Source organism: Pristis pectinata, chromosome 8, assembly GCF_009764475.1.
Source record: "Pristis pectinata isolate sPriPec2 chromosome 8, sPriPec2.1.pri, whole genome shotgun sequence".
Lineage (NCBI taxonomy): Eukaryota > Metazoa > Chordata > Chondrichthyes > Rhinopristiformes > Pristidae > Pristis > Pristis pectinata.
The window spans coordinates 24,494,492-24,566,580 of record NC_067412.1 but is presented as its reverse complement, the minus strand read 5'-3'; the positions used below and the strand labels follow the sequence as shown (position 1 = coordinate 24,566,580).

The following is a 72,089-nucleotide window of genomic DNA, read 5'->3' as shown; positions in this document are numbered from 1 at the left end:
TTCTTGTATTCTCCATCATCACAAAGTTTTCTGGTGGGGCATATTTACTTTCTGGAGTTGTATAAAGTGCAACTGATTATGTCTTAAATATATGCAGCACATCAATCTCACATTGGTACAGGAATCACATAAATCATACAGGAGCAATTTGTATGTGAGAATGCACAGGAACTGAGTGTCATTTATTAGTCTGGTGCTCCTGTCTAAGATGCCAGAACAATCCATAGAGGTGCCTCCATCAACATCAGCTACGGCTCCTGTTAAACTTAGGTGTCAGTCACAGCCCAGTGATAGCCCTCTCACCACTGAGTCAGAATGCTGAGGGATCAAGCTTTAGGGACTTGGGTACCAGGCTTTCAATGTTACCTCATTTTAGTGCTCTTATCGCTGAAGGGTCCCTCTTTAGAATGAGATGATAAACCAGTTCCCCTAGTGCTGCCTCAAATTGATGTAAAGGATCTCACAGCATTATTCAAAGAAGGGGAAACGTGTGAACTTGCCAACATATTTTATTCAGTCAACAGAAAATTGGATAATTTATTTCATTACACTCTGTGGGATCGAGCTGTTCATAAACTTGATAATTTTCCAAGATTACCACAATAACTTCAACAGTATACTCATTGGTTGAAAAACATTGGTTGGACATTGTGAGAGGCACTATGTAAATACAAGACTTTCTTTTAACTTCTGGACTGCAGAACTTAACAAATTTATTTCCTGTGTTGCACAGAGAATTAAATTATTTAGAACAAGATTGGGGTCACAAACCATGGTTCACTTTGATCTCTGGCTCAATAGTCCCCCACTGAAGGTTACAATTTAATCCCTGGTAAATATCCTTGGCAAGCTCATTGATGATACAAAACCCAGACAAGATGTATTCCAAGGTCAGCTGAATAAAGAGAATTGATTCAGAAGATTGTCTACTAAGCTGCTTGTTTTATTGTAAGTACTTGTTTGAGATGAAGTGTCTGCGTAAAGAAACAATGGAAGGCATTCCAATGTGATCAATTGATTAATACATAATTCAACATATGGAACTCATTTCCACCAATGTCACATGGTGGATTAATATCTTTAGCACTCTTTGGATGTGCAGTGTTTATGTATTAATCTCCTGTTGTCTGAACAATAAGGACCAGCTCCCTGTTGACAAATGTGGCTTTCCTTACAAACCATTTAATCATTATGTTGGCAGGAAGGAAAAAAAAGGAACTCTTGCATTTATGTACCACTTTTCATAACCCCAGGCAAATCGTAAGTAGTCTTCTTGGAAATAACCAAGGAAATTAGATCCTAAATTGCCTATGAAGTTACTTTTATCTGCCAATGAAAAGCTGCATCTCTGTAAGTTATCAGGAGAAGTAGTAGGATAGGCCTTATGAGCCTTATATGGCTAACCTGCAATTCTGGCACAAAAAAATGTTCAAAAACTTGCTTTTTTCCAAAGGGTGGAGTGGGAATGTTGATGAATGGTTGGTCCAGATCATGTTTTACCAGATCCATGGCCTGTATTTGCTCCACCATGTTAGCCCTGCAGATGCATTAATCTTTTGGAGTGTCGTGGTTCCTAACTAACTAGAGGCCTTGGCTCTATGCCTTCCCACGAGCATACTAGGTCACAAGTGGCAAACAGGCTTCTGGTTGATGCATTTCTGAGGTCCTATTTTCTGCACCACACCATCCCCTCCCTACCTCCCTACGCGAACACTGCCTTGATACAATGTTTATGGTAGTGACATTCAAGAGACATTTAGACAGGTACCTGAATAGGCAGGGAATGGAAGGATATAGACCACGTGCAAGCAGAAGGGATTAGTTTGGATTGGCAGCATGGTTGGCACTGACATTGTGGGCTGAAGGGCCTGTCCCTTTGCTGTTCTATCTGACAATAAGACACTTAAGATAAGTTGAAGTTGGTTTATATAAATCAAAAATATATATAAACACAATTAATTAAAACATATACAGTGAAATAAAAAAAATAAAAACTTAGCTAAACTTACCATTTTAATGGTCAACGATCGGGTAATGGGATAGCAATAGCTGTGTAAAATTGAGGGCCAGGTCAAAGTGTATCCAATCCTTGGCTCAGTAGGTTACAGCATGCTCTTGGACTGGTGAGTCTGGGGGATAGAGTGAGAGTGAGAGGCCAAATACCCCTGCATCTGATGACCAACCTGTTCCACACTTCTGGGCTACAGAGCATCATCGTGGATGTCCAGGGCATGCTGATGGTTCTCCACAGAACTGCAGAGCTAACTGTCAGTGTGATCCAGCCTTCAGTAACCTGTAAAATAACAAACATTCTGGAAAAATATAGAGAGGCTGTAAACTGCATTCCGCTTTGCCACAGCCCACCTCCATTTGCTAAAGAGATCAAGTGGACTGGAGTACTAACTACCCTGAATTGTAAAAAAAAAGTTAAAATAAAAAATACTTGCATTTAGATAACTTTCCTGATATCTAAATGTCCACAGGTGCTTCCTGGCCAATGATGTGCTATTATAACATTGAAAACTTCATACAATCTATGCATGATAAACTCCTACACACAGTAATCTATTAGCAGTCAGATCATCTATTTTAGAGAACTAAAATCATAAAATGATATCATCAAATGAAATATTAACTCAATTTTTCCCTCCACAGAGTCAGCTTGGCTTGCTGAGCATTTCTAGCATTTTTGGTTTTTATTTCAGATTTCCACATTATTTTTGTTTGTCTTAAAAGTTTTAGTGAAGTTGGTTAAGGGATAAGTATTGACCTGATCACTGGGGAGAACTCGACTTCTTCTAAAAGAGTCATATTAATGCAAAGCTTCTCTGTTCCTTTCATTATTTGGTTATCCATCTCACTGCAGTTTGTGGGACTGTGTGTGAATGAATTGGCTGCTGTGATTTCCTATACAACAACTGCGACAACATTTCAAAATATGTTTCAAAAAAGCTCTCAAGGACGTGAAAGGTACAATAAAATGCACTCTTTTATAAATGTATTTGCTTTAATTCAGACTGAGGAATGGCACATGTGCATCAGTTTATTGTATTCAATGAATATAAAATGATTCACTAAAAATAAACGACCAGACTTTTACTTTTATTATCAGACTCCTACAGTAGGTTATTTCCTGACATTAAGCCACAACAACATGTCCTACTTGTCAAAGAGAAAGACATTTCAATTAAAGGATCACTTTGTAACTCCAGTAAAAAATGTAACATCCAAGATTTTCTAATAACAAGTGAGCAGGGGAATGAAAATCACGTGTGGAGCAAACCATGGTTTAACAAACTTTCCTTCCGCGTTTCCTCAGTTTGATGGACGCCCAGCTCTTGAAATTGCCAGTCTTAACATTTTAATCACTGCAGATTCAAGGAGCTTGATTGTAATTCTTGGGTGATGATGTGGTAAGCTGAGCAAATGGATATGATCAGTTTGCCATTCCTTGCAGCCTTCTTCACGCAACCAAACACCTTAAGATATTTTGCTCTGTGAAAAACATGTGAAGTAGGAAACAAAACTACAAGCCTGTATTCCTCTTGTACTCTTGGCATCCCAAAGTGCTTTACAGCCAGTTTTAGAGTATGTTCACTGTTAGCCACTGTTGTAATATGGAAGACACAGGAGTCAATTTTCCCATCATTCAAGCCCTTCTAAAACCTCAGATCCACAACTCTGCTCTTGACCTTTCTCCTGACTTTTCACTGGACCCTCACGGAGGCTTGGTGCTCACTTCCCTGTCCTCTACCTTTAACAGGCCTGAAACATTCCTTCAAGTTAAAAGCAATAACAACTTGAGTTGTATGGCACCTTTAACATAGTAAAATACCCCAAATTACTTCACAGGAGTGTTACCAAAGAATTTTAACACAAAACCACTTAAAAAGATGTTAGGCCAAATGACCAAAAGTTTGGTTAAAGAAAGAGGTATTAGGGGGTCTCTTAAAGTGAGAGAGAAAGAGCTAGAAAGGCAGAGAGGACTTGAAATAGCTGACTATACACAACCCATACTCTTCTACATTAGTAGAAACTAGGTAATTTTTCTGTGGGGTACTCACTTTAGTGCTTGTTCACGATGTCCCAGCTACGGTCAGCTGACATCCTCTTGGAGAAACAGAAGCTCCCCTTCACTTATTCACCTTAACACTATCCTTTTATGCAGGCTTGCAGTCTTCCCTGCTGGAACTTGAATCAGGTAACATTAAGAACCTCAACAGCATGTATCATTTGTAGCTCAGTGGGTAATGCGCTTACCTCTAAAGCTGAAGGTGGCAGGTTCAAGTCTAAGTGCAGGAACTGGGCTGCACAATCTATGCCAACTCTCCATTATGGGATTGAGGTTCTGTTGTATTAAGTTATTAAGATATCTTTATTAGTCACATGTAGATTGAAACACACAGTGAAATGCATCTTTGCGTAGAGTGTTCTGGGGGCAGCCCGCAAGTGTCGCCACACTTCTGGCGCCAACATAGCATGCCCACAACTTCCTAACCCATTATGCCTTTGGAATGTGGGAGGAAACCAGAGAACCCAGACGAAACCCACACAGACGCGGGGAGGATGTACAAACTTTTTTTTTAACAAAATAAACTTTATTCATAATAAAAGACAAACTATATACAACAATAAAACAATGCAAGCCTTTACATTCTTGTACAGATCAATCATTAGTGTTACCTTTTATGTAAAAAAACACAGCACCGATGCCATGTGTGTGGCTCCCTGGGGGCTACCCAGTCCTGTATTTACAATATTTCAGGGGCTTTCTCGCCTGACCCCAGCCCTCCCTCTCCAGTGGCAGAAGAACCCTAAACTGTATTCCTTCCCCACTGAACCCTTGCGTTGGCTGCACTCAGCTTCAGTGTGTCCCTCAGCACGTACTCCTGTAGCCTGGAATGTGCCAGCTGGCAGCATTGCCCTACGGACATCACACAGTGCTGGAAGACCAACAAGTTTCAGGCAGACCAAAGGGCATCTTTCACTGTTGATGACCTTCCAGCAGCAGTTGATGTCCGTCTCTGAGTGTGTCCCTGGGAACAGCCCGTAGATCAGAGAATCCTCTGTTACGCAGCTGCTGGGGATGAACCGTTACAAGGACCCTTGCATCTTTTGCCACACCCTCCTCGCAAACCCATAGCCCACAAAGAGGTGGGCGACCGTCTTGTCCCCAGCGCAGTCCTCCCGGGGGCAGCACGTGCTAGGACTGATGTTCCGACCATGCAGGAAGGATCTGACTGGGAGGGCCCCTCTCACCGCCAGCCAAGCGAGGTCTTGGTGCTTGTTGGTGAGATCTGGCGATGAGGCATTCTGCCAGATGGTCTGAACAGTCTGCTCAGGGAACCACCCCACAGTATCCATCGAGTCCTTCTCCTTGCAGTGTCTGCAGGGTGTTCCATGCTGACCACCGCCTGATGGACTTGTGGTCAAAGGTGTTGGTCAGGAAGAAGTTTTCCACGTAGGACAGGTAGTGCGGCAATGTCCAGCTGACTGGGGCATTGCTTGGCAATGGGGCCAGGCCCATCCTTTGCAACACCGAGGACAGGTAGAACCTCGGTACGTAGTGACACTTGGTGCCTACGTACTTTGGTTCCACACACAGCTTGATGCAGCCACAGACGAAGGTGGCCATCAGGATGAGGGCGACATTGGGGATGCTTTTACCCCCATTGTCCAGGGACTTGTGCATTGCGATCTGTCGGACCTGCTCCATCTTGGATCCCCAGCTGAACTGGAAGACGGCACAGGTGATTTCCAAGCCAGAGGAGCGAGGAACAGGCCACACCTGTGTCAAGTATAGCAGCCCTGAGAGCACCTCACACCTGATGACCAAGTTCTTCCCAGTTATTGAGAGGGAGCGCTGTTCCCACTGTCCCAGTCTCTGCTTCACCTTCCCAATCTGCTCCCGTTAATTTTTGTTGCAAGCCTCAGCTCCTCCGAACCAGATTCCCAGCACCTTCAGGTAGTCAGTCCTGACGGTGAAGGGGATGTAGGATTGGTTGGGCCAGTTGCCGAACAGCATGGCCTCGCTCTTGGTGCGGTTAACTCTGGTCCCCAGTGCCAACTCAAACATGTTTATCAATCCGTGAACCGACCTTGGGTCCGAGCAGAAGACGGCGACAGCGGCCGGAATTGAACCTGGAGCTGTAATAGCATTACACTAACTGCTACACTAGATGTCAAACTCAGGCTCTCTTCTGGATATAAGAGATCAAATAATGAGATTATTAAAAACACAGGGATGTAATCTCATGTGCTGCACAAATATTCATCCCTCAGTCAACTTCACCAATTGAGGTAAAAGAAATTTTGCAAAGAGACATTAGGTAAATGCTTGAGAGGGAATGTAAATGAAGGATAAGCAGATAGAATTAAATGAAGAGGATTTGTGTGCAGTATAAATGTCTTCAATGACCTGTTGGTTTGGATGGACTATCTTTATGCTTTGCTCTTTTATGTAAGATAATCTGGCCATTATCATACTACTGCCCTGGTAACTTGCTCTGCACAGACTGGCTCCCATGCTTTCTGTAACTAAATTTTTGAAATATTTCATTGGCTGTGATATGGGTCTCCAAAAGGGATTATTTAAATAATTTGCAGCCTGCACAATGTAACTGTGGTAGGGGGAAGGTAAGAGAGCTGGTCATTGTTCAGTTCAGTTCCAAGAACCTTCCCAGTTGAAGCATAATGGTCATGCTATCTGGCTTGGAAATCACCCGGGCCGTTTTCCGGTTCGTCTGGGGATCCAAGATGGAGCGGGTCTGATGGGTCACCATGCACAAGTCCCTGGACATTGGGGGTAAAGGTGTTCCCAATGTCACCTTCATGCTGATGACCACCTTCGTCTGTGGCTGCATCAGGCTCTGCGTGGAACCCACGTATGTGGGCACCAGGTGTCACTACGTACCAAGGTTCTACCTGTCCCGGCTGTTGAGAAGGATGGGCTTGGCCCTGTGGCCACACGGCGTCCCAGTCAGCTGGATGTTGCCTCATTACCTGTCCTTCGTGGAAAAGTTCTTCCAGACCAATCCCTTGGACCATAAGTCCATCAGGAAGTGGTCAGCACGGAACATCCTGCAGACACTGCAGGAGAAGGACTCAATGGACACTGTGGGGTGGTTCCCTGAGCAGACTGTCCAGACCATCTGGCAGAATGCCTCATCGCCAGAACTCACCAACAAGCACCAAGACCTCGCTTGGCTGGCGGTGAGAGGGGCCCTCCCAGTAAGATCTGTCCTGCACAGTTGGGGCATCACCCCCAGCGCGCGCTGCCCCCAGGAGGACTGCGCCGGGGACGAGACGGTCGCCCACCTCTTTGCGGGCTGTGGGTTTGTGAGGAGGGTGTGGCAAAAGATGCAAGGGTCCTTGTCACATTTCATCCCCAGCAGCAGCGTAACAGAGGATTCTCTGATCTACGGGCTGTTCCCGGGGACACACACACAGACGGACATCAACTGCTGCTGGAAGGTCATCAACTCAGTGAAAGACGCTCTTTGGTCTGCCCGAAACTTGTTGGTCTCCCAGCACTGTGTGATATCAGTAGGGGAATGCTTCCGACTGGCACATTCCAGGCTGCAGGAGTACGTGCTGAGGGACGCACTGAAGCTGGGTGCAGCCAGCGCAAGGGCTCGGTGGGGAAGGACGACAGTTTAGGGTTCTTCTGCCACAGGAGAAGGAGGGATGGGGTCAGGCGAGGAAGCCGCTGAAATGTTGTAAATATGGGATTGGGGTATCACCCCAGGGAGCCACACGTGTGGCATTGGTGCTGTGTTTTTTTTATATATATAAAAAGGTAACACTAAGAATTGAACTGTACACGAATGTAAAGGTTTGAACAGTTTTATTATTGTATATAATTTCTTTTATTATGAATAAAGTTTATTTTGATAAAAAATAATGGGCTGTTCCTGGAGACACACACAGAGACAGACACCAACTGCTACTGGAAGGTCATCACCTTGGTGAAAGACACCCTTTGGTCTGCCCGAAACCTGTTGGTCTCCCAGCACTGCAATATGTCTGTGGGGGAATGCTGCTGACTGGATGCACTGAAGCTGGGTGCAGCCAATGCAAGGGCTCGGTGGGGAAGGACTAGAGTTTAGGGTCCTTCAGCCACTGGAGAGTGAGGGGCGGGGTCAGGTGAGAAAGTCCCTTAAATATTGTCAATATGGGATTGGGGTAGCACCCCAGGGAGCCACATGAGTGGCATCGGTGCTGTGCTTTTTATATAAAAAGGAAACACTAATGATTGATCTGTACACAAATGTAAAGGTTTGCACTGTTTTATTGTATATAGTTTGTTTTTTATGATGAATAACATTTATTTTGGAATAAAAAAAAGATCTGAATCACACATGTACATGATGGATGTGCTCTGCAAAGTGGGTTTTGGGGAGGGAATCAGAAATTGGATCCAACTGCCCTACACAGATATCCACAGTGCAGTTCAGATCAATGGGTGGAAGACAGATAGTTTCCCTATCAAGTCTGGAGTCAGTCAGGGTTGGCCACTCGCCCCTGTCTTGTTTGTATGCTGCACAGAACCCATTGCTGAATCCATCAGGAAGGATGAGAGCATAGGAGGGGAGATATTGCCAGGCAGTGGAGGCACACAAGTCAAAACCTCCCTGTACATGGATGATGTTACCGTCTTCTGCTTGGATCCATGGTCAGTTCGCAGATTGATCAGCACCTGCGACTAGTTTGAGTTGGCATCAGGGGCCAGAGTTAATGTAGGAAGAGCAAGGCCATGCTCTTCAGTAACTGGCCCAACCGATCCAACGTCCCCTTCACCGTCAGGTCCGACTACCTGAAGGTGCTGGGGATCTGGTTCGGAGGGGCTGAGGCACGTAACAAGAACTGGCTGGAGCGGATTGGGAAGGTCAAACAAAAATTGGGTCTGTGGAAAAGGTGTCTCTGTCAATAACTGGGAAAAACTTGGTCATCAGGTGCGAGGTGCTCTCCTGTACTTGGCGCAGGTGTGGCCTGTTTTCTGCTCCTCTGCCTCGGCAATCACCTGGGATATCTTCCAGTTTATCTGGGGGTCCAAGATGGAGTGAGTTCGACCAGTCACGATGCGCAAGTCCCCAGAGAATGGGGGCAAAGTGTACCCAGCGTTGCCCTCACCCTGATGACCATCTTTGTGTGTGGCTGCATCAGGTGGTGTATGGCTGAGGTTCTACCTGTCCCCCGTGTTGCGGAAATAGACCTGGCTCCGTTACTGCGTAATGTCCCAGTCAACTGGATGTTGCCACACCACCTGTCCTAATGGAAGAGTTCTTCCCAGTAAATACATCTGACTACAAGTCCACCAGGCAGTGGTCAGCGCGGAATGTCCTGCAGATACTGCAGGACAGGGACACCATGGATATAGTGGGGTGGTTCCCTGAGCAGACTGTCCAAACCATCTGGCAGAAAGACTTATTGCCAGATCTCACCAACAAGCACCAAGACATCGCTTGGCTGGTGGTGAGGGGTGTCCTCCCAGTCAGGGCCTTCCTGTACAGACAATATATCACCCCCAATGTACGCTGCCCTTGGAACGGCTGTGGTGGGAAAGAGATGGTCACCCATCTCTTTGCAGACTGTGGATTTGCAAAGGTGTGGAGAAGGATGAAAGTATCCGTGTCCTGTTTCATCCCCAGCAGCTGTGTAACAGAGGACTCTCTGATCTATAGACTGTTCCCGGGGACAGACACCAAGACAGACATCAAGTGCTGCTGGAAGGTCATCAACTCAGTGAAGAACGCCCTTTGGTCTGCCTGAAACTTGTTAGTCTTCCAGCACAGCGAGATGTCCATAAGGGAATGCTGTAGACTGGCACAGTCCAGGCTGCAGGAGTACGTGCTGAGGGACGCATTAAAGCTCGGTGCAGCCATTGCTAAGGTTCTGTGGGGAAGGACCACAGGATAGGATCCTTTCGCCTCAGCACATGGAGGGGTGGAGGTGGGTAAGGGAGCCCCTCAAACAATGAAAAAGGTCATCAACTCAGTGAAGGACGCCCTTTGGTCTGCCTGAAACTTGTTGGTCTTCCAGCACAGCGAGATGTCCATAAGGGAATGCTGTAGACTGGCACAGTCCAGGCTGCAGGAGTACGTGCTGAGGGACGCATTAAAGCTCGGTGCGGCCAATGCTAAGGTTCTGTGGGGAAGGACCACAGGATAGGAATCTTTCGCCTCAGCACATGGAGGGGTGGAGGTGGGTAAGGGAGCCCCTCAAACAATGAAAAGGGTGTATCACCCCAGGGGACCACATGAGTGGCAATGGTGCTATGTTTGTTTGTTTGTTTTTCATTACAAAAGTTTACTCAACTGAATGTAATGACCATGAATGTAAAAGGTTTTTTGCACTGTTTCTTCCTTTGTATATATTTTTCATTATGAATTAAGTTTATTTTTGAAATTTAAAAGAAGTTCTCCCAGGATGAGGCTAGCTCATTGCACTTCGGGTGTGCTGATACCTGTGATGTCCACAAAGCAGGATACTCAACTGAAAAATTTGTGGTAGTCGGGGACTACAATCACACTCTCCCATTGGTTTTAAATTTTAAAATTGAACACTGTTGTGTTGTCGTTGTGACTAAAGTCTATGGTGGACTCTGCAAAAAAAAAGATCTGCATGAAAAAGTAGCTAGGCCACAGTCGTAGCAGTACATATACTTCTGACCATCACATTATAGGACAGATATAATCACACTAAAGATGGAGCTGAGGAAATTTACTGTACAATGTTGTTGCCAGGACTAGCGAGTTTCAGCTATGAGGAAAGGCAGGATGGCAGGACTCTTAGCAGTGTGGAGGAACAGAGGGATCTTGGGGTCCACATCCATAGATCCCTCAAGGTTGCCGCGCAGGTTGATGGGGTTGTTAAGAAGGCGTATGGTGTGTTGGCCTTCATTAGTCGGGGTATTTAGACCACACTTGGAGTATGTGTTCATTTCTGGTTGCTTCATTATAGGAAGGATGTGGAAGCTTTAGAGAGGGTGCAGAGGAGATTTACCAGGATGCTGCCTGGATTTGAGAGCATGTCTTATGAGGACAGGTTGGCGAGCTAGGGTTTTTCTCTTTGGAGAGAAGGAGGATGAGAGGTGACTTTATCAAGGTGTACAAGGTGATAAGAGGCATAGATCGAGTGGACAGTCAGAGACTTTTTCCCAGGGTGACAATGGCTAACATGAGGGGACATAATTTTAAGGTGATTGGAGGAAGATATAAAGGGGATGTCAGGGGTAAGTTTTTTTACACAGACAGTGGTGGGTGCGTGGAACGCACTGCTGGCAGAGGTTGTGGGGGCAAGTACATTTGGGACATTTAAGAGACTCTTAGATAGGCACATGAATGATAGAAAAATAGGGGCTATGTGGGAGGGAAGGGTTAGACAGATCTTAGAGCAGGATAAAATGTCGGCACAACATCGTGGGCCAAAGGGCTTGTACTGTGCTGTAGTGTTCTATGTTCTATGAAAGATTAGATGGGGCGGGGGGAGGGCAGATAGAATGATCAAGAAGAAACTATTTCTCTAGGCCAATAACTAGGGACACAATTGGAAGAAGGATCAGAGGTAAATTGAAAACTTCTTTTCCCAAAAGTTTGTGGGGATCTATAAATCACTGTGAGTGAGGTTGGTGGAGGCACACATCCTCACCACATCTGAAAAGTACCTGGGTGAACATGTGATGAACCAAAGCCCTTAAGTTTGCAGAAAGGGAGCTGGGAAGTGGCATTAGACTGTTTGGCTCCTTTTTGGTTGGCAAGGACACATTGGGCTGCATGGCCTTCTTCTATGCTATAAATTACTATGGTCCAATAACAAGATTCTCATCACAGGTAATACTTTAGTGAGTGTGGCAGTACTCCAGAACTTAGTGGCATTTACATTCAACTACTTTATTGAAACACCTGCAATTAAGAATTACTCTTGGAATTCAAGCAGGTGTCGGTACACACTCTTGCCAACTTACAGAAGCTGACAGCTCTTAGCAGAGGTATATGACCTTCAAAAAGCTGATGTGAATGCCTTTGCAAGTGGGTCATTCAGACAATTTACAGTTATCAATGGATCAGGAATAATGTGACTTTGAATACGGAGAATGTTCGACAAGACTCAAAAGAAAATGGGTGAATCATAATGTAAAAAAGCTCTTCAAAAATATCCAACTCAAAGAGGTTTAGACTAGTCAAACAGGGAGCAATAGCTTACAGGAAGATGACATCAAGTTTCTTAGCAACCTCCTTGTTGTTATTCACTGGAAAGCATCATTGTCGAAGCTGTAGATTTTCTTGGCGATTTCACTTTTTAAATTTTAAGTCTCAGAAATTAAATGTGTGGCGCCATGTAATTCATTCCTCTCTCTTTGTCAGTAATTTAAACATTGCAAGTCTCAAGGCTTCATTCCTCATTCACCTTTACACGATGAGTCATTCCACTGTTTCCAGAAATAGTTTAATTCTTTTCTTGCTCCTTTTGCACAACCTGCTATTCACTTGCTGAGAGGATTAACTGCTTGTAAACTTTTTAAAAATGTTATTCACAACATGTGGGTATTAAGGGTGATCCAGTGATGCAGTGAGTGGAGCTGCTGCCTCGCAGCTCTGACCACAGCTTCATGTTCAGTCCTGACTTTGGGTGCTCCCTGTGTGGAGTTTGCACATTCTTCCTATGACTGTGTGGATTTCCTCTAGGCGCTCCCGGTTTCCTTCCACATTCCAAAAACTTGCGGATTGGTAGGTTAGTCACTATAAATTGTCCTTAACGTGTAGATGAGTGGTAGCATCTAGAAGGAGCTGATTAGGAATGTGGGGAGACTAAGATGGGATAAATCTAGGATAAGCGTAAATGGGTGCATGATGGTGGGTGCAGAATCAGTGGGCTGAAGGACCTTTTCCTGTGCTGTATGACTATGACTCTATGACACTGGCAAGATTAGTATTTTTGCAACTCATTAATTGCTCTTAATCTGAATGGTTTGCTTGTAGTTAGGACCCATTTGCTATGAGTCTGGAGTCACAGACAGTTTAGATCAATTAAGAAAAGCACATTTCCTTCCTTGGGGGACAGTGTTGATCCTCATGGATTTTTTAGAACAATCTGGTTGTTCCATGGTCATTGTTACTAGAGTAAGCTTTTCATTCCAGTTTTACTTAATTGTTTTTATATGTTCAGGTACCACAATAGGATTTGCCTCCATGTATCTAGATCATTAGCCAAGGCCTTTGAAGGACCTGTCCACTGTCCATTATACCATCACGTCACTGGCCCTCAGAACAGATGTACAACAATCTGCTACTATGTGTCATCTTTACCCATCCAAACATTTCACCAAAAGAAAACTGGTAAGTCACTTTTATGTTAAAATCATACTAGCAGCTTTCAAAATTCATATTGCTAATTGGATCAGCTAATTGTGAAGTTAGTTATTTTTTGCATTTCATATGTCATAACTATTTAATCGGGAAAGGTGTTTTTGCTTTGTTGAGTTTTGTGAGAAGACAAAGTTTTCCAGATGAGGATAGTATGGAATCATGTCATGAAGTTAGTCCGTAGGCTGGTGTGGTACCATTGATGCTACATTAACCTTCCTTCATTAGGTCCTATGCTTGCCCAGTGTTATGGACTCAGCCCTTGACTGATCCATTGTGAGGTCAATAATGTTGCTTTGGGTCATAGATAATTCTTGGGGCAGAATGACCTGGAGGTGCCCGTTCACTCCCTAGATGTGGACAGCCATTGACTTGTGGGGTGCTCCCCTTCCTTTTGCCAGGTCTTGTATTTAATCCTCCTGGGTCTCTGCATTACCTCTTCAACTGGGCTAACTCAGGGAATGGTGACAGTATAGACACCAACACTGACCATGGAATAGCCTCTACTGACTTACATTGGAGCAGACCAAGTGAAGCCTGGCTTGACAACACTTTATGGCATAAAATTGGTAAACTGGTAAATTGCTTTATTTTTGTCACATACACCGAGGTACAGTGAAAATCTTGTGATGTATACCGTTCATACAGATCAATTCATTACAACAGTGCATTGAGGAAGTACAAGGTAAAACAATAGCAGAATGCAGAATAAAGTGCAACAGTTACAGAGAAAGTGTCGTGCAGGTAGATAATTAGGTGCAAGATCATAACAAGGTAGATTGTGAGGTCAAGAGTCTATCTGATCTTACTAGGGAACCATTCAATAGCTTTATAACAGCAGGATAGAAGCTGTCCTTGAGCCTGGTGGTATGTGCTTTCAAGCTTTTGTATCTTCTGCCCGATGGGAGAGGGGAGAAGAGAGAATGTCCAGGATGGGTAGGGTTTTTGATTATGCTGGCTGATTTACTGAGGCAGCGAGAAGTATAGTCAAAGTCCATGGAGGAGAGGCTAGTTTCCCTGATGTGCTGAGCTGTGTTCACACTTCTCTGCAGTTTCTTCTGGTCACAAGCAGAGCAGATGGCATATCAAGCTGTGATGTATCCAGATAGGATGCTTTCTATGGTGCATCGATAAAATTTGGTGAGGGTCGATGGGGACATTCCAGATTTCTTTAAACCCCTGAGGAGGTAGAGGCATTGGTGAGCTTTCTAGGTTGTGACATCTTCATAATTGTACCAGGACAAGCTATTGGTGATGTTCAATCCTAGGAACTTGAAGCTCTCAACCCTCTCGACCTCAGCACAGTTGATGTAGACAGGAGCATTTGCACCGCCCCCTTCCTGAAGTCAATGACCAGTTCCTTTGTTTTGTTGACATTGAGGGAAAGGTTGTTGTCATGACACCATGTCACTATGCTGTCTATCTCCTTCCTGTACTCTCACTCATCTTTATTTGAGATACAACCCACTACGGTGGTATCATCTGCAAACTTGTAGATGGAGTTAGAGCAGAATCTGACCACACAGTTATGAGTGTATGGGGAGTAGTGTAGGGGGCTGAGGATGCAGCCTTGTGGAGCACCAGTGTTGAGAATAATCGTGGCGGAGGTGTTGCTGTCTATCATTACTGATTGCGGTCTGTTGGTCGGGAAGTCAAGGATCCAGTCACAGAGTGAGGTGTTGAGTCTCAGATCTAGGAGTTTGCTTTGAATTATAGTATTGAAGGCGGAGCTATAGCCAATAAACAATAGTTTAATGTAGGTCTCTTTACTGTCCAGATGCTCCAGAGATGAGTGTAGGGCCAGGGAGATGGCATCTGCTGCAGACTTGTTTCAGTGGTAGGTGAATTGCAGTGGGTTGACGTTGTCTGGGGGTGGGGGGGTGGCAGAGTTAATGCGTGCCATGACCAGCCTCTCAAAGCACTTCATGATGGTGGATGTCAGAGCTACTGGTCGGTAGTCATTAATGCATGTTACCTTGTTTTTCTTAGCTACCACAATGCATTTCAGATGCGTAGTTGACCCATCACAGTGATTTCCTCTGTTAACCAGTTTCATTATTTTATTCCATTCAGCCAGCTCGTTATCACTGAGCAATAAGGTGCTGTTGACTTGTACCACTTGACACTGATTGAATTTCTTTAAGTGTGTTAAGTCCCATCAATCAGATGATCTGGTCAGTGGTTGCATATAGGCTATAATGCCCATTTTGACGCTTTAGAAATTCTAGGCTTCTCTTTCTTGTGGTTTCAGTCAGAGGATAGCAGATATCTAAAATTCCCAGTTGCCTATCTATGATAGGCCAATTGAATCCTTTAAGTCTGTCAATAGATTTTTATCAGATAAAATGTAATGTGAAAGGTCATGGCTGTCATGTGACACCATTGAGTACTGGTCAAAAGTGACACCACTGTCAATCAAGGTCTAACTCCACCCACCCATCAGCACACACTCTTGACCATTGCTCCCTGTGCACACCTCTCATACCTGGCCATGACTCATTGGACTTGTTGAATTACCTGAGCTAGCTCCACTCAGCACTCCAGCAATATAGCATGGCTCTTCCTCTTTGTGATTGCTGCCAGGGTTGAAACCACGCCAAGGGGCCACTGGTAAGAGTGTGCACTTCCACAGGGGTTTAGGAGTGTCTTAAGTAGGTTCCCAGTAGCGGAGAGCTGTTGCTTGTCTAGAGTCGGGGGTTCAGGCACCATATTGCATTTTCCCTGATCGTTTGTAACTAGTTCATTGTGTGTGTGTGTGTGCACTTCAGCCCCGTTGCGACTCCCCTCACGTTTTGAGATCACCTGAGTGCATGTGTGTGAGTGTGCATTTGTTCCCGTTCATTCTGTTCCCGCGTTTGTCTTTGTAGATAAGTTCCTTTTTAAAATCCAAAGACTGTGTCCGGAGTCCTCTACTTTTGAGATCCGAAAGAACCTTTTCCCACAACACCTATCTATGATAGGTCAATTGAATCCTTTAAGCCTGTCAATAGATTTTTATCTGATAAGGCCCACCTGCCTCCCAGGAGGATGTAAATGATCCATAGCCTAGTAATTTCTAAGGTAGGGGCATGTTTGTCACAGCTTTGTGGGTCGAAGGGCCTGAATTGTGCTGTAGGTTTTCTATGTTTTCTATGTTTCTGTGTTGCCATTTTGTAGAGGAACAGAGGAATTTTCCCCAGTGTCCTGGCCAGTCTTTATTCCTCTAACAACAACACTAAACAAATTACCTGGGCATTGTCACATTGCTGTTGCGATATCTTAATGAATGCAAATTGTCTGTTGCTATTCCTACATTTCAACATTGATTTCACCTCAAAATCATTTTCAGACAGCCTGAGGTTGTGCATAAGGTGTTCTATAAATACACACCTTCTGTTCTTAGATAAAGGGTCATGGAGCATGGATGGTTACAGAGAATTGGGATACAGTTCAGCCATGGGTTGACTGAATGGCTAAATAGGCTAGAGAGACTCCTGCAGATGTTCACTCTACTAACATCTAAGTCTTTAATAGGTAAAAGCTGAGGTCCATGAGCAGAATCAGAAATGTTTCATTATTATTATCATGTATCTCCTGTCTTTCAACCAATTACAAATCCATCTCACATGGCTGCCACCAGTTTCACCTGCTCTGATATGTTTTGCTTATTCTCTCTTGTGTCTATACATTAAACATATTTAAGAGGTTCTTATGGACAATGTCCATAGACCATGCTGAACTCATCCAAATCATGTAAATCTGATGCTGTAGACCTCTTATAACAGTTTCAGGTTGTTTTCAGAAAAGGAGCAACAGCTATTCTCACATGAACAGAGAAAGGGGTCAATTTTCACTATTTGGTCACCAATTGACCATTAGTTTGAATCTGTATTGAAGAGGAAACACATTAGCATTTGGTCAATCAGCCACAGGCCACCATATGAGTAACATCTAGCAGCTTGTTGGATTGAAACCTCCTGGCAACGATCAAGGCAAGGGAAGCACTGAAGGGAAAAGAGTAGTTGTCATTATCACATAGGGTAGTTTTCCCGGTGTGAAATCAATCCAGCACCAAGTGTAACAGATGACTGTTGCATAAAAGGTAATCACACAGGAGAAAGGGAACAAGATTAAGCTGTAAAGTCAGTTCTCACAGTAAATTGGCGGAAGCTCTTGCCTTATCCTTGGTTCACTCATACTATCACTGTTTCTGTTGTCAGTGCAATTGCAACAGTTTTGTTTTGTGCCTTTCTCTGTCATAATTGATCAGATGATTTTATGTGTCATGATATTGGCTGAGATTGACATCCATCAAGATCTGATCTGATTGTATGTACTGTTGATGACAATCTTAGTGTCATTGTTTAAGGTCTTCAAGCCTAAGCATACAAATCAAAACAGACTGACATTTCTGAAGTGGTTTTCACATCGTCCCAAAGGACATTTCTGTTAATGAAGCATTACTTGAACTATGGTTAGTTTTGGACATCAGTGATAGTTTCCTCTGTTCTCCATTGAATTTTTATTATGGGATCACTTTTCCAAATGACATCTGAATCTTACAACTTCCTTCTGACAGTGCATTGCTCCCTCAGTGCTTCAATGGAATACTACGTATAGGCATTTGTGTTCAGTTTTCCAGAGTGGAACTTGAATCCATAGCCTTCTGACTCAGAGGGAGGTGTGCTACCAATGTACCTACAGAGACAGGAACTCCTTTGTTTCCCAGAGAATAATGAACTATTAGAATAAATCACCAGAGAGAGTGACAATGCCATTTTCTCTATTTGTCCTCAAAAAGGAGTTTGGTTCTTCACTGGGGCAGCAAGTGCATCAGATAGCATTTTTAATAACACATGGTCCATGCAATATCCTGGACTAATTTTGATCATCAGAGGGGTTTGGAGAGAAACATACTGGACTTCTTTTCCTTTTCACTCCAGGAAAATGCTTTCATGTTTTTACTTCCAGTTAATTTCCAAAATGATCCATGAGAACAATTAATAAGGTTCAAGCATGCTGTGAATAGCTAATGACTATGTTTTCTCAGTTACTGGAGTGCCATATATTGCCTTCTCATCCATTACAACTCCAGATCATAACAGGCCACTAAGAAAATATTTATTTGAAATATTGGTCTCAGTTCAATTGTGTCAAGCAAGTGTGAATGGTATCTGCCAGGCGTATGTGGTAGAGCAGAAATCAGAAAAGGACATGCTAAAATTAAATTTTCATATTTTTACCAGAAGGAAAGGAGCAATGACTCTTGCAAAATTTCCACCATAAAACTTATTAAAACAAACAAAAAAATTGAGTTGCATTTTGGATATTTGAGACCAACATTTCAAATAAACATTTTTTTAGCTGTCCTGTTCTCATCTGGGGTTATAGTTGATGATAATCAATACATATCACTGCAGTGGCTGAGAAATATAATGATTAAATATTCACAGTGTACTTGAAGATTATTAATTATTCTCATGGAAATAATCTATGTTTAAGTTTTCTGGCTAGCCAGCCAGTCTTAAGATAACACTTCAGATCAGGTGGAAAGTAAGTTTTAATTTCTAACAATTCAGATCCTCCATGAGTACATTCAGACAAATATACTGGGATTTCTTTGATAAACTTGCCTTATTATGGTAGTCTGTTTCAGTATTTCCTGAGAGAATACAAATCCTTTCACATTCCTTCCTGTTCTTAGCACTGAATTCATTTTTAGAGGGAGATTGAACCACTGTAAGAAGTTGTAGGTCCATCCACTTCATTTCACTCCAGTTCTCATGAATACCATTTCAGTTGTCCATGTCACAAAGATCCTTATGTAGCTCTGAGGAGTACCATTTCAGGAGAATGGATGTGCTCGAGACAGCACACTCTTCACCTCAGGGCTGAGACTACTCCATAATATTAATACTGGTGTGTTTGGTCAGTTAGGAGCATTACATTGGACCTTTCTTGCAATGCAAACCAAATATTAGTTGCTGCTCCTACTTTAATCAGAACATGGCAGGGAAGAATGCCTTTTGGGTCCATAGTGCTACTACCAGCTCTCTGAAGTGCCATGCCTCTGCTGCTATTTTTTTTCCAAGTAATTGAATAAGAAAGAACATTTAAGGGAAAATGAGAGAAGCTATAAGATGGATAAACTGGCTGAGTGAGGTTCATGTAAATTTTGTCTATTTGTCCATGTAAAACTGCTCAACCCCATTCAATTATACATGGAAAGGAATCTCTATTGTAAGTATAAAGGATGTCCAATTATATCCACGAACACCTTCCATATATACATGCACAGAAACCATGTCCGCTTGTGGATGCAAAGCTTTTCGAATAGTGTAAATCTTCTCTCCTTATGCACATAAGTCATTGTCTATTCTAATATGTATGAAGGAATATTCTCAAATATCGATACATATATAACAATCACTTTTAAAACGGAGCTGCAGTACTCATTCTATAGTCTTGCTATTCCTGATTTTAACACATTCAGCTCAATTACCAATTCCATTGTTGTCAGAATTCAGCCAATGTCCTTAATTGCCATTGTGGTGGCACTATCCATTAAAAGCTATAATGCACTAATTATTAAAGAACATGTGCAGGCCTTAAATGTTGCGTGTATATTTGCAATACATTCGTTGCAGCTTCATTAATGTTAAAATGTAGATCTTTAAAGACAAAGTAGCTAATAATAGCTGATTTAATTCCTTTGAACACAATGAAACATGACTTTCATTGCATTCTATTGAAGTATTCAAGTAGTCTGCCAATAGAGTTTATTTTAATGATAAAGTGGTATGTATTTTCATGTCCTATATTTCAATACGGTTGAGAGGATGGTCTAAAAATTGGACTGCAAAGTGCTGTTATTTTAAGCCTTATTATAAAATGTAACTTAAATAAATAGTGCAATATTTTAAATATATAAGCTTAAATAGTAAAGTTTCTGATATAGCTCAGTGTTTACTGTTATAGACCTATGTTTCAAAAGATTGTTAAAGATACCACAATATGCATTACCTCAGTATTAACGTGGCAATAAGGTTGAGGAGCAAAGCATGATGGTCAATTAAGATAAAAACGTTGCTAGTGATAAAAAATGTGCTGAAGCTGGAATCAGCTTGAAGATTGCAGGCTTGAAAGGCAGGATATCAAGTACGGAATGAAGTTCAGCAGTGTTGTGTTTGAAACAGACAGATAAACCAGCGACAGAACATGAATTAAATCTGCAAGTAATATACTAAAATGGTACGGTTATTGAAATTGGGAGAGTTAGGGACAGAATATTGATTAGGTGACAGAGAACAGCAAAAAGGTTGAAACATCTGTAAGCACTTAGCACTAGAAACATATATACCTGGGTACAGGACTGGTTCTGTGAAACCATGGATGAGGAAGAGCTCAAGATGCAGGAGAAGAAACAAAGCTGATTTATGTAGGCTTGTCAATTTATATAGAGCTGAGGTAGCTTAGGAGAATGTTAATTATCAAGCAAAATTAAAGAGAAAAAATATAAAACTACAGAGTTAAAGAATCAAAGAGTATAATCAGGAGAAAGAGAACATGCAGTCAACAGAATACAGCAAGCGGAAAAGAGACCACGCCACAGTCACTTGGAGGGCTACCGCCGAGCTATGAAGAGCAGATGGTGACTGCCACCTTTGTTCAGTATTACTTCTTTACGCTGGACATAAGTTATGTAACCAATATGCTCATATCCATTGTGGTTTGTTGTAGAAATGAACAAGTCTCCTGAGTTAGACTAAACTGAATCCTAAAAGTAGGAAAAACAGACAATTGCAAGAAGTCTTATGCTATGCAGTCTACACTTGAACTTATTTTGAATAGGTCATATTCACCATCTCTGAAAACTCTGGGAAAAGGCTTGTTACAAACTTTGTTTGTTTCCCTGAAGTCCCTGCAATGTTAATGATCATTTCCAGGTGAAATCATTGTCAATTGCAAAATTGGACTGGGCAATTCCAGACACAATCCATGTTGGCACAACTCTCTTTTACTTGGCATTGGGCATGCACCTTATGACGTCACTAGTTGAGCACTGCATGTTTCCACATATACCGACATAAATTGGAGCTTAAAACTTCACACAACAGTTATTATGAACTCGGAGCACTTCTTGCTACATTCTTGCTTTCCTCACTCTTTAAAGAGACTAATGTGTCACTATTGGGAGGTCTGACAGGGCCGATTCAGAACTGAGTTCAGCCTGCTCAAATGCTTCCCAAAGCCACACAGTATGCTACCACTGACAGGGAATGTTTTCCAACATTTAGCTGCTGAGCTACTCTTTCAAAGGTGACACTGCTGGCAGCACTCCATTACTGGAGTCTTTGGGTTGGATGTGGCAGGTTACTGAGGGTGGGTCATGGACACTGGGGCACGTAGTGAAGACGTTACCATCTGTGACATCTATTCCCAGAGAGTCTTTAGAAACATCACATACTACCTGGACCTGTCTGATGATCAATGTACTTGAAGGCTCAGGTTCTGTTACATGATGACCTTTGGCTGATCTTTCATGCCTGGACTGCTCTCTCTTTGGAAGTAAAAGTGACAGTGACTCTCAGTTTTCTGGCTACTTGATTATTCCAGATAGTAGCAGCAGACTTGCACCAGATTTCTCATTTTTAACTGCAGCATCAGTTATCACCAGGCTCTGTTCTCCCAGAGGAATGATGTTATCTGTTTTGATTTCAGTAAGTACAAGGTATTTTCTCAAGCATTGGGATTTGTCAACATTGCAGGCTTCCTCAGAATGCAGGCAGGCATTGACTGCACACACTGTCTGCAAGGATTCCCATTAAAAATTTGGAACTTTTCATCAAAGCACAGGTTTCTACTCTCTACCCCGGCTGTCAATAAGAGGATATTTTGCTGGTCCATGCCATATTTCCTGCAGCATCCATCTCAGGGAGTCCACGTTACTGAACGTTTAAAACAGCCAGCATTACCTGGAAGAGTGAATCTGGGGGGGGGGGGGGGTGGGGGGTGGGGGGTGGGGGAGGGGGTGGCAGTGGGGGGAGGGGCAAGAGCTACCACTCCCATTTCTGGGGCTGCTTGTATCATTTCAGAACCCACTACCCACTCGCAGCAGCTGAATGCCAATGCAGTGAGAATCCACAAAGTACTAGGCTGGTAGTGGAAAACACTTTTGTCCCTTCCTCAGGGTGGGGGTGCCCTGCAGGTTTACACCAACCAGGTGTGGAGACCTCATCATACTCTGCTGCATGCTGCACAACATTGTCAACTGCAGACAGCAGTCAGTGCAGAAAGGAGAGCAGCTTGGGCACTCCAGAATCTGACAGGCAGGAGGTAGAGCCTGTAGAGCAGCAGAAGCAAAAGGGTAAAGGCTACCAGGGGAAGGTCCCAGTTCAACATCAGTAGTTTCATCTTTCAGCTGAGTGCAGTCTAAGTAATGGCTACACGGGACTCGCTGATGGACAGATGCTTTTCATAAAGAGCCCACTAAATACAAGACATAGCTGTAAACAAAGTGATTCATTCCACAATAAAAATTATTACCACAAACAGGTACACCAATATTCAGGTGGGACAGCTGAGGTAATTCCTTCACATTCTCCTGTGCATGTTTACTTGCATTGATTATAACAATTCAATGAAGGAATCCAATTATTTAATCACTATATACCCGATGTGTGGCACCTTTCTTGTTGAACTATGACCTCTGCACACAATGCACTTGTTTTGGAGCAGCTCCATTTTGCAGTTGGAAACATTGGTTTTCTGCTCATTGTTTTTGGTGGCTCATCAAAGTTGTAGCCAAATAGCTGGAAGTAATGCTTATCACAATATATTGATGAGATTAGCATGAAGTGGGCAGGGAGATGTATTGAGATGTATTTAAACGAATGAAGTCCACACTCATTCAGCAAGAAGAAATCTTTTCTGGAACTCCAAGTGAGATTCATTTGAAGTTATTGCACAAAATGACCATTTCAATATCCACAATTTGGCAGAAATGATTAAATCTCAGCAACAGAAGCACTAAATTTCATTCAGTTCACAACAATTGGATTTGATCAATGTTGTGTGATGCTTTCCTGCATGCACAGACTCTATTGATTAATACTATCTCATACCTTCTTGTTTCTTTCAATTCCATGCATTCAAGGGTCTCCTGGAGACCGGGCAACTTAGAGCAGATATTTCATTTCACCACACAACCTTGTTCATATTCCTCAGCCTATACGATTTCTTATCTTATAGGTTGCCATGAGAATACTGTTAGAGTAAAACAGCAGCAGAGAAGAATGCAGAGAAAGGAATCAAATTCCATTGAAGGTCACATGCAATCTTTGTCAGAGTAGTATGGCAGCAACAGCATCAGTCAAATTATTTCATGTGTCCTGGGAGGCAATAATTTTTATTGGAAAAGCACCACTTACTGTCCAGCAGGCATCAAGGTTTTCCTTGCACATTTTGCCATAAAAATAAGGGATTAACTATCATTCTAAGTAAGCAGCTGCCACAACATTGTGACTTATGTCAGCACATTGAAATATATTATGTGTTCTAAATGATGATGCATTTGACTGTTGCTAGCTGAGAATTGTTTATACTGTAACAAAATCAAATAATACATAAATGGAAAGTCAAAGCATTTGTCTCTAAGGTTAAACAGCTTAGAGCCTTTCATCTTTGATATCTTGCATGCGAGTTTTGATTTCTGAGCACTATGTTGCAGTGTTCTGTCTGTGGCGGTGGTCTGGTTGTTCTCTTTCACTTTGAGTCGACTCAGACATTATTAATGATCTATGAAAAGCTCTGCCCTAAATAGGCTGACTTCAGGCTGCTTCCCATGACCAACTGAAGGATCAGCCTGGCTAAGTGGACTGCAGAATATTGGTGACCATGCTGCCTGGATGGCCATGGTGGGAGGTGAACTGGCGACTTTGTGGACATCAATGTTCTGAACCAGTACACCAGGTAACCTCTTGTGGGACTGGGTGGACAATAGCAGTCAGACTAATTTCAACCTCCAGACCTGTTGACTTGACTGGCAAACAACAGATTACTAGGTTTTTGTCACCTCATACCTGTCTCGGGTCTTGCTGCATGCAGGTGTGAACTGAGGAGTTGTGAATGGAATAACATTGTGCAAGTGTCAATAAACATTCCGACATCTGAACCTGTGATGGAAAGGGAGTCATTGATAAAGCAACTGAAGATGGTTGGGCCAAGGCACTGCTCTGAGGAACTCCCACAGTGGTGTTTTGGCTTTGGAATGATTAAACTCTGACAACCACAACTGCCTTCCTCTGTGAAAGGTATACAGTATCTTTGCACGTTGGAATATTTTTCCCTTGATGCCCATTGATTTTAGTTTCAGTTTCACCAGGTATCCCCGATTCCACAATCAGTCAAACACTGCGTTGATATAAAGGGCAATCATTTTCACTTCACTTCTGGAATTATCTGTGTTTGGACCAAGGCTGTGATGAGGACTGAATTCAACTGCCTTGGCAAAACCAGAAGTGGCCATCAGTGAAGAGGTTACTGGAGAATAAGTTGCACTTAATAACACAGCCAGTGACTCCTTCCTTCACTTTGCTAATTGAGAGTAGACAGGTTGTGTGGATTGCATTTCTCCTACATTTTGTGATTAGGCATTCCAGGCATTTTTCCACGATATGTCATTACTGTACTGGAACAGCTTGGATAGAGATGGGAATAGTTCTGGAGTGCAGGTTTTCAGGATTTATGGCCCTGCCATTGTTGAATATTCTTGAAGCCACCTCCTCCCATTAGCTGTTTAATTGTCAGTCATTATTCACAATACATCAGCACTGTAGCCCCTTGATCTGATCTCCTGTTGTGAGATCACATTGTTGTACCTACTACATGCTGTTTTTGCTATGCTGCAGCTTGCCAGGTTGGCAGCTCATCTTTAGCTCTGCATTTCTGCACTAGGTTGACCTTCCAGCTTAGTCATAAGGATAGGGTGAGGGCTATGTGGGTCATAAGGTTACACATCATGGCGATGTACATTTCCACTGTTGCCAATGGTCCAAATGCCTCACGAATGCGCACCTATATGCTGCCAGATATGTTCTGTGTCAATCCCATTTAGTATGATTGTAGTGTCACACAACACAACATGATGGATGGTGTCTTCATTGTGACTTGTGGACCTTGTCTCCAAAAGGACTGTCTAGTAGTTACTTCTAACAATGTTGTGATGAACAGATGCATGTTCTCCAGCTAGATTGGTGAGGATGAAGTCAAGTAGGTTTATCCCTAATGTTGGTTCATTGACTGCCTATTGAAGACCCAATCTGTGACGGCTATGTCCTTTAGGTTTTAGCCCAGGTGCTATCAGACCTCTCCTAGTGATGAACAGTGAAGATCCCTACACAGAATATCTTATTCCAGTCCATCTTCCAAATATTGTTTAACATGGAGGAACACTGATTCATCAGCTGAATTAAGAGAGTAGATGCCAATTTTCCTCTCCGATATTTAGCCTGATGCCATGAAATCCATATTGAGGACTGCTTGGATTATTCCTTCCAATATAATCAGTGTGCCATCAATTAGAGTCATGGAGAGATGCAGCATGAAAACAGGCCCTTCAGCCCACCAAGTCCACACTGACCATCATGCGCCCATTTTTTAAATACTCCTACTATAACACATTTTATTCTCTAACGTTCCTATCAACTTCTTCCCCCCCAACTTCTCAAATTCTACCATTCACCTATACACTAGTGGTAACTTGCAGTGGCTGATTAACCTCCCAGTCCACATGTGGGAAGAAATTGGACATCTGGAGGAAATCCACACAGTCACAGGGCGAATGTGCACACTCTTCACAGCCAGCACTGGAGGTCAGGATTTGAACCCAGGCTGCTAGAGCTGTGAGGCAGTGGCTCTACCAGCTGTGCCACTGTGCTGCCCACAGACTAGCAGGACAGACCTGTCAGAACCCAAAGCACTACGTTCACTACTGAACTCAAGTGGAGGCATTATGTGCTCAAGTCCCTAGAGTGAAGCTTAAATATACAACACTCTGGCCCACTGAGTTACCACTGGAATTTAAGGATAGCCAAAGAAGGTCTGCTACAGATATGCCAAAATATAGCAAGTGTAGTGATTATTAACTGATCAGTGTGAGCCACCAACAAAACACAAGTGCAGCAATAACAAACTAACAACAATTATTCTTTGGCTATTTATTAGTACATAAAACAATACGACATAGGAACAGGCCCTGTGGCCCACAATGTCTGTGCTGATCATAATGCCAATTTTAACCAATCCCATCTGCCTGCACATGGTCCATATTCCTCCATTCCCTGCCTGTTCATGTGCCTGTCTAACTGCCTCTTAAATGTTGCTATGTATCATATCTGCATCCACCACTTCCCCTGGCAGCATGTTCCAGGTACTTGCCATTCTCTGTGTAAAAAAAAATGTTGCCTCATAAATATTCTTTAAACATTCCCGCTCTCATATTAAAGCTATGTCCTCTAGGATTTGCCATTTATGCTCTGGGAGAAACATTCTGACTATCTATACTATCCATGCCTCTCATAATTTTATATATTTCTATCAGGCCACCCCTCTGCCTTCGAGGCTCCAGAGAAAATAATCCAAGTTTGTCTGACCTCTCCTTATAGCTAACGCTGTCTAATCCAGGAAACATCCTGGTAAACCTCTTCTGCACCCTCTCCAAAGCCTCCATATTCATCCTGTAATGTAGCAACCAGAACTGCACACAATACTCCAAGGAGGCACCACATGCAAGGAGGCACCACATGATAGGAAGCTGGGAAGTAGGGCTGGTGATGAAGCCAGAGTGTAGGATCAGACTTTTCCCCATCTCAGAAGTGAATAATAAATATACACTTGTGCATATGCTGTTGGGCCTCTTCTTGGCAAGTGAAGGAGTTTAAAGGCCTCATAGATTTTGGCCCAGAACCTGACTACACAAGAGTACTCAAGTTCACAGTTGCCAGGCAGGAACCCAGTGCCGATATTTAGTGGAGTAGAGACAAAACTGTCAGCAGAAAGAAGACAATAGTTTGGTATTAATGAAGGACGCTGAAGAAAGTTACTTTGACAGCAGTCACTGCATTAGTGACCGAACACTATTGGTAAGTCTGGATGGAACGGATATGCTTGCAACAGGTTTGGACCCCACCAATATTTTTAATCATCTGCCATCAGTGGTCAGGTTTATTGTAGGAGCAAGCACTTTGATTTACTTAGACTTTGGATTGAGCACGCATTTAGACCTTTATTAAAATCCTATTTACGTTGCCCTTGATGACTCTAAGTGTTAACTTCTTGGAGGACATGTCCCAGGCTGAGACTGAGGGAGTCGGTAGGGTTAATGAAAATGGTCTGGTGATCAGTAGATCAGTTTCCACACAGATTTCAATTAAAATCCCTTTTGATTTATCCCTTCTCTCCTTTCTGCTGCCTTAGTTATTTCTTCAATTTTTCAGGGATGTGAGCATTGGAGTCACTCACTATGGTATTGTCTGGGTACACAAGTAGTAGATCAGGTTAGGACAACAGGTTTCCTTCTCTAAAAGGACATTAAAGGACCAGGAGATGCTAAGATTTCATTCAAGATTAATAATTAACTGAATTAAATTTCCCTTGCTGCCATTCTGAGATTTGGCATTCACAGATTCTGGACTGACCACAGGACCTCCTCTACCTGAATGTTGACAGATTCCATATTGGAAATGACAGCAAAAAAATTCAAATAGGAAAGATAGTCAATAACTCAGGTATCCTTCAATCTTCTAATCATGGTCATTGCAGCCATAGGAAACATTCCTAAAATGACCATAAGTTTCTTTTAGCCAGCTGGTTAGGAATGAGATCAGTGATTGTTAGTGGATAGTATCATTTGAGTTACCTGGTTGTGGATGAGATTAATGTGTAGAACTATGATGGAATGATTGTATGGTGCACAAGGTCTAATGGTGATAGTGAGTAAATTGGCTGGAGAGTTCAAGGGCATCTGTAGGGGTTGGTTTCCTGTTTCTCTATTGGTGATGATAAAATGAATCATTGCAACATTTCCTTTATTGATTTGAAAGGATGCAAAATTGTGGAATTTGGGTTTGTCGATAGGTTGTGAATTTAAGTACCTATATTATCACTCCTTAATATAAAACACACAGGAAATGAAAACATTGTGATGCACTGGAAATGGTTAAATCTCTTTGAAAGCAATATCAGCTGTGCACACTCCACATGAACATATTTGTCCTGTGGTGGAATAAATTACAAAGTTAATCTTCTCTTTCAGAATAATGATATCTCTGCCTAATTTATGAAAAAAACATCAACAGTATTTATTAGCTAGATTCTGTTTGTGGTTTGAAATACTAACAAATGTCAATGACCAACAATGAAAACTCTCATTATACACAAATTCATTGCAATGTTCATTTATATTTAGGGACTATTGCCCCAGGAATTGTCAGACTTAAAGGTGTTTATTAATTTAGGCAGCCTTGCTTAAAGGGGAAAAAATGATATAAAGCATTAAACAGTCATTAGTGCAATTAAGCACCAAACTGCAAATTATGCATAATATCAGTTTAATTACTAGTATTATTCCATTTCTGCAATGAAAAGTTCTGACACTGACACCAATAGATAAGGCAGCAGATGGTTTAGCCTCACTGAGCTGAGATTAGAGCTGCTTTGAAAAAAATAATTTGTTGGTTTTTCCTGTTCTTCTCTATAATGCTAGCCCGTGGCTAGTGTATGGCTTCATAAATGTCAGGTACCCTACAGGTGACAATTATTGATTATGTGAGCTTTGATAGGTTATATGTTGTAGAGGAATGCACAGCTGAAACTCAAGCTATCTTGGACTCTAAGGCTTCAGCTCTGGCCCAATGGGTTATGTTCAGCTCTCTGATTCAGATCATTTTGGATGCAAGTCCCACTCCACCAAGGCCTAAACTGGCACAGGACCTAGATGGGCACTCCAGGGGAGGAAGGAAGAAGTGCTACACATTCCGAGGTTGCATTAAACTGGAGACCCCAGCTTCTCTATGATGGACCAGAAAGATTTACATTTTTAAAAAATTTTATTTACAGTGTGGTTACAGGCCCTTCCGGCCCAACGAGTCCTTGCCGCCCATTTTAAACCCCCATGTTAACCCACCCATATGTCTTTGGAATGTGGGAGGAAACCGGAGCACCTGGAGGAAACCCACGCAGACATGGGAGAACGTACAAACTTCTTACAGACAGCGATGGGAATCGAACCCCTATCGCTGGCGCTGTAATAGATCCCGCTGCATTGTATGAATCATTAGGGAGGCTCTTTCCAGTGTCCTGCTAAGATTTATCTTAAATATAAACTATTTAATCATGTGCAGTTTTGGGGTCCTTGCTGTGCTCATGCTCTTGCCTTGTTTTCCTACATAACAACAGTAAAGTACTTCAATGTACTGCTTCAGCAGTAAAGCACTTTGAATATTAGAGCACATAAAGTAGGAGCAGGAATAAGCCACATGGTGCCTCAAGCTTGTTCTGCCATTCAATAAAATCATGACTGATCTACTGCCTTGCCAAATCTCCACAGTCCTTTGATTCCTGGAGCACCTAAATGTCTATTGATTTGCATCTTTCATATATTTATCAGAAGGACATCCACAGCCTTCTGTGTCATGGAATTCCCAAGATTTCCCATCCAACAATGGAAGGATATTCAGGAATAAATGACCAACCCTTTATTTGTTAATAAATGGCCAAGCCATTTAACATAAATGATCAACCCACTAGTTTAGACAGGAGGGTGAGAGGAAAAAGGATCTGCAGACCTCTTAGCCTGACATCAGTGGCAGGGAGACTGCTGGAACCTACTATTAAGGAAATGGTAATAAGACACTTGGAAAATAATGAAAAGATTGGGCAGAGTCAAATAGATTTATGAAAGAGAAATGGTGTTTGACAAATCTGTTGTTTTTTGAGGTTGTAACCAGGGGAACAGATAAGGGAGAAACCAACGGATGTAGTGTATTTTGAGGCCTCCAATAAAGTGCCTCAAAAAATTATGAAATAAAATTAGAGCCCATGGGATTGGTGGGGGGTGGTACTTTGCTGATGAGGACTGGGGATCAGTTAACAGAGAGAGAACAGGAGGAGCAAATGGGTCATTCTTGGTTTGGGATGCAGTGATTGTAGGAATGGTGTTGGGGTCCTAGCTATTCAAAATGATTTGGATGAGGAGACAAGCACAATATGTCCAAGTTTGCTGATGATGCAAAACTAGACAGCAATGTGAGCTGTGAGGAGCATGGAGAGAAGCTCAAAGGATAAAGACGGGCAGAGTGAATGGATGAGGACATGACAAATGGAATATAATGTGAAAAATGTGATCTCTCTTGGTAGAAAAAGATAAAAATAAGATATTTTAAGTGGTGAGAAATTGGAAGATGTTCAGAGGGATCTGGATATATGCAAATAACTGAAAATTAATGTGTAGATACAGCAAGCAATTAGGAAGGCAAATTGTTTTTTGGTCTTTATTGCAAGAGTAAAGATAGCTTACTGGAATTATATTGGACTCTGGTGAGACTGCACTGGTCCAGTCAAACTTTGCATTGAACAATATAAGTCAACATAACTGATTCATGTTAACCACCCTGTTTGAGGACACAAAGATCCATATAAACTAGGAATGGGTCTGGTGTGATTCTCATTCATCCTATGCAAAAGACAGACTAGTTGACCTAACCTGTCCATGCTGATATTTTTATTTCACTGAAACCTTCTCCTATCCGTCCTCATGTGACTAGACCTGATTTTCCAGTCCATTGAGCCCTATTATGACGTTCCTAGTGTCATCCTTACCTCCCTCTATCATGACTCCAAGATGGGAGTTAAAGTCAGGGCCAACCCATCTCCTGACTTCAATAAGAGGATGAAATGCAAATCACACCGGGCTCATTGCAACTTTAGATATCATGGTGCATCCTCAGAAGAGCAGTTACCAGTGAAGAGAGTCTGAAAAACACCATCCAATTACTTTTCAGCTTAAAAAATCTTTCTCTTGAGCTCTTGTTTTCTTTCCCATGTGATGTCAACCAGCTTGTTTTGACTGCAAAGAAAATAAATAATGGTAGATGACAGAGAGGCCATGATGGATTCTGATTGATGGTGGAGACTACAGACTAAAAGACTGAGTATAGTGGTTCCCTAGAATCAAAGCTGCAAGTTCTTCACCGCACCATAATAACACTTTTTTGATAATTTCACAATAGTTCAAGCTATGTTTTCATGGTAGATATGAATCATGTGGGTTTTGACAAACCTCAGCAAGGCTGGAGGGAGCATTACACTGTTTATTGAGGTGCTGCATTGCAATGTTGCAACCTCACTGTGGCATTGTATGGTAAAATGAGTGACAAGGGATCAATAAAATTCCAAGCACAAATCAATCAATTCCAGGAGGGCAAGAGATACAAGGTCATTGTAGATGATTGTGACTGCCTAAATAAATCAGAGATAATTAGATATAATATATACTTTAATATAGTCCAAACCAATAATACAGAGAACATGGGTTTGAATCTTGAGAATTTGTTAATTTTAATAAGAAATCTTGAGGTAAAAAAACTTATACCGCTGGAAGTGACAGCCTGCTGGATTGTCATAAAGAGCAATTAGTTCACATAGAACATTACAGCACAGGAACAGGCCCTTCAGCCCATAATATCTGTGTCAATCATGATGCCAATTTAAACTGAATATTTGCCTGCAAGTGATGTGCATCCCTCAATTCCCTAAATGCCTCTTAAATGTTGCTATCCTATCTGTTTTCACTACCTACTCTGACAGTGCAGTCCTGGCCTCATAAATCTCCTTTAAACTTCCCCCTTAACACGTTAAACCTATGCCCTCTAGAATTTGACATTTCCATCCTGGGAAAGACACTGACTATCTATTCTATCTATGCCTTCCATAATTTTATATACTTCAATCAGGTCACCTCTCAGCCTCAATGCTCCATACAAAACAAATCCAAGTTTGTCCAACCTCTCCTTATAGCAAATACTCTCTAATCCAGGCAACATCCTCGTGAACCTCTTCTGCACCATCTTCAGTGCCTCCACATCCTTCCTGTAATGGGGCGACTAGAACTGCACACAATACTCCAAATGTGGCCTAACCAAAACTTTATACAGGCCATCCCATCCTCAGGATAAGGATGTCTGACTTAAGGACACTTAGTACATACAAATGAACTCGCATAATATTATTAAATTCAAAAGTCTAATGTTTGTACATGTATTCATTCATATGAATGGCAGAACCAGTTTCCCCTCTCTCTCTCCACTTTTAGTAATTGTTATTTCTTATCAGTTTTTTGTGCCTTTGATGCCAATCTTTACAATACTATGGAGGTACGGTTAGCATATTGAATGATTTTTGTGTATTTTCCAACTTACAGACAAAATCGACCAATGGACGTCTGTAAAAACGAAACCTGTTTGTTACCCTAGGGCAGCCTGTACAGGTGCAACATAACTTACTGACTTTTATACTCAACACCCTGGCAAATGAAGGCAAGTATGCCATATGCCTTCTTTACTACCCTATCTACTTGGAGGAGCTATGGACCTGCACCCTGAGATTCTTCTATACATCAGTGGTCCTAAGGATACTGCTATTTACTGTATACTTTCCTCTTAAATTTGACCTGCCAAAGTGCAACACTTCACACTTGTCTGGATTAAACACCATCTGTGATTTCTCTGTCCACGTTTCCAACAGGTCTACATCCTGCTGAAAGACTGATGTTTATGGAAGGCAATCTGTGAAATTTATATTTCAGTCCATTCCTACGTTCATGCTTGTTTTAGGGTGTCGTTCCAACTTTAGTCAAAAACTAGGCGAACCATGCACCTCTTGACATATTGTCCCTCCCACCAGATTGCCTCCCTCTACCAGGGCTGAATGACTTTTAATGAACTCCATTTTGCCTAATGTTCATCCTGAGGCAGTTCCCAAACTTATGATGGAAAGGCCTGAGGCCAAATATTAATCAGACCTGAAAGCCACCACATTCTGTTGCCCATTTCAGGCTTTTTAATTCCTCCTCCAACCACCTCCCCCCCCCCACCCTTCCACATCTAGTGAAAATTGAGCATTAAATCCCTACCTGTGGATTATATTAATTTGAAATACTTTCACAAGGGAGTATCATCAGAAGCAAAAGCAGGAAATGCCAGAAACATTCAGCAAGTCAGGCAGCGTCAATTGAAAGAGAAACAGTTGAGGTTTCAGGTCCAACATCTTTGGTCAGAACTGGGACAGAGAGAAAACAAGTTAGTTTTTAGTAGCAGAGAAAGTTGTAAACGGTTGGGTAGAACAAAGAGAATATCTGATAGGGTGAGACCAAATAAGTTAACGTAGCAGTCAGAATCAGATTATGTTTATTTGTTATGTGTTGCTAATGACAAGGCTGTGGGACATGCCCAGCATAGAGTCATATAGTTGTGCAGTAGAGACACAAGCCCTTTGGCCCACCATGTCTATGTTGACTATCATGCCTATCTATACTAATCCCACTTACCTGCATTAAGTCCATACCTCTCTATGCCCTTCTCATTCAGGTGCCTGTCCAGATGCCCCTTAAATATCGTTACTGTCCCTGCCTCCACCACCACCTCTGGCAGCACATTCCAGATACCAAATACTCGTGTGAAAAGTTGACTCCTCGGATCCTCTTTGAACCTCCTCCCACTCACCTTAAATCTATGCCCTCTAATTTTGGACACCCTCACCATGGGAAACAGACACTGGTTCTCTACTCTATCTATACCTCTTATAATTTTATATACCTCCAACTTATCACTTCTCAGCTTCCTTCACTCTATGGAAAACAGATCCAGCCTATCCAATCTCTCTTGATAACCCAAGCCCTCCAATCCAGGCAACAACCCTGTGAATCTTTTCTGCATCCTCTCTAGCTTAAGCACGTCCTTTCTATAGTGTGGTGATCAGAACTGCACACAATACTGCAAGTGCAGTCTAACCAAAGATTTATATACTGCAACATGAGGTCCCAACTCTTATACACAATGTCAAAACATGCCATACACCTTCCTCACTGCCCTGTCTACCTGTGTTCCCATTTTCATAGAACTACATACTTGTATCCCAATGTGTCTTTATTCAACAACACTCCCCACCAGGGCCTTGCCATTCACTGTGTATATCCTCCCCTGGTTTAACTTCGCAAAATGCATCACTTTGCACTTGTCTGAGTTAAATTCCATCTGCCATTCCCTTGCCCACTTTCCTAGTTGATCTATATCCAGTTGTAACCTTGGGGAACCTTCCTCATTGTCCACTCTACCACCAATTTTGGTGTCATCTGCAAAATTACTAATCGTACCACTTACATTCTCATTCAAATCATTAACGTATATGACAAACAACAAAGAACCCAACACCGATCCCTGCGGCACATCACTGATCACAGGCCTCCAATATGAAAATGAACTCTCCATTACCATCCTCAGCCTCCTACCACCAAACCAATTTTATATCCAATTTGCTAACTCACCCTGGATCCCATGTCTTCTAACCTACCAGACCATGCGGGACCTTGTCAAAGGCCTTGCTAAAGTCCATGTAGATATCGTCTACCACCCTGCCCTTATCAATCCTCTTGGTCACCTCTTCAATAAACTCAATTAAATTTGTGGAACATGATTTCCCATGCACAAAGCCACACTGACTATCCTAATCAGTCCTTGCCTTTCCAAATGGAAATAAATCCTGTCCCTCAGAGTCCCTTCCATTAACTTTCCCACCACTGATGTTAGGCTTACCTGTCTTATCCCTTCTGCCCTTCTTAAACAAATGCACAATATAAGCCACTCTAGCTGTCCCAGCAGGTTAGACTATACCAACACAAAGAGAAAAACTGAGTCAAAATGATGACAGGCAGTAATGGCCAGTTCTGAGGAAGGAAGGAAGGAAGGAAGGAAGGAAGGAATTGGTTAAAGCTGGAGGATTCAACTTGAGCAGATGGATGATGAGAAGTTGTTCCTTGAGTTTGTGTTGGGCCTCACTGTAACAGTGCAGAAAACCACAGACAGAAATGTCAGAATGGGAGTGGGATGGAGCATTAAAACAGCAGGCAACTGAAAGCTCAGGCTCGCTCCTGCAGACTGAACACAGTTATCCCGCAGAACAATAACCCAAAATGTGTTTTGTTTCTCCAGTTGCAGAAACAGTTCCAAAATTGGTGGTAGAGTGGACAATGAAGAAGGTTCTCCAAGGTTACCACTGGATATAGATCAACCAGGAATGTGAGACCACATTGTGAACATTGAATGCAGTGCACTAGCTTGGAAGAAACTTAAATGAATCACTGGTTCTCCTGGAAAGACTGAGTGCCTCGACGGTGAGAAGGTAAGAGGTGAAAGGACAGATGTTGCATCTCCTGCAGATGCATGGGAAAGAGCCACAAGACCTTGAATGGTTGGCAGAGAGGGAGTCATGAAGGGAGAAATTCCTTTGAAATATCGAAAGGGGAGGAGGGAGGAAGATGTGTCTGGTGGTGGAATCTTGTCGGAGCTGGTCAAAATTGCAAAGGATGATCTGCTGAACGCAGAAGTTGGTTAGTTGGAAGGGAAGGACCACAGGACTCATACTGAACTCGAAAAATTCATCATGTTTGCTGCCAATTTCCTGCTCTCGCCTTCACATCTGGATCTCTGACCCTTCCCTTACCTTTCTGGATTGCCCCATCTCCAACTCCAGGGCAGGTTGTCCCAAACGTCCATCACAAGCCCACAGACTCGCTTCTTGACTACACTTCCTTTCAACCTGCTTCCTGTAAGGACTCCATTCCATTCTCCCAGTTCCTCCATCTCCGTCACGTTTGCTCTGATGGTGACATATTCTGCACAGGCACCCCTGAAATTTCTTCCTTTTTCTTGAACCTGGCTTCACCTCTAGTAGGCAGAGCCCTTGTGCCTCAAGATAATACATCTTTAAACATTTATTCCCTTTTTCATGTGCATCACTCGTATTAAGCTGCTATTGCTTACATCCAGTATTATTACGATAGAGAGCCGAGTGTTGTTACTATGCTGTTAATGCATTTACTTTTTGAGAATGCTGTGTGCATTAAGGTGAGAGGGGATAAATTCAAAGGAGATGTGTGAGACAACTTTTTTTCACAGAGTGTGGTGGGTGCCTGGACTGCAATGCCAGGGGTGGCGGTGGAGGCAAATACGATAGAGGTGTTCAAGAGACCCTGAGAAAGGCACATAAATGTGCAGAGAATGGAGGGATATGGACATTGTGTAGGCGGAAGAGATTTAGTTTAGTTAGGCATTTAATTACTAGTTTAATTAATTCGGCATAACATTGGGAGCCGAAGGGCCTGTTCCTGTGCTGTACTGTTTTATGTTCTATTTCCTCTTTAAGACTATGTAGAGCCATGAGCAAGGCTAATTTCTTGGGAGTTGTAATAGGAAAGCAGCTACTTTGCAGACAATTAATTAATGGCACATACGAGGAGCATACTGGTCACAGTTTACATTGAGTTGTGACATGTCATGCTGCTCCATCATAGGTGTAGAACATAAATATCTGTCCAGTTTTGACAAATGTATTTATAGGATTGTGAAGAAAAAGATACTGAACCTTACATAATGGAAGTGTTGAAAAGAAGTGTTTATAGCAGGGATAACAATCAACATAGTTGGGATGTTGGAAATAAAAAAGAGGAGCCTCAGAATATTTGTGGCTTTTGAAGGAACCCACTCCAAGAAATGCTCGAGTCTTACGTCAGTGCATGAATGCTGAGGAATTAGATTTCACCTATTGTTGATGCACTAAAATGTGGTTACTTCTCGAGCTTGCAGCAAATAGGATCCCCCACGAAAAGTATTGAGATTGACCAGACACTGTGTAAAACAAGATGGTTTGCATCCAAAAATAAGTGCTAAAACAGGGCTTGTGCAATTCCTAACAAGGTTCTCCTCAGTTTAGTGTAGACCTAGACACTCTGTTGCACAGCAGCCAGAGAAGGACATAATCCCAAAACGACACAGGGCAGCCAGATAGCAGCAACACACATTATGGTTGCCATAGTGGAGACAGCAACTGCAGGAGAGAGAGAAAGAACACTTGCAATCACTCAAGGGTCCTGGTCAATGAGAAGCATAGCAGGAGAGAAGTCCTGAGTACCGAAGGGCCAGAATCCCCAACAGACCCACTACAAGAACCTGACAGGAGGTGGTTACAGTAGTGGAAGTGACAAAGGGCAGCAATATGGAGAGAAAGTCATGTCCTCACAAGGTATCTCATGGCAATTTGCATGATGATAATGCCCCTGAATCAACTAGGCATGTACTGCGATGGTCTCCCAGTCAGATGCAGGCAACAAAACCTCATCTTGAGTTGAGGTGTTTTTTTGCAAGCGTCTTGACACTCACATAGCTCTCACTGTAAGTGCACTCATCTGCAGTGGTGCAATGAGCCAGGGAAGTAGAGGGTGGCTATTTTCAGGCAGTGCCAACTACTGAATACGTCCAGCCATGTAGGCTCGCTCAGGATGAAGGAGTCATGCGTGCTTCCTGGAAATATGACATTCACCACCAAGAAATTCTTTTCACAATCCACAACAAACTGTACGTTGATGGAGGGGAAACCTTTCTTGTTCATGAAAAGATCTTGGTCATTATGGGGAGCACTTACGGACATAGTCACTGGATGCCTGCACCTGTGGAAGCAGCACTGCTGGGAAATCCCAGTGCCTCAGGTGCCAACTGTTCCCCACTGAAGTCAACACAAATAATTTCATCTCTTTGAGAATACATGGGTGACATGGATGTGCCATGAGCGACAAATTGGGAGACGTGCAGAGATCTGTTGCAGCCCATTGGAAAGATCCTGTGGTAAGGAAGCTGAGAGGCTACATGAGCTTAACTTTCATGGGCAGTGCAGTCTAGACAGCAGAACATGGCCTTAGTTTTTCAGCAGAATATCTCAGTGATGATGGCCTTGGAAAACCTCAACCTGTGAATACATTATCCATTGGAGATGCCCAGGTTAGATATGGCGTCACTGAACATTATGTTGGGGAGGGGAGGTGGAATATCTCCACCTCCAGCCTTGAGGCCATCAGTCACCCTGAATGGTCAGCCATTATTACAGTGACATCTCCTGTAATGGAGAGCTGCCAACAGTGTCACAACTAAGCTACCAATGGAATGGGTATCTCACCAACTGAATGCTGGAGAAAGTACTCCTGTTAGCTTAAACGCACTCTGTTGTTCTTGGAAAGTGTTCATGCAGCTAGCAGTGAGTTCTGAACTTCTCCCAGTCACACCTTTCGACTTCAACAGATTATCCTTATAGTGAAAAAAAACAGCAAACCAGCATGATGTGCTGCTAGTTCTAGAGAGACTCTAGAACTCTATATGGTCATAATGTGGGGCTTTCAACTCCACTATGTAGTTATGGGTGGAAGTGAGTCTTCTGTAAATAATGATATAATTTGTTGTGCATCTGACATAGGTAAAGGTCAGTCATACTAATGTGGATCGCATGCAAAATTGCTTGTTCCAGTTTAGCGATTGGTACCATTTCACCTGAAAATGGTCACTGGTGCTCTGGATTGGAGGTTTACATGAATACCGCCTAAAACACAGGAACTTTTTCTGTGCAATAGTTAGTTAAGTGATTTACTTTGGTTGATATTTTGTAGATGTCACCTGAGTCTTGCTTATTCATTCAGATACTCTTCCAGTTTTCACCATCCGACTTGAAGCTGTCAAATCAGATTTGGGGTTAACTTTGGTATACGTCCCACCCTCTTGTCCTTCTCAAGTCCACTTTAAAACAGATTGTTGTAATAGCATCACTTTACACATTAACTGTAGCTAATGGTGGAAGATAAGTCTGCAAGGTGAATGATGAGGATTGCTGTTGGATTTGCTGCTGCACATGACGCTTAGGCCCACAGTTTATCCATGCTAATATGAAGCAATCTCTTGTGCATCACACCCATTCACCCACACATGCACTTGCATACACACACACACACACACACACACACACACACACACACACACACACACACACACACACACACACACTCGTTCACGCACACAGAGAGGGAAGATCTTGTTGTGTGATAGTGTGACATTGGGGAGGCAAGATGACACTTTACCTCTCTCTCTCCTCAAATTTATTTTCATTGGTCAATATTTTCCACATTAAAACAGACTTGTCCTCTAACAGATAATCTGATGGAGAATGAGTGTTTAACTGAGGTGTGCTATTGCAGGATTTTAACTTTTATGACTAAATTTTGATCTCAGAGGTACATTTTGACCTAGGCATCTCTCATGCAGAGCATTATACCAAAGCTAACATGAAAGTAGCATAATTTACTACAGTTTGCAGAGATACACCTGTAAAAATAAAAATAAATGGAATATTTGTAGGATGCTGAATTTCCTTTGTGCTTTACAGGGCAGAAGTACATTTGTTCTGGACCAATATGCCTTGCATTAAGGCTGTAAGATAACAAGAGTCCTCTAGGACAAATGTCTGAGCAAATTCACTCGAAATAAAGCTACTTCATTCCTTTTCTTTGTATATACTCTCCTGAATATTTCTTATTTGCCTACTCTTACTTTTCCTCTAATCTGTTTGGACAGTATGCAACATCTGATTCAGCAGAGTTTCAGGACAATGTTTGCACCATTGCAAGAATCCACAGAGGAGGTGAAAGCAAACAACTGGTCATGGGGTGCTGTAGCAAGGTAATTTCAATTGAGTTGGTGATACGCTGGACCAGATGAGGCTGGTGGCTGCAAGGAAGTTGATGTATAGGGAGTTAATAAAGGGGCTGAATGAAACTCGGATTGAGTTGGATGCTTTAAGGCATGACTATTTTGTGATGTGAGGGCAGGTCAAAAGCTCCAAAGATTCCACGAGTATTGTCATGCTCGGGGCAGAGTTACTGAGCTCCTTCAGCAGTAGACTATGTGTCATTAGCACGTTTTAAGCCTGATGTTAATACTTGATGTTCAGAAAACATGCAGTGGAATGTATTTATAGCAATTAATGCAGGATTTAGGCTTAGCTTATTTTGTATAGTTCATTGTCAAAAGGACTGAGAAATAGTAAATTTATATTTGTTTAAATGTACAGTTATATATGCTTACATTTGTAACTTAATTAATAGTACCATTTTATTTAGGTATATAGTAACTGATAGTATGCCTTAAGGGAGTGTGAATGTACATTTTGAGCTGTCTGTACCATGTGGTGTGACTTTTGATGCTTTATGTTACCAGCCACTGCTGTTGGTTGAGAGCTGAATGCCTTCAATAAAGGATATTTTTTTGGTACAGTTATCCTTTGTCATCAACAGCGTAAGAGAGCCTACAGTCTCTGTATGTTCTGCAATGGAAGCTGAGACATTAGCCATCAGTCTCTGCTTCATATTTGGTTCCACAAGAGTCCGATTTCTGTGCAGAAACCCAGGCAAGGTGAGTGCTGGATTCCTCCATGCTCCTCGACAATGTGCAACCTTCCTGGAGGCATTCCCAGTATATCAGGCATTTGGGCACAAACCCAGACATCTGTTTCTAAAGCCTGGCCAATGAAATAATCGTCAAGATCCTCTACATGAGAACCATTTTGTAACTTTGACCTCTGGAGACTGAGTTTCTGAGCTACTCTTATCCACCTTCCCTGGCTGTGGCTAATCTATATGAGACGAAGCATAGGAATGTTTGGTAAGGATCCTAATTGATGACAACTGTTGGTAACTGAGTGATGGTGAAGTTGGGAAATGAACTATGCCTAAGACTAGTGGTACAATCCATCAGTTATGAGGAGTAAAGATGCATTTGTTGACCTTGGCAACTAGTGTAAGTCATTACATTTCTTCCTGTAATGCATCCATGGTGTTGGTGTTATGCTTTAGGCATTGTTGCCTTCCCACAGCCTTTAAGTACTCATATGAAATGCTCTGGGAACTTTTGCTGTGTTAATGATGTAAGATAAGTGGAAGATGTTGCTGTAAAAATATGAATCCACTCTCTTTATTTAATGATGCTCCAGAAATTTTGGTTGAGGGTTAGGGTTGATGTAACAGCTGGTCTTTCCCTGCTTACTGTTTTCCTATATGGCTCCAACATGCACAAGATCACTCGCTTGGTAATTCATGAACATCATTGCTCAGAATGTGCAATTTTTTTCCAGTTCTCTAGTCATTCATTCTGTGGGTCATACTTTACCAATCCAAATGATTGAGGTGGGTTGTTGTACAGAATCCATTTCTGCTGTGTGCAAAGGTATTGAACATAATGTCTGAAGCACTGAGACTTCATGAAGTGGCTGAATTTAGCAATAGACTTGCATCAAATGATTTTAGAAGAGCCTTTTTAAAACACTAGTCTCTGCCCATATCTCAGAAAGAATTTCAAAAGAGTTGTCATGTGCCAAATATCTGCAGTACCTTTAACAAACCTTAGTTTACAGCAAGCATTCAGCAGACACTTGATGAGAAAGCTGCTTTTCTCATGTCTGCAGTCTGTCACCCAGTAATGTGTTTGGAAAGCAAGTGTCTGGAAGAGACACGTTCCACATTGCTGATGTTCAATGTCTGCAGCTCTCTGACAATGTTTGAAAGCCCGCAGCTATAACTGCACTCTTTGTACCAATGTGCAGTGGATTCAGGCAGCTCTGGGGGGAGGGGGATGTCAAGTCAGTCATCTGATTCCATGTCCTGAGATCTGACAGCACATTCCTGTCAGACCTCTCACATTGCAAATGAAATGCAGTATACCTTTGAAATAAAAATGTAAAATGCAAAAAACACAGTGGGTCAGAGCCTGCACAGCTCACCCTATCTTCTGGCCACATCTTCTAACCATGTAGTGTCCCTGCCCCACATAGCCTACTTCTACTGCTGCCTGCCTGACCTGCTGATTATTTCCAGCATTTTCTGTTTTGATTTCAGATTTACAGCATCTGCTGGTTCTTTGGTTTTCATGGGAGTACCTCTGATCCACTCTGTTGGTAGAGTTCTGTGCAAATGAGAGAGATTGGCCTACAAATTAAGTTATGCCTCAAAAAGCGTGTTAATTGAGAGGAGAGGGAAGTGCATGTTTTGCTTATGGGCATGATTGAGAGAGGCATGATGTGGGGTTTACAGAAAGCTGGAGCTTTGGTAATGGGTGTAGTGATAGGACCTCCATTGTAACGTTACGTATGGACTGGTTGCAATTGACTGATGAGGGGAGCGGCATTCAGGGTTGTGATTGGCTGGTGTATTTGTAGTGTTAGGGCACTACAGCCCGGCAACCTTGAAAAGGTGCCTAAAGTGCAGCTGCAGCAAAGTGTGGGATGGTGGTAGGATGTGTTGGGAGCAAGGGGTAAGTAAAATTACTCTGGCTGTAGGAGGAACTGTGCTGGATTCAACACCCCTATTGACCGAACAGACTGGTCCTTTTTAAATTGCTCATAAACAGGTTTCATTTCTTTTGAACACAGAACACAAGAAAAAAGGAACTAGAGCAGGCTATTCAGCCCTTGAAACCTACCCCATATTCAATATGATTGTGGCTGATCTACCACAGGCCTCAACTCCTCCTCTGTGCCAGATACCCATAGCCCTCAATCCCCAGATCTTTTACCTCCACTTTGAATACTTCTAATGACCTGTATGATCGGTTTGTAAGACAAGTCTTTCACTGTACCTCGGTACAAGTGACAATAATAAACCAATACCAATACCAATGAGCTCGCCTTTTGAAGTCTGCTTCTGCATGAGCTTTGTAGATCACATTCAGGTTCATTGTAAACCACATCCACACTAATATATTTTGCGCAATCAATGTTAAACCATGTACTTCACACCATTTGGAGCTTCAGCATATGTCCAGATGCCTTTGTGTGAAGGTAGGTCAGATGCATACATGAAAAGCACAGTAATTACTCAATTTACTACACAAAAAAGTTCCTACAGTCTTATGTTAATATTGTACCTTTTCACAATATTAGTAAAGTTCAGAACACCCACTGCTGATAGAAAGAACACAGTCTGCATTAATGGCATGCTTTTCACAGTCTCAGGACATCTCCAGAGAGGCCTCCAGTCACTGAAATACCCCTTGATTTGTAATTACAATTGTAATGGCACAGATTTTGTCCCCAGTGGTGAAGGAATGGCTTTTACCATTAACTTCACGTACAGTTACTCTGACAGGCCTGTCTGTAGGAATTTCCACTAATTGGTATCTGATCCAGCATGGCCCTCTCTACAGGGGATCTGTGGTGAGGTGAGCAGCTTAAGCAACAGCATGGCTCACCAATCAATCAGATCAAAATATCCTGAGACATCCAGACTGCAAAACAGGAAGCATAGAAACAGAAAATAGAAATTATATTGAAATCAATCTACAGAAAGCAAAATATGAATAGCAACTCACAGATTGAATTAGAGGTGAAAGAGAAAATTACATAATCTAAAAAAGCTATATCAATTTTATATGATGTACAACATTAATTTTCTTCTGAAGGAATGAGATTCCACATTTATAGAATTAATATTCCAGGACCAGAGGTTGTTCAGAAATAATTGTCAGTTATTATATAACTACAAAACCTTATTATTCCAGAATACACTGGTCCTACCTTGCTCTTCCATTTTTTTGTGGAGAAGCGCAAGTTCACCTTATGACAGAGATTTCATTGCTGAGTCCATTGGAAGGGAGTGCAACAGCTTAACCTGTAGGGTGGCAGTGTATGTCTGGCTGCAACCTCTGGATTTTTGCTTTGGCCACAGTTAAAATGAACACTATTCCAAAACAAAGTGGGCATGCTTGGGTAATTCCATGAGAGTCAAACCTACTGAGATTAAACTGAAGATGTAATTCACATGTAGCTATCCTCTATTCCCTGCATTTCTGGCAAAAATATGATTTGGAGAATTTGCTGAAATCTTTTTTCCAACTTCTGTTTCCTCCAGCTTTTTGAATACACTATTTTCTGAGGAAAATGATGTTCTTTCCTATATACTCAACTGTTTGCTGTAATTCTAGGCAAACATTGGCCCAATATCCAACTTATTGCCTGACAGAGTTGCCAAGAAAAGCCCTGTTTCATATTTAACTCTACTACACAGATGCCAGAAGTTGCTTTCAGATTTACCCTGTGATAACAGAGAATACTGTTAGCCTCACCATTATTTTTATGGCAAAATCCAAGCCAATTTCTTGTTCATCTCCATTTCACATGCAGTAAGATGCATTTGGCAGTTTACCTGCATCTACCATGGAGAAAAAGAAAATGAAAAATATATACTGAAAGAAATTAAGAAAGAGAGGCTGGAGAATAATAGCAAATCCTTGATGAACATATATCAGCACTCTATCTGGAATGTTAATTGTAGCACTAACACATTTAATTTGATTGTGTGAACTCCCTCATTGGAATATCAGACAGAGTAACATTGCACAAATAACGTGAAACACTGGTTCTTGTCTCTGACCCTAGATTCTCTCCGATATGAATAAGTAGACAAAGCATTGTTCTGTGAGTTAGAATTTTCTTTGGTCTTTCCCAAGGAAATTAAAACATTACCTTCCTATAGAACTTCACTTGGATTTAATATTGCAGCAGTAAGTCTAAAGTTCCGACAAGATTTCAAAAGATAGAGCCCAAAATGCTGCAGCAATTTGGCAACATTATGTTTCACAATTTTGACTCGCACTTCTTCCTTTGTGAGCTTGTTTGTGAATGCTAATTAATATTTGTCACAGTGGTTGCCACCAGAGTAATAAGGAAAGTGATTTTGTTACCATGTATGAGGTCAGTTACCAGGAATACAGTCGTAAAATAACTTTGAGTGTCAGGGATTATTGAAATACAGGCCCCAAATAAGTTGGGGCAAGATGTGGTGAAAGCTTTCTTATGTACTTGAATCAAAATATTTCTAATAAAAGAAATGTTTACAATGCTGTAACATGTAAGAAATTTATCATCCCTGTTTCCTCCATCTAAGTGTAGACATTTAACTTTTGCTCCCAGCTGGTGAACGGTGCATTAAGGAAACATGCTGAGGATGGACCTCAGAGAAGTTAATTCCCATTACCCTCCTGATGCTGTCTTCTAATTCAGCTCCTGACTGGGGTCATGGAGTTAGCAGAATAACTCAAGTGAGCAATTGCCAAGTTGATTCATGTCATTTTTCAGCTGCTAAGAGGCCTCCAAAATTCTAATATGATGAGTAGAATGTATGTGCTCACTATGAGGTAAAAACATGATGTCCAACTGCTTGTAAGGAGTTTGTACGTTCTCCCCATGTCTGGCTGGGTTTCCTCCAGGTGCTCCGGTTTCCTCCCACATTCCAAAGACGTACGGGTTAGGAAGATGTGGGTGTGCTATGTTGGCACCAGAAACATGACAACACTTGCGGGCTGTCCCCAGAACACTCTACGCAAAAGATGCATTTCACTGTGTGTTTCCATGTACATGCAACTAATAAAGATATCTTAATCTTTATCTTAAAGGCCAAAAAATCAATTCCATACAAATACAAATGGTAAATCTTTTGTATAAGTGTCTTGATGCCCCTTAGAGAATCCACTGCAAGATTGGTTTGCTGGTGGGCATTCAGCTGTCAAGAAAAACAAGAGTCATGAAGAAGGGTCCTGACCTGAAAAGTTTACCGCCTGCTTTTCTCCACGGATGCTGCCTGGCCTGCCGAGTTCCTCCAGCATCATTGTGTTTATCAGCTGTCAAGAAAACTGGGTTCACTGCTGGTTTAACTTGAAGGGACCATTGTGGATGGCAACCAGCGAGATATAATTTTGTCAGTGCTTATCTGAAGGTGGAACTGAGAGAAGGCTGGATCTCCAAGTCCATATTTTAAGCTTTATTTACCTCAGCCTTTATGTTTTGTTAGTTATGTAGCAAGGACCACAGTGGACTAACACTGTTAACATGCTGATAGTCTCTTGAAGACCAACATCCTCACACCAAGCAGTCTCTGATCACATGTCAAGGCATTGTTTCCTTGTCCGAATTAGACTTGTCCGAATTAAACTCCATCTGCCATTTCTCGGCTCAAACTTCCAACGGATCTATATCCTGCTGTATCCATTGACGACTTCCTTGCTATCCACAACTCCATCAGTTTTTATGTCATCTGCAAATTTACTCATCAGACCACCTACGTATACATTGAAATCATTAATATCTACTACAAACAGCATATTCTGAGATCTAAGTGATAACAAATAAAGAAAAACCCCAAACCCCACAGTGATATGGCTCATATGTTGCTATCATCCTCTTGCTGATGAACCTAGTGTCAACTTGAACACAAATGGTGAATGTAAGAATCCATCACATCAACGTACGAGACAAATTTTCTACATGTACTCGGTGTTAAACCCATAGAATCACTGACTAGGTCATTCCCTTAGTGCCTGTTTTCTGCAGGTCCATGCCTGCCCTAACACTCCTATGCTGTGATCTCTGATAAGTTGCAGCCAAGCTGGTGGATGATTGTTTTCTTGCAGACGGAGGAGGCAGCTAGCAGCCATGAAGGGTGACTCAGTGCAGCTTTGGGCAGTATTGGCTTCGACTCAGGCTAACCCTTCCATAAGAGAATCCCTGTATCTGAGCTGGTGGTTGTGAGGAATCCGGTTGCCTACTTCCATTTCTTGAAGCTCCCTTTGAATGTCGAGGATTGGAAAATAATTAACAGATAATTTTAGAAGGAAAGTACTTATTGATGCACTGACCAATAGGTCGGATTTTGATCATCCTGATAGCTCAGGAATTAAAATATATAAGTTCTTATATATTCCCTTTGATGTATTTGTCAGACATGTTTCTTTTCAGGTGAGAGCTTCAAGTTCTGAGATGGATGTAAAGATCCCCTTGCGCTAATCAGAAATGAGGAGTGGATATTTCCCGGAGCCCTTTGCTTCACCTTTGGTGGCAGTGCCTTCAGACACATAGGCTCTAAACTCTGGAATTCCCTCCCTAAACTTAACCACGTCTTTATCCCATCTAGCTCCTTTGTGATGCTCTTTAACATCTACCTCATTGACCGAGCACTTAGTTACTTTTCTAATATCTCCTCATGCGGTTCATTGTCAATTATTATCTGAGAACATTCTACCAATCTGCCTTAAAATATTTTACTAAATTAAATGCAAGTTGCTGTTCTGGATGATACTTATCACTAAAATCACCATGAATTACTTTAGTTAATTAGAATTAATCCATTGCTATGTGCAAACTTATTAGATTTGTTTGCTTTCCAACAGTGACTACACTTCAAAAGTAATTAATCAGTCTTCACATAAAACTGGAGCAAAATGTATCAATTAGTCAAAGGATTCAGATCAGGGTTTGTATTCCCCTTTTTTCTACAGTCGCAGATAAACTCAAATGAGGAAAGTCCTTCGGCTAATTCACAGTTGTCAGCAATTTCTTTCCAACTAATGCAGTAACAGGGAAGAAATGCTCTTGCTTTCAGTGATGTAATGTGATTGCATTTCAGCTTGTTCTTTATTACCTGCTGTGCATGTTAAAATCATTGCCTTCAAACCACAAAAGGTCAAATTGTAACAATTCATTATTTAGATGGTTGTTCTTCCCTTGCATTTCCTGCTGCTTCTCTCCTGAAGGTCATGTTACATGCTAACATGTGACCATGGGGTGAGGAGCTTTAAAATGAGCCTGATCCTGGCCACAGTTAATAGCCAAACTTGCAGGATTCTCAGCAGGCACCAGGAATGTAAATATTGACTAAATATTCCCCTTTAATGAAATTTAGTGACTCTAAACATTAAATCAGCTAAGATTAACTTTCAAAATATAAACTGGAATTGAACCCAGGACCACTGGTGTTTGTTGTTCTCAGTTTTGACCTGGGCAGTGCAGTAATCAATAGACCAATCTGAAATAACACAGGATGGCACGGTAGCATAGTGGTTAGCACAATACTTTACAGTGCCAGCGACCCGTGTTCAAATCCGGCCACTGTCTGTAAGGAGTTTGTACGTTCTCCCAGTGTCTGTGTGGGTTTCCTCTAGGTGCTCCGGTCTCCTCCCACATTCCAAAGATGTATGGGTTAGGAAGTTATGGGCATGCCATGTTGGCGCCGGAAGCGTGGCGACACTTGCAGGCTGCCCCCCAAAATTACTACACAAAAGATGTATTTCACTGTGTGCGTTTCGATGTACATGTGACTAATAAAGATCTTACCTTATCTTATCTATGTCTTCAGACTGAACTTCCACGACTGTTTGTGCGAAGAAGTGTCTCCCTACTCGATACGTTTTCAGCCTCATTTTAATTTTAAGTAGGAATATTGATGTCTAACAATTTTTATTTTGTGTGCCTTTAATAACTACTGTCTACAGCAAGTACTTCAAGGTCAGTGATAGCAGAGATGAGATCCTTTTCACCCTCACCTTTACCAAAGTCGTTTTCTTGGTAAATAATAATGCAAAGTAATCATTTGGCATCTTATTCCAAACATGTTTTGCTATTGACAGCTCTCCACTGTAATGCTAAGAGTTGTATATTGTCCAATTTGTGGTTAATGAACATAATATCTGCAATGGCCTTTATAATTAAAAGGATCATTTAATTGCAGCATTTTATCATTTCCATAGCTCTATAGTCATTAAAATGTTGTCCCTTCTATTCTAGCAAGTGCAGAATAATATTTTGTCTTTAGTTTCTATTAGCTAAGGTGGACTCAGAACGTTAGGTCATGAAATTAAGCTGTCTGTTGATCTTGTTAACTGGGACGTGAGCTGTTATGAGGGAATATTTATTAAGCAGGGTCACTTTCAGAGAGTATTATCTGGAAAAGGAAAAGCTATAGCATTGAATTTCAGGTAGTTATAATGGAATCACTATTTGTTAGATCAAATAGACAACAGTCAGATTCTTAGATTGACTTTATTTCATGTCTTCAAGAACTGGTTATCAAAATCAGAATTATCTATAAGCTTATCAAATAAGTGAAGCAAGTCATTAATTTCCAAAGCTTTCTATAGAAAAGTCTGGTCCAACTTTAGAATTTTAGGCATAAAATCCAGGCTTGCTGTCCAGTGACAAGATGCTAATTTGTGGTCCTATCCGACTTTTCGGGTCGAAGAGCCGGGAAATACTCTGTAATGTTGTTGTCCCTCATCCAACTTCCTTTGTGTGGGAGCTTTCAATGTGCAAATTGACCATACTTAAAAAGCATTTAAGGGAATGCTTTTTAAGTATGTGTCTCCATACTTAGAAAGCATTTCAGTGGATGTAAAGGACTTCCTATCGCCCAGAGGCTGCAAAAGATGCAAAGTAAATACATCTTTCTATTTCTGCCTGGAGGCAGATCAGAAAAAAGACAGGAATGTGGAACGAACGTATGTGTGATTTTTTTTAATTTCTATTTTTTCATCACTTCCAAAATAATCCAAAGTCCAGACTTGTGCTCTGCTCTCACCCACTGTGAACATTTTCTACTCTGAAATCACTTACAGCTGGTTTTACCACATATGTTTCTTCCTTTTACCTGGAGGGAATTTTTTTAATCTTAAGTGAGTTTTATTTTTCCTGTTGGATCTTGAACAGTGGGCATTCGTGGCTATGGAGACGGAACATACTAAGTCCCAGATTGGGGCCAATAATTCAAAGGATAACAATTGTAGCTTTTCAAGCCAAAGCAAGGAGTTTTTGGTGCAAGCAAGATCCTTCAAGTTGTCTGCAGAGGTAAACAGAAGCAGGAGTCAGATCAGCACCTAATTTGTGTCTAACTGTGACATCTCAAGTGTTGAGGCAGAGACAGCCACGGAGAGTTCACTGCGTGTTGCGAGAATTCATAACAACTGCAAAAAGTTCACTGAGGAAGGAACAGTTGCAACTCTCAGGTATGTTGTTTAAAACTAGGCAAATGGAGGTGAAAATATTTTACCCCATTCATTTCACTGACCCAATCCTCCCTCATGGGTTCATGTAGATCATAAAGAGTACAATCTCACCACTCTGCCACCTCAGGCACATGGGGAATACTCTCTAATAATGAATAATTATTAGAGCATTACAGAGTCAGACAGGTAAGTGCAAGGGGAGAATATTGCAGGGCTAGGGGGCATGATCAGGGGAGTGGAATTAATTGGACAGCACAGGCACAATAAGCCAAATGGTCTCCTCTTGTGTATTATCAGTCTATGATTCTTTGAGTGACTGGGTTGTTCTGTTTCCATTACATGTTTCTGTGGCATAGTGACCAGAATAAGTATTACCCTGTAATAAACTGTAATCCATTCTTTGACTTTGTTACTGCTTGCAATTCATAATATGCACAGAATGATAGAGATGTGAAACTTTGATTAAAACTTCTAAATTATGTTTCAATGATGGATGATGGTTAGCTAAATGAGTTGTTCCATTAGACAGGATGATAATAAAATGAATCCAACTGCTTTTTATATAAGAGGGGGTTATGAAGGATCTGGTGAAAGCATTTATGTTTTCATTGTACATTGTTAAAACCGCTGAAAATTGTTTGTTGAATTAATTGTTCCTTTGGGTCACAGTTGTGCTGTTTGGTTGTTGTTTCTGTACTGTTACTCTATGAAAGGATAATCTCAGAGAGTGTTAGTTTGGTATAAAACACATTTCTACTATTACAGAGAGAGTATAATAGATATTATGGGATTGAAACCGTGTTGGCCATGATAAATCTATGGAGATATAAATGTAATTTATTTACAGTAATTAATTTTGATAATTAGTAAAAGTGAGAAGAAAAGTATCAAGCTTGATCTTTTCAAACATGAATCTGAAGGAAGATGATAGTTTATTATTATCTCATTAAGTGTCTTCATTCCCTTTCACAGGAGCAATGCATCTTAGAGCAGCACAGAAAGGGACCATTCAATCCATCTTGCCTGTGCCAGCTCTCAAAAAAGATTTTCACTTGGTCACATAAGTCCTGTTATCAAAGTCAAAGTCGAGCTTATTGTCATTTTGCACAAGTACGTGTATACACAGGTGCAATGAAAAACTGCAAGGCAGCATCACAGGCACATAGCATCATGAAAGCAGCATTCACAAGAAAAACATAAACCAAGCATAAATGAAACCCAATTTTTACAAGAAAGACCACAATTAGAACAAAAAAAACAAAGTCCATTTTAGTGCAAAGTGATCAAAGTGGTCATCGTGTTGATAAACTGTAGTGATTAGTGTTTTGCTAGTTGTTTCAAGAACCAAATGGTTGTGTTCAGTATTTTCCTAAAGCTTTGCAAATATTTTCCCTTTTAAGTATAAATCCAAGGAAAAACTGTTGAACCATAGCATGGTCTTTTTAGGGCATGGGAATTGAAAAAGAAAGATATTTCAGGCTTTAGTTGCACAACAAAATATTATCTGTATTTGCTGCACTGATCCTCTCACAAATTATCCAATGATTTACAGTTATCATTGAGTAATGTTTTCTCATTTTGTCATTGCAGGAAAATTTGCCTGTCACTTTGTAATTTCAGAATTTAATGACTAAGTTTAATTTTTAAATCATGTTTTACTTTTGCAGATTAAGTATAAATTAAACATTACTGAATGTTTAAAAACAGGAATGTACTGGAGCATTGATACTTACAACTTCCTTGCATGGAATATTTGTTGGGTGAGAGTATCAGGAAACTCAAAGCAAAGGAAGCAAATGAAGTGCAGAGCATTCATGATTTATGGATGAAGATTTGGGGAGTTGAATGACAATTCCTTTTCACACATCAGAAAACCCTCACACATCCCTTCAATTTTGTTTGCCAGCTGTGGGTTTGTTGTTAGCACTCTTACTTCTGTGGTAGATGATTCTGGGTTCAAGTCCTCTTGCGGAGACTTCAGCACATCAAACTCGGCAGATACTCTAGTATAGTGCTGTGTGAGGTTTTGTACATTCATTTTTCAGGATGTGGGCATCACTGGCTCATTTAATCTGAAAAGGGTGACCTGCTAGACCATTCCAGAAGACTTTTTACAAAGTCAGCCATATTGCTGTAAGTCTGGAGTCACATAGCACTGAGGATTTCTTGAAGGACATTAGTGAATCAGGAAACTTTTCATGACAACCTGATAGTTTTGTTGTCATAGAGTCATATTGCGTGGAATCAGGCCCTTTGGCCCAACTCATCCATTCTGACCAAGATGTCTATCTGAGTTAGTCCTATTTGCCTGTGTTTGCCCCATATCACCTCTAGGCTTTTACCTGTCCAGATGTCTTTTAAACATTGTAATTGTACTCCACAGCTTCCTCTGATGGCTCATACCCACCACCCTCTGTGTGAAAAAGTATCCCCTCAGGTCTCTTTTAAATTTTTCCCCTCTCATGTTAAATCTATGCTGTCTGGTTTTAGATTCCCTTGATCGTGGAAAAAACTGTGACTATCCACATTATCTATGTCCCTCATGATTTTATACTCTGCAATCAAGTCATCCCTCAACCTCCTTAGCTCCAGGGAAAAAAGTTCCCAGCCTATCCAGCCTCTAACTCAAGCCCTCTAGTCCTGGTAATATCCTTGTGAATCTTTTCTGCACCCTTTCCAACTTAATGACATCCTTCTTATAGCTGGGTGACCAGAACTGCACACGATGGCAATAAAACCAGTTTTAAATTCCGGACTATTTCCAGATTATAAATTCTACACCTTCCATAGTGGGATTTGAACTCAAATCTCTGGATTGGTAGTCCAGGTCTTGTACAGTAATTTAATAGTTGCATCAGAACTATACCTCCGTGCTTCATTGTTGGGGGAAGTGCTGTATTGTAGATAAGATGTTACAACAAGATTCCATCGACCTTTTAACATGGATATATAAGATCCTGTGGCACCATTTAGAAGGACGGAAGAAGAATTTTCCCTGGTTGCCTGGCCTATGTTTACCCCACAATAAACATCACTAAAATAATAGAACATAGAAAAGTACAGCAAGTTATTATTATATTGCTGTTTGTGGGAACCAGCAATGCACAAATTTACTGTTGGTTTCCAATATTAAAACAGTGAATGAACGTCAAAAATATTTCACCAGATGTACTTCATGGGACAGAAAGGTGCTACAGTAATGGAAGTATTGATTTGACATAATTGGATACTCTTGGTTGAAAGCCTTTTCTGCTCAGACCAAGTATTGAGAGATTCAAGTTTCAGGATTGAAGAAGACGGGAGCTGCGGCTGAGGTTCTAGGAAACTAAAAACTGAATGTAAACTAGAAACTGAATAAAACTGGAACTTCTCCAATAGGTACGTTGCAGAAATAATGCTGTAGTAATTACTGAATTAGGATATGAGGAGATGAGCGAGTAGAGGCCTGTTTATACTAAGGAAAGCTGAAAAACAAACGACAACATTTTGCTAGAGACTGCATCTCATTAAATAGCAAACCAAACTTGGAAAAAAACATTGCTGAAAGGTATGCTATAACTTGGGAGAGTCCTTGCACTGGTTGTTTTAATCAGTTGGTAGCATTCCCTGGTGGCGACAATGTGCGCTGAGGAAGCGCAACACCACTGGAATTGCTGCTTATCAGATGAACGTTTAAACCTTTGGCCATTCTCTCAGGTGAATGTGAAAGGTTTACTGGCAGAATTTTGAAGAAAAGTAATTGGCCAATCTCCAGAACAGAAGACTGGAATAGAAATAAGACTAAGCAAAGGTGACAAAGCAAAGCCACTGGAACCTTTGTAAAAGGAGAAGTCCCATGTTGTGAGATAGTAGTTAGCAATTACATTGTATATATGAGTGCAGATAGATGTCAGAAGTACATTAAAACTCTGCAAGATATTGCCATATTATGATATTTAACATATAATTATGGCACAGTCTTGTTTTTCCCACAAAGAGTGGATTTCATTTGCCAAATGCTTGAAGGTATAAACTCTGGGTACAGCCCTCGTGGGTATGACAGCCCTGGTTGTCAACACAATGAAGAACAATATATAAAATGAAGGTTTAATGAGTGGAAGTAGTGGGGAATAGTTGATTAGAAGTATGAGGGCCTCGTTACACGTCGAGTCTGCCTCAGTGCATAGCAATCTCACCTTTGAGCCAGAAGTTTGGGGGTTCGGCTTCATTGCTTAGAATACAAAGTCAAAGTAAAAATCCAGTCCACTAAGGAAGGAGTGCTGCATTGCTGAAGGTGCTCATTTATTTTTGGATGAGACATTAAATCATGGCCACATCTACATTCTGAAGTCTAAATAAAATATCACTGCATTAGTTTGAAGAGGAACTGGGGAAGTGAGGGAAGGGTACAGGACTGGGAGGGGAGGGAAGGGGAGGGAAGGAGGAGCAGGGGAAGGAAAAGGAGGAGAAGGGAAAGGAAGGGAAGAGAGAGTGAGGAAGGGGAAGAAGAGGGGAATAGAAACAGGAGGAAGGGGGGAGAAGGAATAGAAGTAAAAGAGAAGGAAGTGGAGGGGAAAGACTGGGAGGGTAGAGTAGGAAAGGGAGGTAAGTATAGGGGAGGAAGGGGAGAAGGGAGGGGAAGAGAAGCGAGAGCACAAGAGCTATTCAACAATAAACTCATTCTAAATCCTGTCACTCTTCCTTTTCTCAACTTTTCCATCTTATTGATTGGTCAGCAGCCCATAGACCTCTGCAGCTAAGTTGGCTACCTTCTCCCCATCTACTTTCTGTAAGGGGTTCATTCCATTGTCCCAGTTTCCCTTGCTCCATTTTATCTGTTCCGATGAAGGCATCTTCCAGACCAATGCTTCTGAAACGTCTTCCTTTTTCTTCAACCATGGCTTACCATGCGGAGGTGACAGGGCTCTTAACATTGTCTGTTCCATTCCTGCACTTCTAGCAAAGACAGGAATCCCCTAACCCTCACCCTCCACCCCACCATCTCCACATCCAATGGATCATTTGTTGTAGTTTCCTCTAGCACCAGACACATCCTCCACTCTCTTTTTAGCATTCGAAGAGACTGGTCCCTCTGAAACTCTCTGATCGTTCTTCCACTCTCCACCAACACCCATTTCTCTTCTCATGGCATCCTCCTATGCAGCTGGAGAAGATACAAAACCTGCCCTTTTACTTCTTCCCTTCCTTCCAGGTGAAGCAGCAGTAATTCAAATATACTTCTTCCAAGTTTGTCCGCTTCATCTGGTACTCATGTTGCGGTCTCCTCTACATTGGAGAACTTGAATACAAATTCTGTGACCACTTTGCAGAGCCCCCATGTTTAGTCTTCAAGGGTGACTTTCGGCATCTAGTTGCTATCATTTAATTCTCCATCCCACTACCACTCTAACTTCCTATGTTTGGCCTCTTACGCTGTTCCAACAAGGGCAAATATAAGTTTGAGGAACAACATCTCATCTTCCAAATAAGCACATCACGGCCCCCAGGATTCAATGTTTCAGATAATGTATTAAAATGGATTTTAATACAGATAAATATGAGGTGATGCATTTTGTAAAGTCAAACCAGCATAGGAATTATACTATGAATGGTAGGACACTAGGGTGTGTAATGGAACAGAGAGTATAAGTGCATAGTTTGTTGAAAGCGGTGTCACAGGTAGACAGGGTGGTGAAAGAGGTGATTAGTACACAATGACTTCATCAGTCAAGGCATTGAGTATAGGAGCAGGGATATTATGTTGTAGATGTATAAGTCATTGGTGAGGCCACACTTGGAGTACTGTGTACAGTTTTGGTCACCCTGTTATAGAATAGACATGGTTAAACTGGAAAGAGTGCAGAAAAGATTTACAAGGATGTTGCCAGGACTAGAGGGCCTGAGTTATAGGGAGAGGTTGGCCAGGCTAGGTCTTTATTCCTTAGAATGTAGGAGAATGAGGGGACTACTTTACAGAAATGTTTAAAATTATGAGAGGTATAGATAAGGTGGATGGTAACAGTCTTTACCCCAGGGTAGGTGAGTCCAAAACTAGGGGGCAGAGGTTTAGAGTGAGAGGGGAAAGATTTAAAAGGGGCCTGAGAGGCAACTTTTTCACACAGAGGGTGGTGACTATATGGAACAAGCTACCAGGGGAAGTGATTGAAGCAGGTACAATAGTATCATTTAAGAAGCACTTGGATAGGTACATGGAGTGGCGGGGCTTCGAGGGATATGGGCCAAACATAGAAAAGTGAGACTAGCTGGGTGGGCACTGTGGCTGGCAAGGACTGTTTGGTACAAAGGGCCTGTATCCGTGCTGTATTGCTCTATGATTCTCTGACTCTATAACCAGCCTTTCCCAGTTTGTATTGCTCTGACACCACAGATACTACCTGACCTGTTGAGTATTTCCAGACTTCTTTTTTATTTCAGATTTCCAGCAACTGTTGTGTTTTATAACAGGAGAAATAGAAATAGTAAAAAGATTATTTGGTCCTTATATTCAATAAAATCATGTAGGATGTGAAAGTTTTGTATCTCACAGTTCTAGCCTTTTTTTGTTCTTTTCTTCTGTTCCATTTCATTTCCTTCCAATAACATTTCTTCTAGACAGATCAGATATAATGGACAAGCCTTCACCACCCTATCAGTCAGCACATCTCCCACTTGTGTCCTTCAGTCTCTCTTGGTATCCACCCTATCACAGACATTCCCTTTGTTCTCCCCTTTCTCTGCAACTTAAAGCATGAATGATTTCTAACTTCTCCTAATTCCGATAAATGGTCATGTAGCTGAAAGATTAACTGTTTCCTTCTCCATAGATGCTGCCTGATTTGCTGAGTATTTCCAACAACGTCTGTTTTTATTTCAGATTCCCAACATCCGTATTTTTTTGCCTTTCATTCTGAAGTCATTTCAGCAATATTTTTCAAAATCTTGTCTCATCAAAGACTTTCCACTGGGATCACTTGTTGCACTTTGCTGCCCCCCATTCAAGATATCTGGATGATTTCCTGGTTCTAATTTATGCTATTGAGGACTTGAAATAAATTATAATGTGAAAAAGGATTAGTAAGGATTTGTTCAAACATTTACTTGTTCTATGCATGATAAATTTGATATAGTGCACTAAATCTAAGAAGGCAAAAAATTTCTTCTAATGAGTCTTACATTAAGTGGAATCATTATGTCAGCAATTAAACACAGAGTATAATGGTAATCTGGTCCAACTGCAAATGTGCTTACATTAGGGCAAAATGCACAGAGCAGATCTGATTGCACATATACTTGCAGATGACATGATGATTGGTACAGTTGTTGATAGTGTGAATGGTAGTCTTAGGCTACAGGGCAATATAGATATATTGGTGAAATGGGCTAAGAAATGGCAGATGTATCCAGATAAAGGTGACATGATGCATTTTGAGAGTACCAATGAGGCTAGGATATATACCATGAACAGCAGGGTCCAAGGGAGTATTGAGGAACAGAGGAACCTTGGTGTACAAATCCAAAGATCCCTGAAGGTGACAGTGCAGGTAGATTATGTGGTTAAGAAGGCATATTGGCATACTAGCCTTCATTAGTCAGGGCACTGACTATGTTCCAACTTTACTGAACATTAGTCAGACCTTGGCTGGAGTACTTGTGTGCAGTTCAGGTAACCATGCTATGGGAAAGATGTGACAGCACTGGAGAGGGTGCAGAGGAGATTCACCAGGATTTTGCATTTTAGATATGAGGAGACGCTAGGTCTGTTTTCCCTGGAGTGGAGGAGGATAAGAGGGGACATGATTGATGTATGTAAAATTATGAGGGGTATAGATAGGGTAGATTGCAGGAAACTATTCCCCATATCAGAGGTGAATAAAACTAGAGGACACACAGTTAGGATAAGGGGTAAGAGATTTAGAGGGGATCTGAGGGGGACATTTTTCAACCAGAGAATTACCTGGAATACACTGTCCGAAAGAGTAGTGGAAGTAGAGTCACTGACAGCATTTAAGAAGTGTTGGGTTCAGCACTTAAATCACCTTGACAGAGAAGGCTACAGGCCAGGTGCTGGGAGATGGGATTAATATGAATGAGTACCACTGGTCAGTGTGGAAATGGTGGGTTGATTAGCCTGTTTCCATGTTTATTGACTCTATGACTGGTCAAGAAAAACAAGTAAGTGGACATTGGGTTTAGGAGGTCGGGGACGAGTGAACCCCTTGATGACTATAAAAAGATTAAGAATAGTCTTCAGAGGGAAATCAGCAGGGCAGAGAGATGGAATGAGATGGATCTGGCAGGTAAGGTTAAGGAAAATCCCAAGAGGTTCTATAGCTATATAAAGAGTAAAAGGGTGGCTCGAGAGAGAGTAGGTTCCCTTAGCGATCAGCAGGGCCGTCTATGTCTTGAGCTGCAGGAAATGGGTAGGATTTTAAATGAATATTTCTCCTCGGTGTTTACTGAGGAGAAAGTCATGGTTGCTCAAGAGATAAGGGAAACTAGTGGAGATGTTTTGAAGGATATTCGTATAACCAGGGAGGAGGTATTTGCAGCCTTACAGCACAAAAAGGTGGATAAATCCCCAGGGCCTGACCGAGTGCATCCTCAGGAGGCTAGAGAAGAAATTGCGGAGGACCTTGCAGAGATATTTGCTTCATTGTTAGCCACTGATGGTGTTCCCAAAGTTTGGAAGATGGCTCATGTTATTCCGTTGTTTAAGAAGGGTAGCAAGGACAAACTAGGGAACTATAGGCCAGTCAGCCTGACATTAGTAGTGGGGAAGTTACTGGAGGGAATTCTGATGGACAGGATCTACCAGCATTTGGGTAGACAGAGTCTGATTAGAAGGAGTCAGCATGGCTTTCTGCATGGAAAGTCATGCTTGACGAACCTTTCAGAGTTTTTTGAAGAGGTAACCAAAAAGGTAGATGAGGGTAGGGCAGTGGTTGTTGTCTATTTGGACTTGAGCAAGGCGTTCGACAAGGTCCCGCATGGCAGGCTGGTCTGGAAGGTTAGGTCCCATGGAATCCAGGGAGAGCTAGTTAGGTGGATTCAAAATTGGCTCGGAGGTAGGAAGCAGAGGATGGTGGTTGAATGTTGTTTCTCGGAATGGAGGCCGGTGACTAGTGGTGTACCGCAAGGGGTTTGTGTTGGGACCCTTGTTATTTATTATTTATATAAATGATTTGGATGCGAATGCACAAGGCTTGATCAGTAAGTTTGCCAATGACACGAAATTAGGAAGTGTTGTTGATAATGAAAGAGGTTATTGTAGAGTCCAGGGGGATCTTGATCAGTTAGGGAAATGGGCTGAGGAGTGGCAAATGGATTTCAATACAGACATGTGTGAGGTGATGCACTTTGGAAAGTCAAACCAACGTAGGACTTGTACTATGAATGGTAGGGCACTAGGGAGTGTAATGGAACAGAGAGACCCAGGAGTAGAAGTGCATAGTTCGTTGAAGGCGGCAGCACAGGTAGACAGGGTGGTGAAAAAGGCGTTAGGCACACTGGCCTTCATTGGTCAGGGCATTAAGTATAGGAGTTGGGATATTATGTTGCAGTTGTATAAATCGTTGGTGAGTTCATACTTGGAGTACTGTGTACACTTTTGTCCACCCTGTTATAAGAAAGACATGGTTAAACTGGAAAGAGTGCAGAAAAGGTTTACGAGGATGTTGCCAGGACTAGAGGGCCTGAGTTATAAGGAGAGGTTGCCCAGGCTAGGTCTTTATTCCTTGGAGCTTAGGAGAAATGTTTAAAATTGAGAGGCACAGATAAGGTGGATAGTATCAGTCTTTTCCCCAGGATAGGGGAGTCCAAAATTAGGGGGCATAGGTTTAGGGTGAGAGGGGGAAGATTTAAAAGGGACCTGAGAGGCAACTTTTTCACACAGAGGGTGGTGAGTATATGGAACGAGCCTCCAGAGGAAGTGGTTGAGGCAGGTACGATAGTACCATTTAAGAAGCACTTGGGAGAGGTACATGGAGGAGCGAGACTTAGAGGGATATGGGCTGAATGCAGGAAAGTGGGACTAGCTGGGTGGGCACGGTGGTTGGTATGGACTGGTTGGTACAAAGGGCCTGTATCCATGCTGTATTGCTCTATGATTCTCTGATTCTATAACCAGCCTTACCCAGTTTGTATTTTTCTGACTCCACAGATACTACCTGACCTGCTGAGTATTTCCAGAATAAATTGATGCGGATTGTGCTTAAGCATTTTGGGACATTCTGCGTAAATGAGTGATGACTTGTGGCTCATAAGATCAAACTTCAACAACTACAACCATTTTCCTTTATGTAAGTATTGACGTGTTTTTCCCTTGATGCCCGTTGACCTCAATTTTACCAGGAGTCCTTGATGTTACCCTTGGTCAAGTACTAGCTTAATGTCAAGGACAATCACTCTCCTCTCACATATGAAATTCAGCTCTTATGTCTATATTTGGACCAAAACTGTGATGAGATCTGGAGCCAAGTAGTGCTGAACCCCAAACTGGGTATTGATGAGCAGGTAGTAGGTGAGGAAATGCTGCTGGGTCACAATCAACAACTCCTTCCATTACTTTGTTGATAACTGAGAGAAGACTCATTGCACGGTATGTAGGCAGATGGGATATGTCCTGCTTTTTGTGATAGGATGTACCCAAACAATTTTCCGGTGGCTGTCTGATATGACTTTAGCTTGAAATGATCTCCAATACGATCTGCTCTGGGTAAAATGGAAATTGAATTGCATGGTATCTAAAGTACAGTCACCATCCATTTTCTGGGCTATGGTGATGGTTAGGGTATGTCACCCATTAAGGCTGTTCCATCATTCAATTAAATCATGACTCTTCTCTGTCCCATCTTCATTCAGCTACCTTTGCTCTGGAATCCTTGATGCTCTCATGTAACAAACATCTAGCAAGCTCATATTTTCAAAGTTGCAGTTGTCCCTACAATCACAGTCTTTGGGGAGAGGATTCTAAATTTCCTCTATCCTTTGTGTAAATTGTGTTAGTCCAGAAATGTGAGTGTAAGCAATTGGCCTGTTAGTGGGAGGGTCAAACAGGGCTGCCACATAGCAGACGAGGGTGACACTGAAGGATGGTTCGAAGAATGAGGTGATTTTATGCGGGTGGACAAAACGGAAGATGGCAGTCATCCCACTGAATCCTCTTTACAATCCATTTCAGTGTCAGAACATAATGGGTAGTGTGTAAGTTAGGCTTCCATTTTCCACCACCCATTGTGCCCTATCTCACCTTTTAAAGCATTTGTGGTTATGTAGAGCTATGTAAGGTTTATTTGGACCTTTAGACAATATTACGCACCAGACAACAATAACAATGTACTTATCATTGTGAAACTTTGTCATTGCAGGAATGTAATCACACAAAAATATACTAAGCTGAAAGAAAGTATTGGGTCAAGTGACTTTAAAGTTTGGTCAAAGAGGTAGAATTTTAGAGGCACCTTAAAAGAGGAAAGAGTGACAGTAAGATTTTAGGAGGGCATTTCTAGAGATTAAAGCCTTGGTGTTGAAGGTGGGATGATGAGAATCAGGCCAGAAACGGAAGGCCATAGAGATGTGGAGTGAGGGGTACTCATGACTAGAAACTACAGGTGATCGAGACTCAGTAGAGCTCTGCTGATTTGACTGCCTTTTGTTTTGAAGACAGTGAGTTGACAGGCCATAATGTTAATAATGTGACAAAGTGACATGCATTTTATTGACATGATTGATAGCATCATTAATTAATGACAAGGTCTGCCTTTGAACAGATTAAAAAGGAGTCATTAGATGGTTTGTTATGTTTTATGATTTCATTTTTACAGGGTAACATAACCAATAGTCAACACACGTCATTCCTTTCTTATTGGTAAATAAAATGGAACAGTTGTCCTCCTGATATTAGTTTGTAATCTTTCAAAAGGGAATTCACCTTTTGGCATTTAAAGGAAGATGTCCATAAATCTCCTTGCTTGTAAATGGCAAAAGCTGCACAGGGCACTTGGCCCCAGGGTATGTGAGTCAATCAATGGGCAGAGACTATAAATATCGCTCTTTAAACTGAGTTCTGAGCGGATTGTAAGTGGGATAATGTTCACCATGCTATTTAGCCCATGCAATAATTTGAGCTCATTGCTATTTCTTTGTATTGCTTACATCCTTTAAGCTCTGACTATTTTACAACTTTGTTTCACCAGCAATACATATTTTGAAATGGTGCTCCATCAAATCAATTCCTTCGATAGTAACCAATCCCATGGTTACACAGGCATGACTCAAGTGTTTTCAACTCTCAAAATGTTGGTTAGTAAGCTCACACAGACTGACCTTATACAAAGATAAAAAGAAGGACTTCTGTTATATACTTTTGAAGTTATCCCCCAAAGCACTTTACAAATAATCAAATACTTTTTGAAGCTTTGTCATTGTTGCAATGTGGGCAATGTGGAGCTCCCACAAGTCAGTAGTTAATTAGCATTCTGTAATGTGGATTGAGAGATCAATATTGATCAGAACTCCAGGAATTATTCTGCTCTTTTTTTTGAAATAGTGCAATGGGATCTTCTTGAGAACAGAGGGGGCATTGTTTTTATGTGTCATCTTGAAGCACGTATTCAGCTTAGATTTTTGAACTCAGGTCTCCAGAATCGTAGTTGAACTCCCAACCATCTGATTCTGAGGCACCGGTGCTGCCAAATAAGCTTCAGCTGATGCAGTAACCATGATAGGAAAGTACATATTAAACAAATGTTTGTTTTGTTAACTAGCCTGAGATTTCAGACACAACTGAGATTTATTATGAACACTACTCAGTTATTTAATATGTATAAAGGTGCTTTAATTTTTACCAGAATAGGCCTCACTGCAAAGTATTAAACCAAATGAATCCAGAATAGTGGGTTGACCTTTGAATCTTTTACACTGGGGTGTTAAGTGCTCGGCTTTTTCACGATTGAGATTCCTTTTTATTTATGATTATGGATGTGTATAATCTAAATATTTTATCCATTTAATTAAGGTGGGATGTGCAGATCACTGGTATGGCAGACATTTATTAATAATCTCTTATTATATTTGCGGAGGCAGTTGTGCTCTTTAATCTGCATACTGAAAGTTCTCACATGGTGCTGCACTATCCAAGGAAAATGCATGTGCACTGACTGTAGATTCCACTCTCTGAATTGGTGCAGGACTTGCTGTCTTTCGTTGCATTATACCTGGAGGTTTCACTGCATATTCACTCCATCCCAGTGTTTGCAACCAGCCAGCCCCCGCACACATACTATTGATTACAAAATATGCTGATTCTTTTGCTGCCCTGCCTTTCCACAATGATTAATAAATGTACAGACACTTCATTACTTGATTGGATGATTCTTACCCATCAGTTAAACTGCATATTATTTCCCATCCTCAATGTTTTATGCACTAGTAATTAAAAGTGTTCAATTTAAAAAAAAACTATGATATTTCTCCAAGTGTTTTGTTTGTATCAGCTAAGCTTTTTAGGTTTGTGCCTCTATCCAGATTTATCAATGCACAGTGCAATTATTGATTTTTTTTTCTATATTTTTAAGTGTGCAGCTCAATCTGCTGTTGAAGGATGAAGGCTCCCATTACTCTGATTATTTCTTTGCTGAGTTCTGTCAGTTCATCGAAAAGAATTCATTTTAAAAAGCAGATGGCCCCATCTTCATGTGTGCGATGTTGTGGGCCATTGGAGAAGTCTGCTTATCCATATGGATTATCACAAACTCATGGTGTTGCAGGTGACCACCATACCTACCCCTTGCCGGAAATCAAACCAAAGATAGACATTACAATACTGAAAGGTGAGGTTTTTTTATACTCTCCTAAGTTCAATGTTTCACCTCTGGGACTAAACAAAGCAGTGATCCCTTTGTTAGATGTTAGCCATGACTTATCGGTGGCATCTTACATCTGAGCTAGAAGCTCTTGGCTCCAAACGCCACTCCAGAGAATTGAGTACATGTTCCAGGCTGATCATTCACTGCAACACTGAGGAACCACTGAGGCATCTGACGTTTGTTAATTCAGACTTCAGACTCACAGTGGCCTGGCTTATATTTGTACCATAATCATCTGCACAGAAAATAGATATTCTCGTGATTATTACCCTGGTGTTTATGGAACTTGCCATACACAAATTGTCTGCTGTATTTCGTACATGGCATTAGTGACCACACTTCAAAAAAGACGTAAGTTAGGAGATGCAGGCATGCTATGTTGGCGCCGAGAGAGTGGCGACCCTCGCGGGCTGCCCCCAGGACATTCGCAGTAACGCAAGAAGACGCATTTCACTGTGTGCTTCAATGTGACTAATAAATAAATATCTTATATAGTGCCTTTCACATCAATTATCTGGACTTCATCTTAGTTGTCCAGATAGTGAAAGGCACTATATTAATGCAAGGCTTTCTATCATCGATACATTTAAGAGGAAGCTAGGTACACAACAACACAAGAAAATAGGAGCAAGAGTAGTCCACCAGGGCCTTCAAACTTGCCCAACCATTAAATATGATTATGGATGATTTATGCTGGTCTCAACTCCTATTCTGTAGTAGTTCCCCATAACCCTTAATTCTTTGATCTTCCAAATATGTTTCTACCTTAAATATATCTAATGATCTGGCCTCCACAACCATCAGGGGCAGAGAGTTCCAGAGATTCACTACCCTCTGAGAGAAGAAATTTCTATGCATCTCTGTTTTAAATGACTGCCCCTTATCTTGTAGTTATGTCTCCCACTAGTGAAAACATCTAACCTCTACCCTGTCAAGCTCCCATAGGATCTTATATGTTTGAATAAGGTCAGCCCTCATTCTTCTAAACTCCAAGGAATGCGGACCCAAACTGTCGAGCCTCTCTTGATGGGACGATCCTCTCATCCCATGAATTCACTGGTAAATACCTGAGTGTGAACAGAGTAGGGACTTATGTTGACTCAGTGATGAAATAAAGTGAACGGGACCAACAGAATAGACCAGCTGCCCTGTGTGGCCTGCTTTATGCCACAAGTTCTATGTAATTGCATGTAAGGTTTAACCCTCTCCAAATTAAAATGCTAACAATAAAATATTATTGTCATTCTGCAGGCTCGAAAGGTGAGCAAGGAGAGAGGGGATTGTCAGGAAAAACAGGCAAAGAAGGACCCAAAGGTTCTGTAGGTGTTATTGGTCCCAAAGGGAACAAAGGTCAGCCAGGAATTCCAGGGAACAGCTGCAAACAGTATTATGCAGCATTCTCGGTCGGCCGAAGAAAGTGGATGGAAAGTGAAGAGCTCCAGGCACAGCTGATCTTTGACACTGAGTTTGTGAACCTCTACCAGCACTTCAGCATGTTTACAGGGCGCTTCTACTGCTACGTCCCGGGTATCTACTTCTTCAACCTCAATGTGCACACCTGGAACTTCAAGGAGACTTACCTCCACCTGATGCACAACTCTGAGGAGGTGGTGATCCTGTACGCCCAGCCTAGTGACCGCAGCATCATGCAGAGTCAGAGTGTCATGCTCGAGCTGTGGCTGAAAGATGAGGTGTGGGTCAGGCTGTACCAAAACAACAGGGAAAGCGCTGTTTACAGCGACGAGACTGACGTGTACATCACATTCAATGGCTATTTAATCAAGCCAGCAGAGTCTGAATAGGAAGAGGAGGCTGCTGAGCCCCTCGGATCATTTTCACCATTCAAATTAGATTATGGCTAAATAGGGTAAAGTTATGAGGACAGGTTGCATGAATTTAGCTTGTATCGCTCAGCATTGATGATCTTCTGAGGTGTTTAAGAGGATAAGGGGAGCTCTAGGGGCTCTTATTCCCTGTTTCCCACAAATTCAATATAAATAAAACAGTTAAGGAGAAAACACACAAAGCGCTGGAGGTTTTCAGTGGGCCAGGCAGCCTCTCTGGAGTGAAGTGGACAGTCAACATTTCGACTCATCCAGATGAAGAGTCTTGACCCGAAACAGTGACTGTCCATTTCCCTCCATAGACGCTCCCTGACCTGCTGAGATCCTCCAGCGCTATGTGTTGCTCCAGATTCCAGCATCTGCAGTCTCTTGTGTCTCCATTTAAGAAGAAAACCATGGCACTAAAGAGAGACGACTCCCGAGGACCAGGTATCTCCTACCCCTGTGTCTTAGAAGAAATAGGTGCCCTAACTATAATCTTACAAAGGCTTCTTGCTCTAGGAATCATTCCCTTACATTGGAAAATTGTGCTTGTCACTCTGTTATTTAAAAAAGATGGGAAAATGAAACCAGTGAATTATAGAACAATTAGCCTAACATCAATCATTGGTAAATTACTATTCCATAATTAAGGAAAAGAGTACTAAGAACAGAGTGACCAAACACTCGGAATGATTATAGCTGATTAAAGAGAGCCAGCATGGATTTGTAAAAAGTAAGTCATGTCTGAAGAACCTGATTGGTTATTTTGGAACAATGATTAATGTAGTGCCCAGGGGAATGTCTCTGGATATTATTTTTATAGACTTCCAGAAGGGATTTGATGAAATCCTTCAAAAGACATTGTCAGTTAAAAATGAAATTATTCAGCTGGTTAAGAATTTGATGTACAGCTGGGGATGGGTAGTAACAGGCAGTCAAATTGGCAGAATGTCATTAAGATGTCCTGCAAGGAACTTTGTTGGTGCTGCAAATGCCAGAACTAGTCACTATCCTTATAAGATGGGATAGAAAGTCACAAACCCGTGTTTACTGATGACATGATATTATAAGTATTAAAACTGAAGAGAGATATAAATAATTAAAGCAAAGGGCAAAACTGTGGCAAATGGACACCTATGCAGATAAAAGGAGAAAAAGAACAGAGTATATTCTTAATTTTGAAAAAGCTAGAAGCAGTAGAGGTCCATAGAGACTCAAGATCCACTCACAAAGATCATTAAAATATCATGGACAAGTATAGAAAATAATGAAAAAGGTTAATGGAATGCTGATCTTTTATCTAGAGGACTGAATTTTAAGAAGGTGGAAATTATGTTACACATATATTTGAAATAAAGGTTAGACTACATCTGTGCAATTCTGACACCACACCTTAGGGAAGATGTACTGACCCTGGAAGAGTTGCTGTGTGGGTTTATCACAATCATACCTGAATCCAATCACAAGGAGGGATTGTACAAATAAGTGTTGTAGTCCTCGATTAATTGTGATTTGATTGAACCTTTAAAGATATTTTGGAGAACTGATCGGATAAGTGGAGAGAAACCATTTCCACTCATCGAGGATACAAGGATATAAAGGCATGGTCTAAAAACTAAAGTCCAATCTATCAGGAGTGCCTCAATCAGGAAACAGGCCTCAATGCAAAAAATGCTTGAAGCTTAGAGTTTAAACTTTGGAACTCTCTTCTGATGGATTAATTGTCAATGTTTAATTCGAGTTAGACTTTCGTTAACTAAAGTTATAGATCACCTCATTGAATGGTGAAATATGATCAAGGGGCTAAATAGCTTACTCCTTATATTCCTGTATTCTTGTGCAAGGGTGTAGAACAGGGGAGCATAACCTTAAAATAGAGCTAGGACATTGAGAGGGTGGTGTCACAACGTGCTTCTTAATACAATTTAGAAATTTAGAGTCAGGTCTCTCAAAAAGCTGTTAAGGTTAATAAAACTGTCAAAGCTGAACCTGATAGATTTTTATTTGAGAACTGTACAAATGGCAATGGAACTAGGCAGGTAGATGTGGTGAAGATGCATATTAGTCATGCTCTAATTGAATGGCAGAATAGGCTTGAGGGGCTGACTGGCTGTGTCCTGTTCCAATGTTCCTATGATTTATATACAAGCACCCTTGTTCACCTTAGATCCATATTTGTTGAAGCCATCCTCCAAGTAAAGTCCATTGATTGTAATTTCACTTTGCCCTGGGCATCTGCTACCTAATGGGGGGAGGAAACTGAGACACAAGAAATTCTGCAGATGCTGGAATCAGAGCAATACACAGAAAGTGCTGGAGGAACTCAACAGGTCAGGCAGCATCCATGGAAGGAAACAAACCGTCGACGTTTCAGGCCGAGACCCTTCATCAGGACTGGAAAGGAAGAGGGCAGAAGCCAGCATAAGAAGGTGGGGGGAGGGGGGAGGAATACATGCAGGCAGGGGATAGGTGAGTTCAAGTCTGGGTGAGCACGTGGTCGAAGAGCTGGAGAGAAGCAGTGATCACAGAGGGGGAGCAGTGAGAGAGGGTCTCACAGAACTCTTGTCGAAGAGAGGAGAAAAAGAGAGGTAGGCATCCCTGGAAGAGACTTCACAGTGGAGCAGCAAGATGGAGACACAAGAAATTCAAATTAACTTCCCTAAAACTTCTTGCACGAAAGGAGTTCTATCTGATTTGAAGTCGGAAAAGCCTGGCTCTTATTTTAATATCAAAGCTCACTATATTTGGGCACTTCACATAATCTGAGCTTAGGAGAAAGATTGTTGATCATGAACATTAAACTTTTTTTCACTTTCCCCAGTTGCTGCCAGGCCTGCTGTTTTTATTTCATTTTTCAAGAATGCTTTAATTTTAGCTCATTCATTTCTCCTTTCTTGGTTTGTTCTGTGCTATCAATATATCTTAAGAATATGAGTACAGAAAAAAATTATGAGAAAAGGACTAAGTCTGAATAATAAACGTGAACTGCAGCAGCTCATCGCCACTGTTGTAAAGGCAATTAGCAGAGGGCAATAAATGCTGACATCACTGGTGCTGCCCACATCTCATGCATAAATATAAAGTTTTGCCTTCCCCACCTCGAGGTAAAACTAGTGTTGGATACATTGATAATAACATGTTGCAACTAGTTAATTCCTTTTATTGGGCAAATTTTTCCCAAGGTGCTTCACTTCAGTGTTATCAGGTAGAATATGGCACTGAGCTACATATAGAGGTATCAGGGCAGTTGACAGGCTTGTCAAGGAGACAGATATGAAGAAATTATATAAGGAAGAAAGGAGAAGTAACAAGGTTTAACTAAGGGAATTTCAGCATTTAGTATCTAGACAGTTGAAAGCATAGTTACCAATGTTGGAGTAATGGAAATAGAGGAAGTGCAAGAGGCCAGAATTGGAGGTGGGCGGAGGCGTCAGTGAAAGGGCTGCAGGAGGATACAGAGATAGAGAAAAGGAAGGCCTTGGAGGGATTTAAAAACAAAGGATGAAGTCTTTAAAATTGAAAGTTCACTGGACCAGAAGTCAATGAAGGTCAACAAGTGCAAGCGTGATGGATGAATGGGAGCTGGTCTGGGTATGGCTACTGGCAGCAGAGCTATGGATAAACTTGAGCTGGGTTCCAATAGCTGACATCAATTAATATAGCATTGTCACTGAACAGTTAAATATAATTGGAAAATTATACATTTATACAGGTGCTCATTAAAGTTAAGGATCAGTCTGTTCTCATTATCTCTTCTGAAGCATATTTATACTTTTGTATTCATGTTATATTTTCAAGTAAAGAGTAACTATGAATTTTGGTAATCTATGTCTTTCTATTCTTGTTGTCATTTGCATGTTTATAGCTCCAGGGAACTGTCAGTTCCTCTGGCTTTCCATCTTGAGACATTTTTGGATCACCCTGACAAACACAAACACCACAGGATTAAAATTACAGCCAGAAGGAGTTTTCACGTTGTAACATTTATTCTCTGCAACAGGATAAACGTTTTAAAGCCACACCAATGAAAGCTAAAAATGTAAGCTGTTTTAATTCTTTGCTGTTCTTCCTTTATTCAAGTTTTCTCTTCTATTAATTTCTTGCCCAATTTTATTTTCAACGCTAATGCAACCCAATGGGAATTTAAATTGAATTTCCAATTACTGTTTGAAGACGACTTAAAAACTCTCTTAGCTCTCTTTCAAGGAAGAGCAAGGGAATCATGTATGGTATCATGGCCAATATTTATCCCTTTATCAGCATTTAAAATTCAACAACCTCTCTTTTCTGTTTGTGGGATCTTGCTGTGTGAAAATTGTTGCCTTCTTTATTTATAACAATGGGAATATGTCAAAAATACTTTGTTGTAAACTGTTTTGGGATGTATCAAAGTTGTACAGCGTACAGTCAGAAACAGGCTCTTTGGCTCACTGAGTCCATGCCAACTATCAAGCACCCATTTTTACACTAATCCTATCCTAACCTATTTTGTTCTTCCCACATTCCCATCAAGTGCTCCCCAGATTCTACCCCCTACTTACATGCTAAGGGCAGTTAACAGACCAATTAACCTACCAAACTGCACGCTTTTGGGATGTGAGCAGAAACCAAGTGCTGGGTGATGGAATTAATAAGGGTGCCCACTGGTGGGCATGGGCAAGTTGGGCTGAATGGCCTGCTTCCATGCTGTAGGATTCTATGACTCCATGACTCCATGAAACTGAGGCATCTAGGGGAGACTGACACAGACACAGGGAGAATTTGCACACTCCACACAGAGAGTAGCGGAGGTCACTGGAGCTCTGAGGCAGCAGCTCTGCTAACTGTTCTGTCCAACATGTCACGAAAGTACAGGTTCTTTCCTCAGTTCTCATGAAAACTCCATTTAGTTATTTCTTTTGGTCCCACAGTCAGTTTGTGTTTTTCAAGAGAATTGAAAGCCCCTACGCTCTAACTTCTTACAGTTTATTGTCACACTGGATCAGTGCTGTAATGTGTCCTGCATACTGAAATCTGGGTTATTAATATACATCCAAAAGGAGATCATGACTTCACACTTCCCTTTAATGCGGAAGAGCAACCTTTCACTACTACTTGCTGCATTATCTCCATTAGCCAGACTCATACTATTGTCACCACTGCCCTTTTCATTACACAGGCTTCAATTTTGCTATCAATTTATTATGTGGCACTTTATAAAACAGCATGGACATTATAAGTTATTCACGCATATGAATAAATGTTCTAGAATAGGAAGGGCAACCAATGAGCTTTGATATTGATTGGCAACTGTAAATTATCTGTGCATTTAGATGAGTGAAACTGATCCTCAGCGTACTGAGGTTGCTCAAAAAAGCGATAAATATTACACTTCTGTTTTGATAAAATACACAAAGAATCAATCAAGAGTGTAATAGTTACATGAATAATAGCATGGTACACAGTGAATTAATCTTCCTCACAGAAAATAATGGGAATATATGAGATCTTCATATTATCATACCATTTAGTTTGTTTGTCTTTATTAACTTCTATGTTGTTAAATGAAGTCCATCCTATTTATTCAGCCAAATTAGACAACAGGGAGATGTAGTTCTTTTTGGAAACACATTAATGGTAATATCTGAGTCTGTCTTAAACAGATGAAATAACAAATTATTATAAGACAAAGCCATTTGAACATCAGCAGCAACTGGTATTTAATGAGTGCTTTTAATGTAGGAAATAGGGCCTACGGGACCTCTTCATGAGGTTCTTGGTGTACTGATACACATCTGCAGAGGAGCCAAGAAAAGAGGGAATTGTTTTCATCTCCCAAGAGCCAGGCCTCTTTGAATGGTGGTGGCTGAAATATGGCATGAACTGAGAACTGTCTAAGATTAAGGGAATCGTGTAATTGACCATTCTCACAAATCTGATTGAATACTGGAGGAGGAGATTTCAAGGAGATGAAGGCAGGGTGAAGGACATTGTCTGTATGGACTTTAATAAGGCCTTTGACAGGATGAATCGTAGGCTGGTCCAGAGGGTGAAGGCACAAGGGATCCAAGGCATGTTGGTGAACTGAATCCAAAATTGACTGGGTGATAGGAGGCAGGGATAGTGGTGGAT

The 72,089-nt window shown here is 41.5% G+C and overlaps 1 protein-coding gene across 2 annotated transcripts; it reads left to right on the top strand.

Annotated features, from left to right (window-relative positions):
• The first annotated feature begins 35,692 nt into the window (after positions 1 to 35,692).
• On the top strand, positions 35,693 to 69,770 carry LOC127573451 (complement C1q tumor necrosis factor-related protein 1-like). Of its 2 annotated transcripts, none has more exons than XM_052021688.1 (4): positions 35,693 to 35,795; positions 60,447 to 60,585; positions 63,862 to 64,116; positions 65,404 to 69,770. In XM_052021688.1, the coding sequence occupies exons 3-4, from the start codon at positions 63,888 to 63,890 to the stop codon at positions 65,952 to 65,954; spliced, it is 780 nt and encodes a 259-aa protein (XP_051877648.1). In that variant the 5' UTR covers positions 35,693 to 35,795; positions 60,447 to 60,585; positions 63,862 to 63,887; the 3' UTR covers positions 65,955 to 69,770. The 2 variants fall into 2 exon arrangements, with proteins under 2 accessions (XP_051877648.1, XP_051877647.1); XM_052021687.1 differs by lacking the exon at positions 35,693 to 35,795 and adding an exon at positions 50,056 to 50,308.
• Positions 69,771 to 72,089: the final 2,319 nt, after the last annotated feature.

Coding starts and splice junctions, on each gene's coding strand:
- LOC127573451 (XM_052021688.1), top strand. CDS start 63,888: ATGAAGGCTCCCATTACTCTGATTATTTCTTTGCTGAGTTCTGTCAGT. Junction 64,117..65,403: donor AGACATTACAATACTGAAAG/GTGAGGTTTTTT, acceptor GTCATTCTGCAG/GCTCGAAAGGTGAGCAAGGA.